Source organism: Dipodomys spectabilis, unplaced genomic scaffold, assembly GCF_019054845.1.
Source record: "Dipodomys spectabilis isolate Male_0828 unplaced genomic scaffold, ASM1905484v1 ptg000163l, whole genome shotgun sequence".
Taxonomy (NCBI): domain Eukaryota; kingdom Metazoa; phylum Chordata; class Mammalia; order Rodentia; family Heteromyidae; genus Dipodomys; species Dipodomys spectabilis.
The window spans coordinates 13,636,781-13,708,869 of record NW_024870840.1 but is presented as its reverse complement, the minus strand read 5'-3'; positions in this window follow the sequence as shown (position 1 = coordinate 13,708,869).

Here is a 72,089-nt window from a genome sequence, read left to right as displayed (position 1 = left end):
ACACACTCACACACATACACACACACACAGCCTAGATAGGTACAAACTATTCTGTCTAGGTTTGTGTAAGATGTTTTTGCACCATGTGAAAATTACCTAACAACCCATAGCTCCATCATTAAGCAATGTGTGACTGTGCAATACACACATAAGAAATGGTGGACACCCTGAGAATGGTTAGTCATCTTCCAGGCAAAGTATGTACCTTCCTCTGTAGATAGAGGGAGGAGCCTGAGCAATAAGGCTTGTCCAGAAAAAGAAGCAATGGAGGAGGGTGTGGGTAAATCAGAGACGCGTTTTCACTCCCCTGGGCAAAAGGGCACAGAAGCTGAGGTCATGGAGCGCTTCAACAAGAAGAAAACATAATTCAGTGGTCTATTAAAAGGTCAACAGTGACCTTAGCAAGATTAATTTCACACCATCTGGGGGTGGGGGAGGGCAGCATGGAGAGGCCCAGACAGGGATAGGAAGTAACACACTAGAGAGGCAGAGCGCAACCTATGAAAAAACAAGAGAAAAGGAAACAGGTGGAAAACCAGTTTCCTCAAGACAGGAGCGGCTAGCACATATTCTAGGCTGCAGGAGGAGCTAAGCAGACCCACAGGAACTGAGAACTGATGAAGGAAGGTCTTAGAAAGGTAGAAAGAAAAGGGGGTAAGGGCTTGTGTTCCCCCAAACCCTTATATTTGACTGCTATGAGACTTAATCGGCTACTCATAATCAGGAAGCTGGTCCAGGCACATGAACTGTGAATGACTTTTTATTATGAGTTTTTGTAGCATTCTATTAATTAATTCAGATACTGCCAGTAGTGAGGTTTGAATTCTGGGTCTTGCACTCGTCCTTGGCAGTTTTTGCTCAAAGCTGGCATTCTACCACATGAGCCACGACTCCAGTTCCTATTGTGGGTTTTAACTGATCTTCTCTGGTGCTTGACCATAGATAACATTATTTTTTTTAAAGTGTTTTGTTATGTGGCAATGGCTCGATCTTGAAAAGGAGCATGGGAGACCAGACAAAATCAAATAAGCAATGGATTTCTGGAACTCTGCATATAAATTTCTATGATGGTTGGCTTCAGTCTGCTGAGCACTATTCTAACTTGGCTGAACAGGCTATAAAAAAGGAATGTTGGGTCTTTGTTCCCTATAGAATAGAATCTCGGAAGTGACACTGTGGCTCCAAGTGGTAGAATGCTAGTCTTGAGCACAAAAACTGAGAGACGGTACTCAAGCCCTGAGTTCAAGCCCCATGACTGACAACAAGAAAAGAGAAGAATAGAATCTTCAAGATAGTACTTCTAAGTTTTGGCTTCTAAACGAAGGGGCAGTTGATTAGGCCTTTGAGAAAATCATCATCAAGTCACTGACTCCTCAAAGGTGTTTGTTGGAGCATGCAGCTAGAACCTGATGTACCGTTGCCTCCTTCCCCTTCTGCCCTGGAACAACTTGGCCCCTTTCATTTCATCTGCCAGGCCGCATGTGACCTCATTTTCCTTCCTACCCTGCCTGATGAGTCACTTTCGGCAAAGACTGCTAGAGTATTTGTAAAAATAGTCTTAATTATTCTCCTCTCAGTACCAGGCCCTTTGGCCATCTGGCTAGACCGCTCCTTTCCCACCATTTCTACCTCTTGACTCTCATGACTTAGTCTGGCTGTTGTGGTATGGCACAAGTGACATTAGGCCAGTTAAGCCTGAGCCTCGGGGGACCTTGCCAGCGTCCACTCTTTCTAGGAATCCTGCCCTGCTGCCATGGGAACAAGCAAGGCTAGTCATCTGAAGGATTGCAGACCATGGGAACAAAGACAGGCTGGCCTGGTGAGGCCACTGGAGACCAACTCGCCTCCAGTTCTTCCAGCAGCCGAGAGGCACAAGGAAGCCCAGCCAGGATCATCCAGGCCAGAACCAGAGGAGGGGAACCATACTGGCAAGCCACAGACCACTAAGCTAAATAAATGGATGTTGACTTAAGCCACTTTGGGGTGGTTTGTAGCAGATGGGGAGAGTTGGAGCAAGGGTTGAGGAAGAAGAGAGAGCTTTGGAGAGAGAATATTACTCTTCTTTTTTTTAAAAAAAAAACTGTTATATGATGAACAACAATTAGACATTTACTGGGGATAACAGGTTTTGAGAAAGAACTTGATTCCTTGGCCTGGTTACTTATGAGACTATGTAGCTAGGTGAAGACATAGGAAATAGGAAGACAGAGATGAGGGAACTTGCAGAGCTCCTGTGGTAGAGAAGTCGATAGGCAGTGCTAACAACTAAGTAGCAAGAGTCACCATTGTCCAGCTCAGCCAACCATGGCAGGCATCATTAATCTACCACAGCACTGACTTCTGCTGCCCCCAGATGCAGTCTTAATCCAGCAGTCCTCATTCAGGCGCATCAGATCTTGAAATGAAACCCACGCCCAAAACTGTTTAAGAGAGGGCTGGAAACTTTCCCCACTATTCATACTATCCTGAAACAGAAAAAAAAAAATCTCTGATAAAAATTAAGTACAAATAGAGTCATCATAGATACAAAGTGAGGCTTCCCTAATAGAGGGGGGTAGGGCGGGCAGAGCACAGTACAAACAGCACTTGATGCTGGCTCTTTCCCTCTGTGTCTGTTTATACTCTGTCCTATGGGAGGAGAGTGGAGGGATTCTCTCCTCTTGGAAGCCAGCTAGAAATGTCCTTGTCATTATTTTCTCAATATTTTTATCCCTGTTTAAATACCATATTATGAGGGATCTTTGTTCTTTCCTCCAGCATATAGAAATATGTACCTAGGAAACCTAGCAGATGAAGAAGGTAAGGAACTCTCTTAGAAGCAAGAAGGAGGCCTCCCCAAAGGAAAGGCCTATGGAGCAGTGAAAGGGGAAGGTACTACAGAGACCAAATGTGTATGAAATGTGTATGAATCAGAAGCTGTGGACCCATCCCTATGTACTGTGTAGGCATGGCTTGTTCCGTATCTTGTGCTATATCTAAAACAAAAATTTTGCTGGGCACTGGTGGCTCACACCTGTAATCCTAGATACACAGGAGGTTGAGATCTGAGGATCACAGTTCAAAGCCAGCCCAGGCAGAAAAGTCCATGATGTTCTTATTTCCAATGAACGAATAGAAAACTAGAAATGGAACTGTGGCTCAAAGTGGTACAGTGCTAGCTTGGAGCAAAAAAAGCTCAGGGACAGCACCCAGGCCCTGAGTTCAAATCCCACCACCAAAAACAAAGAAAACACACACACACACACACACACACACACACACACACACACACACACACACACACGGCCAACTCAGCCACAGCTAAGAAAGGCTGAGTAACTCATTCAGAGTCACACAGTAAAATCTGTCAGGTTGGGTTCACCCCCAAGGTCTCAGGGTCTTCAGTGCCCACCCACAGCTTCCTCCTTCTCCCAAAGCGCCCCCCCCCACTTCTAAGTCCTTCTTCCTCATCCTGGCAGAGATGAGCCCTGTGGGTCCCCTCTAACAGCTTGCTGCCTGACGGCCCCCTGGCAGTAAAGGATGGATTTTCTGGGCTCTGGCTGGGTTGTTTTGTGCAGTGACCAAGGGCACACATTTTGTCAGACATTCGGCCTGAATAAGGGGCTCAGGCCTTTAGTCTGTAGCTGTGGCACAGAGAAAAGCTAACTGACCCAGAAGGGGATTGAACTTGTGACCTAGGCTGCAGAGTCATAGGGCTCTATCTTCCCTGGGCTTACAGAAGCAGCATCTCGGGAGGGCTATTTAGTGGGAAACTGGCCTTGCATGTTAAATCTTGTATGGCTTCTCCCCAATTCTCCGCTCCCCCCTCGGGGCCTCTCCCCACCTCTGAAGATTAAGAAACGAGGTTCACGCAAGAGCAGAGAGAAGAAGAAAATAAATGGCGATTTAAATTCATGCCTCTGGATGGGGGAGCTTAGCCTAGTAGACCCTTCTCTGGCTCCATCTCTGCCACCTCCATTCGGTGATTTATTTCAGGCGCTTGGCCCTCTGTATATGTGTAAAAATCCCCCTGAATGCTGTCCCGAGGGCAGTCAATGGTCTCTCTGAAGTTTAGCGCCAATGCTGATGTGTGCAAAAGGATGAAAAACGTACATTTTCAAGTCTCCCCAAAGCTTCAAGCCAAAAGGGGGAGGAAAAAAAAAAAGAAAAAGAAAAAAGTTGTCTATTCCCCTTTTTCAGCCCTCACACTTCAAATGCTAATGAAAAGTGTGTTGTCTTGGGCCTTGAATAGGTCTAAAATGCTCTGGTTTGGAAGTATTTGCATACCCTCCTGAATAGGGAGGCAGCCAGCAGAGAGGATTAGGGCTACACATCAACTCCTCCTAAAAGGAGCTGACAGGGCTGAAGAAAATTGAGTGTCTCAGAGCCTCACTGTAAGGGGGAGGGGGGCTGGAAGGTGGGCAAGCGAGTGTGTCTTCCATAAATTCATCAGTCCTAAAACAAGTGGCATGTTTTTAACCTTGCCAGACACCACATGCAAGATTTTCAATCGTCACACAGACAAAGATTAGCACTCTTCTTTGGGACTGCTATGTTTGTTTGAAAATGAAGTATGGTTTGATTGGTTACTTCATCTTCCTTTACCCTCACCAGAGCCACTATCTGTCTCTTAGTGATAATAACAACTTGGCTTCTAGATATAACTTCTTTATTTCTGTTATTTCCTGAGGATCCATCCCCAAATGTTTTCTTTTCCTATATGTTATTTATTTATTGATTTATTTATTTATTTGCAGGGGCCCAGGCCCAGAAGTTATGGATAGTTTCTTTTTCTCTTTTTACTAATTTAGAATCTCAAAAGTATGTGGATTTTTTTTCCCCCATACAACAGGCTATTTGTTTCTTTCCATCCAACAGGCCATTTGTTTCTAATTTCTTTTTTGTTGCTAGTAGTGATGGGGTTTTTATTTGCTTGTTTGTTTGGTTGGTTTTTTTGAGAGTAGTCTTGCTATGTAGCTCAGGCTGGCCTTGACCATGCTAGGTAGCTGTAGCTGGAGATGGATCCTCTCACTTCGCCTTCCCTTGTAGTTGGGGCCAAGGAGCAAACCATGACACCCAGGTTGAAGTTAATTGTTAGGGTATCAATATTTCTAGATCTTAAACTCATTTCATTTGTTTGTTCCCTAGTCATAATTTCTCTTAATATTCATACATGTTCTTTGCCCTTTTAGGAATTGGTGTGGACTGCTATAAATTAGAATGTGTCTTTGCAAGTGTTCCTGTTTCTATCTCATTGTAGCTTTCTTCTTGATTGTTATATAAATCCATTTGAATCATTATGTTTCTGATCCATTCGCTTTGTTGTTTGTAATTCCAATTTTGTGTAGGCTATTGAGTCACAGTTTAAATGGAAGATCAATTTATCTGGAAGCTAAAGTCCAGAAATTAGTGCAGGCTAGATACAGTCTCAAAGAAAGAATGAAAGGGAGCACAGTATCATGCTTCATATTCTGACTCCAGACGTACCTGCCCCTGTTTGTCCTGCTAGAAAGCATCACTAGACCAAGATTCCTGCAGAACAGTCTGTGTGCAACCCTCAAGATCCTGACTCTAAAGATAGCAGTGGCAGAACTTGGTTCATGCAAAAGAATTCTACCATTTTAAAAAATACTTGTTGTTTGTAGAAAGTTTCACTAAAGATCCCTCTGCTCTTTGTTGCTTAAAACGAAGTATATAGCAGCTTATGTGCAAAATGCATTAGATTTTTCACAACTTTTTGCCATTCGAGATTGTGTAGGAGACCTGGGAAAATATCCAAATCTAAAAATTCAATCATTAAAGCCCTTTCCTTTTGTAGATTTTAGTGCTGAATTTATGTGTGAAGCAAAGTTCACAGCTCATCCAAAGTTGAAAGAATGGTCCTAAAATTTTAGCTGCTACCCAATGTAAAGAAACAAAAATTTATGCTTTTTGTTCAACTCAGCTTCAGTTTAATGAAGAAACAAAGAAATAATGTTACTCTTCAGAGAACTGTAGCATCATCCAGAGTCTAGACAATGTCTCATTCTCAATTTCTGGGAACAATTTAAGCTTACTTGGCATTTAAAGAAATAAGAAAATATAACCCATGATTTTTAAAAGAAGAAGAGTTAATACAACTTGATTGTGAGATAGATTTTATAGTTATTGGATAACAATTTTAAAGCAGTAATTATAGTCATAATGATAGGAAATCACAACAGAAAATTCAAACTATAAAATTCAAATGAAATCCTTTTATATAAAAAACAATATATGCAAAAAAGTGACTGAATGGGCTTAATCTCAGATTAGAGTTAATTAATTCAAAGATAAGTCATTATAACTATCCTATATAAATAAAAGAGAGAAAGAGGATTTTAAGCTGAACAAAGTCTTAGACACCAGTAAGGCACTTTGAAGATGTTTGACATATATGTCTTGAAAGTCCCAGAGGAAAAAGGGGAGAGAATAGAATGTTAATAGGATTTTTGTTTGGTTTGGTTTTGGTTTTGATTATGGTCCTGGGACTTAAACTCAGGACCTGGGCATTGTCTCTGAGCTTCTTTTGCTCAAGGATAGCACTCTACCTCTTGAGCCACAGTGCTACTTCCAGCTTTTTGGTAGGTTTTTCGTGGAGATAAGAGTCTCACAGGCATTCCTGCCCAGGCTGGCTTTGAACTGTGATCCTCTGATCTCAGCCTCCTGAATAGCTAGGATTATAGACATGAGCCACCAATGCCAGGTGAACCTAACTTTTTTTTTTTTTTTGGTCCATCGTGGGGCTTGAACTGTGGGCTTGGGCACTGTCCCTGAGCTCTTCAGCCCAAGGCAAGTGCTCTACTGCTTGAGCCACAGCACCACTTCTGGTTTTCTAGTGGTTTATCGGAGATAAGAGTCTCATGGACTTTCCTGCCTGGGCTGGCTTTGAATCATGATCCTCAGATCTCAGCCTCCTGAGTAGCTAGGATTACAGGCATGAGCCACCGGTGCCCGGCTAAACTTAACTTTTTAAAAATATAAAATGACATAAGTTTTTCAAAATCTGTTGAAAGACATAAATTTATAGATTCAAAAGACGCATCAAAGCTCACCTGTTACAATGCTAGTCTCATCCAAAAATACCCTCCAAGCATCACATATAGTAACATATATATTCATGGTTTTCAAAGATCTTCTGTTATGTAGTAATCATATTTGCATTTTTCAAAGTCTGGATGAGTTTTCATCCTACCATGTAAGGTATTCTAGTCTTTGAGACTCATTTGCTTTATCAATATGATGAAGACAGGAATCTGTATGAACTCTCTCCCTTCTGCTCTCTCTCTTTTTCTCTCCTTCTGGATTTTTTTTCCCAATCAGTACTGAGTTTTGCACTGAGGACTTCATTAATGCTAGGCAGGCACTGGCACTATACCACTGGAGCCCTATCCCCAGCACCCTTTTCTTCCTTTTCCTGAAGGAGAGGTGCATAAAGAAAAGTGTTGTCTCTCTGATAAAAAGAGATATAGGAAGAACACCCCCTCCCCTGCATTAAGGCAGCTGTATGATGAGCTGGTACTTAGGGCTACCTGTGCATATGTGATCATAAAGGAAAATGCCAACTGAGAGGAGCAGAGAAGACAAGCTAGAAAAAGCAGGTATTGGTGATACGCCTGAATCAACTTCTGGTTTCCATGGGGATAATGAATATTCTCATTGGTTAATCTGTGATTAATTATGCATTTCTTATTTTATGTCAAAAAATATTAATGAAAGAGAGGGAAGAGAGAGGGAAAGGTGTGGGAAGGAGGAATATGACCCCAGCTTCTTAACTGCAGCCCTTGGATGTGAGATGATGTTCACTGGAATGCCTTGAACAGAAGCCATTTGATAAGAGTGGGTGAAGCCAGAAGCTGCACGTTCCGCTGTGACTGTGATGTTTGAGATTTTTCACGTGCTTTCAAATGGAGATACCAAGAAGACAGACATATGGTATCTGAAGTTCAGAAGAGAGGTCCAAAATGGACATACACCCTGGAGAGTTATCAGCAGGCCTGTGGTATTTATTTCCTTTTATTTTTTTCTTTCACTATGTATACATTCTATTTATTACCCCCCCCCTCTTTTTTAGTAGTCCTTGAAATGACATAAGGGCTTTTTTAATGTCAGTCTTGGCGCTTGAACTCAAGGCCTGAGCACTTTCTCTTACCTTTTATGTTCAAGGCTGGTGTTCTACCACTTACAACCACAGCTCCATTTCCATGTTTTTGGTAGTTAACTGAAGAGTCTCAGGGACTTCCCTTCCTAGACTCACTTTGAACCATAATAATCAGATCTCAACCTCCTGAGTAGCTAGAATTACAGGCATGAGCCACCAGCACATGAGTTACAATGGCATTTTATAATGAACATGTAAATCTATACTCCAAGGTAGAGATAATATACTCATATCTATTTACTGAGCTTCCTGGGAGAAAAAGGAAAAAAAATAAAGACACCTAGGACTGGCCCTTTGTTCAAAGTAAACAGAGACCAATGATTAAGAAGGAATGGTCACTATGAAAAGGACTAGAGGTATGGCTCAGAGGTAGAGCACCTGCCTGGAAAGTGTGAGATCCAGTACAAGCCCTAGTCTTAGAATATTCATCAGTTGGGCTGGGAAGGTGGCTCAGTGGTAGAGCGCTTGCCTTGCATGCCTGAGGCCCTGGGTTCAATTCCTCAACACCACGTAAGCAAAAAGAAAAAAGCCGGAAGTGGTGCTGTGGCTCAAGTGGTAGAGCGCTAGCCTTGAGCTGAAGAGCTGAGGGACAGCGCCCAGGCCCAAAGTTCAGGCCCCACGACCAGTCCCCCCCCCACCCCCTCCCCCCCGCAAAAAAAGAATATTCATCAGTTGTATTAAAGTATTATATTTTGAAGCCTCCAAAAAAGAATTGATATAATTCTGCTTGATTAACTTGATCATCATGAGAGAATATGGCACATATAGAATTATGAAAGTTTATTTCTTACATTGTCATATGTAGTTAAAATAGATTCATTTTTGTGGAAAACAAAAAAAAGAAGGAATGGCTAGGATAAAATTCAGAAGCCAGGAGAAAAGATTATCAAGGAAGAGATAAAGGAGGCTCTGCCATCTCCAACACTGCTAGGAGGATTGGACTTTGTGGATTTAGCAAGACGAAGATTGCTAGAGATGGTGGCAAGAGTAACTCGGAGGAGTCCAAAGCTAATTCTGAGATGGGGTGGGTAGGCAGCCATCCCAGAGGACCTCGCAGAGACAGTTTATCACAGGGACCATCTTTCCTATGGGACAGGGAGCAATATGGTGCCCACCCCTATCCAGGTGAATCCTTGGGGCTAGAGAGAGAGGTACTCTGCGCGGGTGTGCAGCTGCATCTGGGCAGAGGGTGGGAATGCCGACCAATCCCAGGAAAGTTCTAGGGCAGGAGGGAGCATTCTAGTGATGCAGCTGGAGGCTATAGGCTGCTCACAGGGGTGAAGTGGGAGGAGCTAAAGGCCTGATATAGAAGGAACGCTAACAGAATGTTGAGAAGTGAAGCTGAGGAGATGGAAAGAGAGCTACCCCCTGGAATATTAGCATGTGCTAAGAGAAGATACCTATGTGTGAAGCCTCCAGCGAAACCTCAGGGACCCAGCCCTCAATGTTCCCTCAGGTAGAAACACTATAGGGAAAGGTTTTGCGTGTGCGGAGAGGGTGGGGGGATTGGGAGGGAGGGGGAGCAGAGACAGACAGACAGAGAGACAGCGAGAGAGGATAGAGGTTCCTCCAGACTCTGTGTGTATTGTTCTTCTATGGCCCAGCTGGGTATTCTTGCTTCCTAACTGCACTCAAATGTAACTGTAAGTATGACCATATGCTGGTCCTGTGGGTTATTCAATGACTCTCCTAAGATGAGGTAGGTTTGAGGGACATTCCAGCACAGTAATTCCTGATCTTTTCATATTGTAAACACTGTGGTAACTAACAATGTCAAGGCTGAGTTAAACATGGGTATGGGTATGGGAGGGGGTTTCTGTGATATGCAATTACAATATGAATGCATCCACTACAGTATCTGTCACTCAGAACACCATAATACATGTTTTTCTTCCTCCTTAGTTCCATTTTCTATCATTTTCAAATACCAAATGATATTAACCTTAGAGACTTATCCCTTATCATATTTGTAAACTAATAAGCTGTAAGCTGCTAAGGAAAAAAAAACATAATTGGAATTAGCCTAACTGACAACTAGTGTGGGAGCTGAAGAATATTCTAATGTGATTAATATTCTAATGTTGTATTCTAATGTTGTTCTCACAACTTTCAAAAGAAAGTGAGGCCCAACTAGACCTCATCTGGAGAGATCAAGGAGCTGGAGTCAGCCAGCATGTGTGGATATCCATACATTAATTTCACTGTGGGGTGTGATCTTTTGTTTCTCCTGGTCACTTCTGTATCTTCTTTTGGTTTACCACCTTGCCCTAATTGGCATGATCTTAGTGAGAATCCTGAGTGAGAATTTAATTGGTTTTAGGTCTGATAATAAGTTTTCCAACGTTGATTGAAGTAACCACCAAATAAGAAGCATGACATGGCACCTTGCTTAATTTTGTCTGCTAGTAGAGGAGGTATAGAATAGTGGCTTTTATAGAAGAGTGGCCTTTACTTCAGATTGAAAATGATCATCTTCTAGTTATAGTCTCACAAGGCCTTGCTTGTCATGTGTGAGAGAGTCAGAAAATATATAGAAAGAAATAGAGAGAGAAGTAGAAATAGAGAAACAGAGAAAAACAGAGAGGCAGAAACAGATTTGGCATGGAGGAGTAGTCTTTCCCTCTCTCTCTCTCTCTCTCTCTCTCTCTCTCTCAGTCTTTCTCTGTCTCTCTGTCTCTGTCTCTGCCTCTCTCTCAGAAGGACATTGGTTCTGGCACAGGGATCCTGTACTCAACACAACCCAATCAAAATTCCAAAAGCCTTACTTTCTTTTCTGTTTGGGTCCAGTCGTGGGGCCTGAACTCTGGGCCTGGGCGCTGCCCCTCCGCTCTTCAGCTCAAGGCTAGCACTCTACCACTTGAGCCACAGTGCCACTTCTGGCTTTTTTCTTTTTACTTATGTGATGCTGAGGAATCGAACCCAGGGCCTCAGGCATGGAAGGCAAGTGCTCTACCACTGAGCCACCTTCCTAGCCCCCAAAAGCCTTACTTTCATACCACCACTTCATGTACCATCAAAGCAGGGCTTTGCTAGATGAATTGAGGGGACACAAACATTTATTTAGTTCTCACTTTTCACTTTAGAATTGTATCTAATTCCTTTCTATTAAAAGGAAACAAGTAGGCTTTGCTCTCTTAAAGATGGTTTCTTCCCCCTTATACCATTTTTACTTCTTTCCCAAGAGAATTCTGCCTTCTTTCCCACGCAGAGGTAACTTCAGTTCATTGACCTTCTTTTTAATAAGGTAGCTTTAAACATGGTTATGCTTACATTCTCCCAAGAGAATGAGCCTTGGAAAGGTTGACTTTTTTTCCTCTACACACTGTTGTACCACTAAATTTAATTATGTCATCTTATCATGGCTGCATGAACTCTCGAGGGACATTGGAACATGGGCGATGGTAAAATTGTCTTGTGTTCCAAGTGCCTCATTTTCTTCTCATCAAATCCTAACTCTCTGCTCCCATGCTGCTTGTACAAAACCACCATTCCAAGATGGTGATGGCTATGTGGGTGAAGTCAAATAGAAATTTCATGAAAAACTACCTGGGAAATTTTATCAGGGTTGATAATGTCTGGGTCTTTTTCTTTTTCCTCAAAGATTACTCTTCGGATGGAAATTACACATATCACAACTCTATCTTGATATGCTTGGCAGATGCAGTGCTTAGTAGCTAGGCAGCTTAGTAATCTTTCAGCTTTAGCTGCCATTTTTTCAGGGAAGAAATATTTCCTATGGGGAAAGAAATTCATTTGAGAGTCTAACAAGGCCAAAATTGAATCTATCAATTTACTATCTGAGACCAAAGGTTAGATGGAAAAGATCTATACACTATGCAAATATACTTTAGGGGTTTGTATGTAGCCTTCATAATAAAGCTTGGCCTCCTCCCCTTTAAGTAATGTGCTTGGTTTGGAGATAGGTTAATTTAATTAGGGCTCTACTCTCTTTTCTGAAGGCATCTGAAGAGCCAGGAATGACCAAATGCTCATGGGTTATTGACACTACTTGCTAGCAATATAATCAAATGCATTTATCAGTCTTTGCTTGGGTGTTGAGCTAACTAAGAGACTGAATTATCTCTAGCCCTCAGGAGCAGATGGCAAGTTCCTATGAAAGTAAGGGATATTACTTCCAGTTGTTCCAGGAAGGTTATCTGCACAGCTGTCACAGCCAATAGCATGGGTAGATAAAAAGGAACCCAGGCTACATTCTTCCTACCAACTCAGTCCCAAGCAAACACTCCATTGTCATAATCAAATTCAGCATGAAACATAGACATTATCACCACTTTACCTTACAAGTCCCATTTGGACCCCAACTCTTTCAAGTATATTTGTAAAAAAGAAAAATGGAGTTAGCTATCACCTTCTACTCATGTGTTTAAGTAAATCTTTTCTTCGGTCTGTTGTTATGAAACAGCATAGTCAAAGCCAGAGAAGAATGGAAAAAGACTCATGTGTAGGCTTACTAGAGTATTATTAAAGACAAAGAACTGCTTTGCCTCAAAGGTTGAGACTTACAATGCCAAGTATAATGTTTCTAAAAGGGATAATGAAAGGTTTGGCGAGAGTTCTACTTATTGCACTGATGTGATTCTTTTTACTTACATGTGTATGTTAAAACACACATACACACACGTGCATGCTGGATGCCAATGGCTTATACCTTTATACCTGTAATCCTAGCTACTCAGGAGGCTGAGATCTGAGAATTAAGGTTCAAAGCCAGCCCAGAAAGTCTATGAGACTTTTAACTCCAGTTAACCACTAAAAACCTCTAATTGGAGCTGTGGCTTAAGTGGTAGAAAAATAGCCTAAGGAACAGCACCAGACTCTGAGTTCAAGTCCCAGTATACTCTCTTCCTCTTTCTTTTCTCTCTCTCTCTCTCTTTCTCTCTCTCTCTCTCTCACTCTCTCTCTTTCTCTCTCTCGCTCTCATACACGCACGCACACACACACACACACACACACACACACACACACACACACACCTCATACATAAATGAATGTGATATGTGGAGATGGTGGAAATTCTGTTCTGTCTCTTCAGGCTATTAAAAGAATGATCCATGGATTCTCTTACTTTAATATGTATGTTTGGTTGCACAACATGGACTGATAAGGCCTATTTCTAATAAAATCTTTGTGGGATTAAATAACATTTTAATAGGGATGGCACTTTATATTGCATAAGAAAGTTGTCATAGTGTTAGTATGTTTTCATCATTTGGAGATCTTTTGTTTACAAAAGTTTTCTGGTGGTTTATTGGTGATGAGTCTCATGGACTTTCTTGTCCGGGCTGGCTTTGAACTTCAATCCTCAGATTTCAGTAGCTAGGATTACAGGCGTGAGCCACCAGCGCCCAGCCATGATGTCATATTTTTCAAAGCACCAAAGAGATGAGTAGATCTGTGAATATTTAAAAAAAAATGGTGGTCTGATTTCATTTCATATAAAACCTGGTCATTATCATAGAACTAATTAATGGCAGATCTCCGACAAATTAAAAGTTTTCTCCACCCAGTTCTATAAAGAACCCAGGAGCTTCATTTTTCCCTTTAATTTTATTGTAAAAGTGATATGCAGAGGGATTACAGTTACATAAGTAGGGTAATGAGTACATTTCTTTTTGAGCAGTGTTACCCCCTCCCTCATTTTCTTCCACTTGCTCCCCCCACCCTCCTCTCCCCCAAGTTGTAAAGCGCATTTGAGGCCATATATGATTGTCATAGGAGAGCTTTGCCATATTAAAATCTTTAAAAGTCCAAAAACTCACATATGTAACATCCTTCTTCGTCTGTGAGAGGTAAACAAAATGTTAAATCCTCCAAGAAGATGAGGACTTCAGAATGATGGGGTTTTTTTTTTTTCCTAAGAAGGATAGCTCTTAATCAGAGTGCATTCTCCATTCAAAATAATCTGTGAAGACTGGCATGAAAATGCAGATTCCTAATTGAACAAAGACAATTATTTCCAGATTGCAGTACAGTGGTGAATAGCTGTGTGCTCCAATTATCGTTAGACTTTTATTTCAAATGGGAGGCTGAAATCACAGACAAGTTAGCCTTAATTGGGAGAAATGGCTGAAATTGTACTTTTAATTCCCTACTGTAACATCCTATATGTAGGTCATCTTTTCTCATGTGTGTATGACAGCACCCAGTTTACATGTCTATTCGAGATGGCAAACTGCAGTACCAAGATGGACAGACTTTCCCTGAATGGGTAAAAGCATGCAGAAATCCACCACAGCCATGAAACTGGAGAGATTTACATAAAGGAAATGGAGAGTACATTATGTATTATAGCTGTGTGATAAATCATAAAACTCCCATGAACTCCTCATGTTAGTTCAGGCAAGACTTTCCTTTCATCCTGACTATTCATTTTATATAGATAGATAGATAGATGCATATATATAACCATTTAAAAACTATTTTAAAAAGTGGTGCTCCAAAAGTCAGACTAGATATAGTAGATTAGGAAAAGATTACTGGAGCTGAGAACTGGTGGTGCATGCCTGTAATCCTAGCTACTCAGAAGGCTCAGGCATGGTATATGATAATTTGAAGCCAGCCCTGGAAGAAAAGTCCTCAAGGTTCCAACTCTAACCAGCAAAATGCCAGACTGGAGGCATGGTTCAGATGGTAGAGCACCAGCCATGAGCAAGCAAGTTGATGGAGAGCGTGAGAATCAGAATTTAACCCACACTTTTGGCATGCACACGTGTGCACACACACACACAAGGGTGATTTTTTAAAATGAGGCATACCAAGACTGTATAACATTCATGCTTCTCAAAAAGCTATCAACCACTGGAAGAGGAATGTAGAATGGCTGGGTTGAAAAAGTTGGGCTCAAAGCAGCGATTCCTAATCTCTGCTCTTTGTGTCTCTCCAGCTAGAGACACTGGACTCAAGGAGTTCAGAAGCCATGCCCCCACCCATCCCTCTGAATCATCTACATTTGTACAAAAGGTTTCTAAAAGATTTTACAAATTCAGTTGCATTTGACCTTCATCCCACCACCCTTGGCCTGGTGGATGCTATCAACCCTCTTTTGAAAATGAAGAAATGAGGTCAATATGCTTGCTTGGGATTACAGCTAACCTATGTTGCAAGATATTCCTGGAGAACTTCTAAATGACTTCAACCTCACTCTTTTAGCTCTATTCCCTCCACTGTTATTCCTAGAATGTGTTCATTCACCAAAAAATACAGCCCTGGACAAAGCCCTGGAGCTTGCATTTTCGTGTGAGAGACAGACAATACACAGAATAAGTCAAAACATACAGTGTCTTTAATGGTGGTGGTATAGAGAAAAGTGAGGATTTGCTTGAATTGCGGGTACCAGGTGATCTGTGGTGGCTTTGTTGAAAGGGGCATTTTGAGGAAAGACCTGAAGGAGTTGAAGAGCAAAAGCCATAGCTGTGTGCATTTTATGGAGAAAGAGCAGAGTTGGGTGGATGAGGAGCAAAGGAATAACAGTAGACATACAAGGTAATTGACCTGAAGGCCAATGTAGTAGTTTTATTCTGACTGAAATATGAAGACTCTTGGAGGGTTTCAGGTACAGAATCTTGTCATCTGTCAAAAGGATAGCTCTGGATAGATGGAAATGAGAATCTAGGATAGAAGCAGGAAAGTCATTTAGCAAGGAAATAACAATAACAAACGACAATAAGTAGAATTAAAATAGGCTTACACAAGAAATGTATTCCAAAACAGAAAATGTAGCTAGCTCTTATTAGCAAGTAAAAGTGTTTTAATTCAATGATACATGTAGTGTTACTAACTTGCATCAAGCGGTCTCTTTTCTATATTCTGAATACCATCTGTGAAATCTGTCCTCACCTGCAGAAGATTCCAGCGCAGAATTGAACATGATGTAGCATTGATGCACTCTTCAATTTATTTGTAATTTAAAAGGAAAGATCATTTTAACCTGAGTTTTGATTAACTCCCTTCTTTACATCCTCCTTTTATGCACACATTCAGCCTCAAATACAGAAAGGTTTTGCTTTCAAGTAGCCAGGATATTTGGAGGGGAGAATTTAAATAAATCTGTATTTGGTTATTCCTATCAATCATTGCTGAGCACAGAGAGTAATGAAACTTAAAATGGAAAAGCAAAAGTAAATGAAAATGGGAAACGAAACTCATGACCAAGGATTCCCAACATGAACTTTTTATCCTTCCAAAGAAAAGTATAAATTTAGAGATTTATTGGAATAGATTGTGCACATGGGTGGAAATGTAACAGTGAAATTCCCCTTTGTAAAACTAACGTAAGCTGCTGGGCATTGGTGGCTCACGCCTGTAACCCTAGCTACTCGAGAGGCTGAGATCTGAGGATCACGGTTCAAAGCCAGCCCAGGCAGGAAAGTCCGTGAGACTCTTATCTCCAATAAGCCACCAGAAAACTGGAAGTGGCGCTGTGGCTCAAGTGGTAGAGCACTTGCCTTGAGTTGAAGAGCTCAGGTCCAGCACCCAGGCCCAGAGTTCAAGCCCCACGACTGACAACAACAGCAGCAGCAAAACTAATGTATGCTAGTTAAAATGCTAAACATTTAAAAATAACTATTGTAGCATTAGGATACATATGTAACTTCATTTTTGACCATAAAATAAAATACATTGGACAGGGAGTAAAATAAATAAATAAAATAACTAATGATCTGTCTGTGGTCCTGAAAAGCCAATTAAAAGCACAGTTACTTTTAAACAGGTACTTCTATTATAAGTTAGAATGAAATATTCTTGTAAAACTATTCTTTACTAATTCTGAATAGAAGCAAGAAATTTAATTTTGACTTGTTTGGCTTTAATTACTCCTGAGCAAATAAGTTAGTGGGACATATTGCTTTCTTTTTTCCTGACAGATAGTGTGAATTTAGAATAATGTGTAACTACAAAGTAAAAAGAGATACAGTTTATAAAAATCACTAACCAAGGTACAGAATGTCTAACCTTATTCTTAATTATAGTTTTTGTTTATTTGTTCGTTTGTTGCTTTTTTTGTTACTTTGATGTTGTTTCCAAAAGAAAAACATCCAGTTCTTTCATCAGGCCCTTAATATAATTAATAGAATTTTTCTAATACTTATAAATAGAAACTTTCATAATTATGTCTTTTTTATTTTAAATACGTGTGTGTGTGTGTGTGTGTGTGTGTGTGTGTGTTCCAGCAATGGGCTTTTACCTCAGGGACTTGCTCTCTTTCTTGTCTTTTTCTCTCAAGATGAGTACTCTATCACTGGAGCCACAGTTCTACTTCCCATTTTGGTTTAGTTAACTGGAGATATGAATCTCAGAAACTTTCCTGCCTGGGCTGACTTTAAACATTGATCCTCAGATCTCAGCCTTCTGAGTAGTTATAAATATAGGTGTGAGCCAGCAGAACACAGTCATTATGAATACTTTAACAAATAAATATAGTCCTATCTTCTTGATGTTCTTTCTATTTGAAGCCTTTTTAACCTTTTGACTTACATATTTTTTGGTTTATCTGTTAAAGGGAAAGAAAAACATCTCAAGTATAGAATGCTCAGGTCAGGGAACTTTCTACAGCATTTCCCACAATGTGGAAAGCAGAAATTTGCCTGTCTACAAGGTATTGTCTACTCATAAATGAGGAAAATTAAGGCTCTGAGCTATCAACGCACCAGAATAGATAAGTTGCGGGATCCATACTTACAACGGTCTAACTTTATGTCTAATGTCTCATCAATACTCTTTCCTCAAGAAGTTTTGCTAGTGACTTACCAGTACTACATTCCTTTACTCATTTTGCCCTTTTGGTTATTCTTCTTCAATTGCCAGCAGATGTTTTCTCTTCCTCTTCTGGAAGCAAGCTCCTGAGAACTTCAAATTATGTTGCATCTTTATGGACAGAAGCCACGAGTCTGTGATTCAGAGTAGAGCTTTGCAATTGACCAAGCCAGAATTCATAGCTTGGACTGCTAGATTCAATTTCCTTACTTGGAAAACAGAATTAACAGAATCTGCCTTGTAGCGTCACCTGCGAAATACTGAATAACATATCTGACGCATCATAATGTTCAATAAAGCTTGAGTTTTATATTGTTAAGCATACACGAGGTAGAGAAATGCCTCACCCATACCTTGAACACTTAGCAAACAAATCAGTGATTTGTTGTACAGTGTGGAAGGTACGTAATGTGGTAACTTAGATACTAAAATAGTACTAAATGCTTTTATTGCAGGCCAGATCCTCTGCTAAGTTTTGAAGACAATAAAAGAAAATATAATAGATTTCCCTAGGGTTCAGTGATGACTTTCCATACATTTATTTTTATTTTTATTATTTTTTGTGCAATCCTGGGCCTTGAACTCAAGGCCTGGTTACTGTCCTTGAGCTCCTTTTGCTCAAGGCTAGAGCTCTAGTACTTGAGATAGAGCTCTACTTCTGGCTTTCTAAAAAGTAGTTTATTGGAGATAAGAGTCTCATGGACTTTCCTGCATAGGATGGCTTTGAACCTGTATCCTCATATCTCAGCCTCCTGAGTAGTTATGATTATAGGCATGAGCCACCAGTGTCCAGTGACTCAATATATTTTTGCTGAATTGGACTTACCTGGACTTGGTTTACATCCTTCCCTTTGTTTTATTCTATGCCATCTCTCTTAGCAATTCCTCTTATTCTCATGCTTCAACAGTTGTTTCTAAATTTGTAAATTTAGCAATATGGTTTTCCAATGTTATTTCTACAGGCTCAGGGACTGTGTAAATCTTACTACTTCTTAGTCAAAATGTCACAAAATGAATTCACGATTATTCTTTTCCCCTCTGACTTAGTATTTAGTTCTTTTTCATTCTCTGTCACAACAAATGAGCTTCCAGTTGAGCTACCAAAAAGCCAGATTTCTCCTTATACCTCCTTCTAGCTGGCTCCATACGACATCTCCTTGTTTTCATTTGACAGAATCCTTCTATAGTGTTCCCAGTGTAAATTGTGTACAGGCCCACCTGGCTGTCTCTAGTTCTCATTAGTCCCTCCCTTCAAGCTTAAAAGTTTTTTAGGGCAGGACCAACCCTTTATCCTAGGATTCAACCATTCAAGCTAGAACCAGCCTAGACACCAGCCACTCATCCTAGGACCAGCCATTCAATCTAGGGCCATGCCTAGCTCACAGAGTAAACTCTAACAAACATGTGTTTATTTAACTCATAGATAGTGGACCTCCAATCCTTCTGCTGCTCCAGCATGCATTCTCCCTGAAGCAACATGTTTTCTTTAAACAACAACAACAAAAAAAAAAAAAAAAAAGAAGGGGGGAAAAAACACCTCACTAACACTTTCCTCTCCCCTGTACAAGATTAGCATGACTCAGTTTAAAACTTGAGCAGAGGGACACAAAAATCCAAACCAGGTAGGAATTGTTAAGTTGTATAATGGTGATCCAGTGTTCCTAGTTGATCAAGTGTTGTGAATATTTGTTGAAAGAAAAGAGGAGTTTGGGGCAGGGAACAGGACCAGGAAGGGAAGGGAGGGAGAAACGGGTTTAGGGTAGCATTTAGAAATGTTATCCTGTGTGAGCTCAGACAGAAGCTATCAGCCCCTAGGTCCAGGTACTGTGTGTTGGGCTCACTAAACAGCTCTGTATTTGAATGGCTGCTTCCTTGCCTGAACTATTTTGGTACATCTATTATTGGCTCCCATTTAGCGTCTGTTTATTTAAATCTGCTTTCAACTGGAACATAATTCTCTTGATTATTGGTTGATGCCGAGACACAGTAGGAATACAGATAATTGTCAGTGTGCACATTCTGCTGGAAATGTAAAATTATTATCTTTAGAGCCATTGAGTAGGGTGTTTGAGCATGAATGTTACACAGCTTGGGCACGTGGAATTTGTAGAGTGCTAATTTGTTGGCTCCTTTGCCTTTCCCACTGGCTGTTATCTAAACCACTCCAGAAACTCAGGCAGACACGGCTTGGGGGGCGTCCATCACTCGCTCCGCTGTGAAGAGAGAGGGGGTCATTTCCCCTTATTCAACGTATGGGGGTTCCTTTGTGGTTAGTAGAGACCAAGAGGGCTGGAGAGACAGCTCATCTCCTAGGGGCTGGTCATCTTTCCCTGCCTTACCCCCACTAAAGTCTAGAGCAGCTAAGATGTGCTTAGAGTAGGCATTGGGGGCGATGGTTCCCCACTGGTCCCCTTCCCCTTGCCCAGTTGGCCCCTCGCTCTTCACCTGCTCGGATTCCTCTCTACTTCCTACCAGCCTCTGCATACCTACCTACCTCCAGCTGTCCGCACCGCCCCCCACCCCAAACTACAGGCTTCTTCATTTACAAGCAGCATCACGAATTGCTTTTTAGGGTCCCTTTTCTACTCTCTGTTCAAAATTCACGGGGCGTTCCCCAGCCCCTTTATGCTACTTTTCTGAATCTTTTCAGCCTCTTTTACACTTTCTGTGCCTCTTTTAGCCTTTGCAAGAAGAAAGAGACTTGAGAGGGGTTGGGTGGTGCGTGCGTGCGTGCGTGCGTGCGTGCGTGCGTGTGTGTGTGTGTTTGGCAGTAAAGCCCCTTCTCTGGTACCTCCCTCCCCCCCCTTCCCCCACCCCCCTACTCTTCTCCCCTCCCAAAACACACGCATTGGTCCTCCTCCCACTGAATGGGGCTTTGTGCCGGGAATTTCCGGAACATAGCCCAGTGCCCAGGCCTCTGTGTGAGCAGAGGAGGGGCCCAGCCAGCAAGGAGACCCTTAAGCCCACCCCATTACCACGGTCACTGTTTGCCCTGGATTCTCTAAAAGGCCTATTGTTGCTGGTTGCCAGGTATTCCTTAGCAACACTTAAGCCAAGCTGCCTACCCTATTTAGGCCCAAAACTTTTCAATGGCCTCCAAAACCAGTGCTTGTCAGCACTGTAGACTGCTCCTCAAGCAGCCTCGGAGGGGAGGGAGAGACCAAACCAGCCCCCAGCCCCGCTCAGCCTTTCAAGTATCTGTGTTTGGGGCTGCTGGGGAGGGGTGGGAGGTGGGGGGGACTTGTTGTCATTTGCCTAGAATCAGCCATCCAAACCATCGCAATTAAAATTTCTCTCTTCCCCATTCTGCATCTCCTTTCTCTTTCCAGACCCCCTACTCCAATCCCAGACCCATCTCTAACTTAATATTCAGCTGGGACTGGGTTTCATCCTTTTCTCTAAGAGCCTCGTGGCTTTTCTTCTTAGTCATTGCCAAGGAAATTGCTTTATTGTTTTAGGTCAGTTTGGTGGACTTGCAGATGGGGCGCGAGGGGGGTTGACTCGTCCCGGGCCCTGGTCAGGAGGAGGCTAATGCAATCATAGAGTCTGTGTTCTAGGAGGAATCTTAATGATGGTCCCAAATGAGGGTCTGGAAGCCCAGATCCGGGAATAGCCTGGCACTGGTCACCTGGTGATGGACTAACAGATGGGGTTCTGGAATCTAAGATCCCTGAACTCCTCATACTAAGCTTGTTGTTGTTGTTTTGTTTTTTTGCCCATGACATGTCACTGAGGTAATATGAGAAGCAGATTGTTGGAGGGAGAAATCGAAGGGGAACAGAAAACACATTCAAAGGAATAGGGAAGTCCTCTCTGCTCCAATTCTCATTCCTGTCCCAGGAGTATTCTCCAAGGGTTGTGAAGGTCTTTACTACCTTCCTTCTTTCCTCCCTTCCATCTTTCCTTCTTTATTTCTTTCTTCCTTTTATCTTCCTTCCTTCCTTTTTCTTTCTTTCCATCTTTCCTCCCTCCCTCCTCCCCTCCCTTCCCCTCCCTTCCCCTCCCTTCCCCTCCCTTCCCCTTCTCTCCCCTCCATTTCCCTCCCCTCCCCTTCCCTTCCCTCCCTTCCTTGCTTCCTTCCTTTTTTCCTTCCTTCCATCCTTTCTGAGATTCAAGGCATCTCTCCCAGGTCCTGAAATAAGAGGAGCTAGACTCAGCATTCTAGAAGGGAAGAGCCATTCAGTTGCTTCATTTCCCTACCCTAACCCAGTCCTGTCTCTTGCCATTTGACAGCAAAGGGAAGACTAGTCCCAAGCATGTGAAATATATTCAAGCATCCCTCACTGCCACCCTGTCTGGTATGTACCCGCTCTGGCCAACACTGGGCCCTTAACTCAGTTCCACCCAGCCCCATCCACATTTCCTATCCTTCAGACACAGCTTGCTCACCACAGCCCAGGGATTCTCCATCTGTTTAGAAAACTCTGCCCCATAAGGGAAGGGGAGACATGGTTCAAAAAGAATGGTATTCATTACCTGACTCATGAAATTGTAACAATAAAAAATATATTTAACACAAATCTCTGCCCCAAGTCTTGTGGAGATTGAAACCTCATCATTTGAGTCTGAGCTCAGATAACACTCTGTCAAGAGAATATTCCTAACAGTTTCTACAAGATTCACTTGTTCTCTGGTCTTCCAGAAATTTCTAAAGCATTTAGTATTAAACTTCTTTGCAATTATTTATTACTTGCTCCACATAGCTGTTATAATCACTGTTATTATCATTATTATAATTATCATTATTATTTATTTGGAATTTACTTATTGTGCTCCATCCCCAAACATAAACACTCTGGGAATAAGAGCTTTCCCTGGCTTACTACTACAATTCCAGAATCTAGTACTGGGTTTGGAACAGAGAAGGTGCTCAATAAATATTTGATCAATAAATGAATGAATATATTCAAACTCAAGTCCCAAATCCCCAATGCAATATCTTTGTTTGTTTTCTTGGGACAGAGTATAGATGAGAAAGAAATGGTGCTGAAAAGTTTTAATTAATTATATCTTTATTTGATCCAGTGTTCATCAGTTTAAAAGAAAATATTATTATTGTGTTGTTGCTGTTATTATTACCCTTTTAAGGAATTTTCCCACTGTTTTCCTCCTAATTAGCCCCATGAAATTATCCAGCCCACATTATTTATGTTGTGTGGTTGTCTGGAGACTTACTAAGCATGGAAGTATCTGGCTTAAGCTATTCAGGAGGATGAGATCTGCAGATCATAGTTCAAAGCTAGCCCAGGCAGGAAAGTCCTTGGGGCACTTATCTCCACCAAACAGCCAGAAGTGAAGCTACAGTTCAAGTAGTAGAGCACTACTATTGAGAAAAAAGCTCAAGGACAGTCAGTGAGTGTACAGGCCCTGACTTAAAGGCCCAAGACTAGCACCCAAATGAAACAACCACCACAAAAGAATTTGTTCTATAACTGGTAGAATCCTAAGAAGTAAAATCCTACCTCTTTCTGATGGTATTCTTACACCAGGGAATTCACTGTCTCATATGAAACCAGAGAAGAGTTTGTCCCAAAGCTTTGGTGGAGAAGAACCATAAATAGAGACAAGATTGAGCAGAAAGGGTGGTAGATATGTATACTTTTGTCTTCAAGCCCAGCCTTCAGATTATATAGTTCACAAAAGTCTTTTAAAGATCTGTAGAGGGCTGGGAAGGTGGCTCAGTAGTAGAGTGCTTGCCTTGCACGCATGAGGCCCTGGGTTTAATTCCTCAGCACCACATAAGCAGAAAAGGCCGGAAGTAGAGCTGTGGCCCAAGTGGTAGAGCGCTAGCCTTGATCTGAAGAGCTGAAGGACAGCGCCCAGGCCCAGAGTTCAGGTCCTACGACCAACAATAACAACAACAAAAAGATCTGTAGAAAAACCCTTCCAGCTTAGGTGAATGTAGTGATATAAAGCTACTAATTGTTAACTCCTGGTGTCTTCTTACTCAACTTATAATGAGATATAATCAGATAATATATTTTTTAAAAAATCAGATGATACAAAACCTTTCAGCAGTACTGGCTTTCCAAAGCCAGTGTGTGAGGATGAGCTAGGACTTGTTTTTATCTGCAAGCTTCAAAGTCTACGTTGGAAACTTGTACTGCTGGATATGTGCACAGAAATAAAGTTCATTAAAAAGAAAACCAGCCTTGACCGAAGCACCTGATGACTAGAGATGGACATCGCTATGGTTTGCATGTTCGTTCATGTACTACGCACAAAAAAAGCATTTACTGAGTATCTTCTAAGTGCCAGGCATTGCACAAATGGCCACAAAGCTATTTTCTTCTTATAGAATCTATACATGAGTGCCATGCATTAGGGAATAGAATCTACTCCTTGTAGGTTAACTAAACACACAGTCATTAGTCTCTTTGCTATAGAACGTCTATGCACATTGAAAACTGAATCCCAACACCTACAATAATCCCATTATCTCCCTAGCAGATGGGCAAAGTGGCTCGTGAATATAATCCCAACTACACGGACAGTGAATCTGAACGATGATAGCAAGAGGACAGCCCCCACAAAAAATTAGCAAGACCTCAGCACAACAAATAAACTGTGTATGATAGTATGTACCAGCTATCCTGTCTACATAGAAGGCATAATTAGAAGGTTCACAATTAAGGCTGGCAAGAGCACAAGACCCTATTCAAAAAAAAATTACTAAAGCAAAAAGGATGGGAGACATGACTCAACTGGTAGAGTAACCTACCTGGCAAGTGTGAGACTCTGAGTTCAAACCCCAACCATACCCCCTCCTCCACCACAACACACCAAAAACAAAACACAAAAAAAACAAACCACCCAAAATAGTTAGCTGTTTATCAATAGTGTAGTGGAAATGTGTTTTGTTGTCTATCCAATACCTTCTCTTTCTTCTAATGATTATAGCAGCCCCCTCTATTTTGGAGAAATAAGCTCCATGTGGTTCTGGATTTATTTCAATGGAATATCTCAGTCTAGTCTCAAATGGTGGACAGATAACCCAGGCTCAGACAACCCTTGTCAACTGGTTGCCCTAGACGGGAGCATCTGACCCCAGTGACTAAGAAAAACTGTTTTCTGGGTACTTCTAACTTTGGAAGAAGGACCTGTTGAGGCCAGAATCAAAGTTTCCGCCCTTTCTACTGAAGGAGCCCAAAGAAAGGAAGAAACCAAGGCTAGAAGTGCAAGGTGCCTAGGAATCTTGAAGTCTACAGTTGCCCATTGCAACAACAGCAAAAGATAAAAGGAACCAGAGCCTGACGACCCTGTCCTCTGAAAAGGGAAGTCAGGAGATACATTCCTGAGTATCAAATCAAAATTTAGACATGTGAGTCAATCCAGAGTTGTTTAAGGAACAGTTCAGCTCTGGAGAGCAAAGGAATTAGCAAGTGGTGAATAGGGCCTAGACTATTGTTTCACATACCCTTTGGTACTTTAGTGGCTTTCATAGGCCAGCAATAAGATAAAGACAATGACTGTCAGGCTAGTAGGGACTTCTGGAGACAAGACTCTTTTAGGGCCTTAATTCTTCACTTTAGAAAGTTTTTGATTCATTGACTTCTAACACCTACCTATGTATACAGATTTCTTCCTGGTATCTATAGTGTTCTTCCTTTGTCTTTTCTTTTTCCTACTTCTACTTAAAGCTGTCCATATATAAATTCCCCAGGACCCAGGACCCATAAATATGGGGGAGTTGTTTTGTTTTGTCAGCTGTGAGGCCTGATCTCTGGGCCTGGGCACTGACCCTGAGGTCTTCAGCACAAGGCAGATGCTCTACCACTTAAGCCACAGTGCCACTTCCAGTTTTCTAGTGGTTAGGTGGAGATAAGAGTCTCACAGACGTTCCTGCCCAGGCTGGCTTTGAACCACTATCCTCAGATCTCAGCCTCCTGAGTAGCTAGGATTACAGGCATGAGCCACTGGCACCCGACAATTTGTTGGCTTTTATGGTAAAAGGAATTCTACAGATGTAATTAAATTAAAGATCTTGAGGCAAAATATCTTGGATTATTTTTAATAGCAGGTGGGTGAGAATCAGATAAGATCTGATCATGCAAGCAAAGGTTTGGTGGTACACTGCAGATGGAAAGAGAGACCATGAGTTCCTAAACTGTAGAAAAAGTAGGCAAGGGAAGTATCTTTCTAGAGACTGAAGAAGGAAAATATCTCAGCTAATCTTGATTCCAGTCTCAAAAAGACTCAAAATTTTTAGAAGATACTAAATTTGTTTTGTTTTGTTCTGTAATAATTCATTACAGCTGCAGTAAGATGCCAATACAACCACTAATTTCTAACAATTTTAAGTCTCTAGTCCTATCTAATCCTGATCTCAAACCTCACTTATAACTTTGATGATTTCAGCTTCTCCATCTTGGTGTTTTCAAGGTACTTTAATGCAACCTATTGGCATCTTCTCCAGCATTTGGAGCTCTGCCTGTGTTAAAAGCATCACCATCTGGGAAAAGCTCACTGGGGAGATTTAAAACATTCATTTGTTCCCTTTTTTTCTTTCATGTATGTAGCTTCATCATGTTCTTTTATGCTTTCCTATCCTATCAACTACCCTAATTCAGATCATTATTTGAAAAGTAAATTATCCTAGTAGCCTCAGAATTGTCCCTACTTTCAGTCTTTCCCCAAGAAAACATACTCAGTGCCAACAAGGTTATTTCCACCTTGTGATTCCACTACTTGAAAACATTAACTGAATGGATCACCTAGGGTCAACAGATTTACAAAACACTTTAGCATGTTTAAATATCATTAGTATCTTTCATTTTGGTGTCATTCCTGAAGCCTGAACTCAGGACCTGGGCATTGTCCCTTAGCATTTCTTTTTGCTCAGTGCTAGTACTCTACCACGTGAGACACAGCTCCATTTCTGGCTTTTTTGGTACTTAATTGGAGATAAGAATATCATGAGTTTTTCTGTCTAGACTGGCTTTGAACTGTGATCCTCAGATCTCAGCCTTTTGAACAACTAAGATGATAAATATAACTCACCAGTGTAGGACCATTACCACTTTTTAATATTATCACTCCTTCCCCATGAAATGCATACATGTGTGAGCATGCATGCACCTGTGCACGCGCGCGCACACACACACACACACACACACACACACGCACACGCACACAGAGTATTATCATAATAGACAAAAACCTACTTAAAGGCCTTTGCTTCTAATCTTTGCTAAGAGAACCTTTTCTTATCCTTCACCACCCAATGTCAATATGACATCCTTGAAAACACTTCCATATCCTCCCCCAGAATGAAAAGTCTATTCTTTGTTTCCTCACCATGTGAGACTTAAATAACTGGAAAAGACCAGTGAGAATAGCAGCCCAGAGGATAAGTATAGAGTCACCAACTGAAAAAAGATTCACCTATAAGTTAGTGCATCACCTTTACCACAGCTGCGTGGTGATTCTGTTAGCTCTGTTCTTCAGTCACTGTAATGTCACTGCATTGGAGAAGGAGTGAGGACGTCAGGCTTCTACTCACACCGAGTCTTGGAAGTAATCAAAACAGCTTGGTATTGGCATAAGAACAGACCTCAGGACCAATGGAATAGAATTGAAAACCCAGAAATGAACCTACAGACCTATAGCCATCTAATCTTCGATAAGGGAGCTAAAACAACAGAATGGAAGAAAGACAGCCTCTTCAGTAAATGGTGCTGGCAAAATTGGTTAACTACATGTAGAAAACTAAAGCTAGATCCTTATATATCACCCTGCACCAGAATCAACTCCAAATGGATCAAAGACCTTGAAGTCAAAGCAGACACTCTGAAAACATTACAGGATGGAATAGGAGAAACCCTAGGTCTCATTGGCTCAGGCCGAAATTTTCTGAATAGAGACCCGGAAACACAACAAATCAAAGAAAGGTTGGACAAATGGGATTGCATAAAGTTGCAGAGCTTCTGCATGGCAAAGGACATAGCTAGCAAGATCAATAGAAAGCCCACGGATTGGGAGAAGATCTTTACTAGCCATACAACAGACAAGGGTCTCATATCTAAAATATACTTGGAACTCAAAACATTAAACCCCCCAACAACAAATCCTCAAAGAAACAACTGCCCAATAAATAAGTGGGCGAAAGACTTAAAGAGAAACTTCTCTGAAGAAGAAAGAAGGATGGCCAATAGACACATGAAGAAATGTTCAACATCCCTAGCCATAAAAGAAATGCAAATCAAAACAACATTGAGATATCACCTCACTCCAGTTAGAACAGCAAAAATCAAGAACTCTAACAACAACAGATGCTGGAGGGGATGTGGACAGAAAGGAACCTTACTTCATTGTTGGTGGGAATGTAAACTTGTTCAACCACTTTGGAAAGCAGTATGGAGGTTCCTCAAAAGACTTCACATAGAACTCCCCTATGACCCAGCAATCCCATTTTTGGGCATTTACCCAAATGTTTACAAACAAGACCACACTAAAGCTACCAGCACAACTATGTTTGTTGCAGCATTATTTACCATAGCTAAGATATGGAACCAACCCAGATGCCCCTCAGTAGATGAATGGATCAAGAAAATGTGGTATATATACACAATGGAATTCTATGCCTCCATCAGAAAGAATGACATTGCCCCATTTGTTAGGAAATGGAAAGGCTTGGAAAAAATTTTATTAAGTGAAGTAAGCCAGGCCCAAAGAAACATAGGTCCCATGGTTTCCCTTATTTTCAATATCTAGTAGATGTATGAGTGAAGCGGAAAAGGTCAGATAATGTGATGTCAGGAAAATGAACCCTTAGATATGTATTTTAATGTTTTTTTCTTTCATGCATGTGTTTCTAACGCATTTATAAGATTATCTCTTTGTTGCTTTGTATGTCCCTCCCCCACAGTATAACCCAGCTTTCACTATATTTGATGTCAGTATAACTTGTGGAGGAGATGGGGGAAAACCAGTTGTTTAAGGATACAGGTGGACCTGTTGCAACAGTGAGAAGTACAAGTTGTCATGTCCAAAACGAGCTTTACAACATCGGTGTGGGGGGTGGGGGGGTGGGGGGGGAAGGGAGGGGGGAGGAGAAGGATTGGGATTGGGGGGGGAGGGGGGAGGCTGGGAAGAGATGTGAAGGGTAAACAAAGGAGGAGGCTGCAATGCTTGGTAAGAAATGTATGTATTATCCTGCCCATGTAATTGTAACCCCTCTGTACAGTATGTTCACAAATAAAATAAAATTAAATTTTAAAAAAATGTCACTACAGTAGTTTGAGGACACAGCTAATTATATGCACAGGAAAAAGGACCATTGTTTTAAGAATAATGCACAGAATACATTAAAACACTTTCCTTGTGTTTAAGTCAAAACGGAATATCCATTGCTGAGATAATCTCTGCACTGAGAGGAATGCTATACACAGATTGGCTGACTTTCTGGATTTGGTGATTTAGAGCATCCAAGCTCATATCAGAGGAGTGAGATAAATTTACAATCTCACGTGGCTCTTACAGTAAAGATAAAGATACCTAAACAAGAAATGTAGGTCTTGGTTCTTATTTCAATCAAGATGGATTAATAGAGATCACATTTAACCTCCTGATGAAAACAACTACCAAAAAATGAAAAGGATAAATAAAACAGTGGCTCTCAAGACACTAGAAATCTGACAGGGAAGGATAGTGACCCAGACAAGATGAAAAACAAAAGATGTGACCCTTATAAATGTGTCCACTCAGGTCTAGGAGTAAACTTCTAACCAGGATACTGGCTTGGTAGTGTTTCTGAGTGGAGAACAAGAATCTAGAAATATCAAGGGAAACAAAACAACTAGAGATCACAAGATACCAGAGAAGAGAGAGCTCTGCAGAGAGAAATCTAGCGATCTGTGGAATATCCTGCTTAAATATTCAATGGAGTACTTAACAGTGCATTGGTACCCAAAACTGAGGAAAGAATCACTTGGAAGGGTGCAAAAGAACAAAAATCAAAATTATGCATGGCTAATAATAACACCTACTTCCAAACAGAAGATTTGGAAATCTCATAATTTACAGGGCTTCAGTTGGTGCTCTAAAAAGGCACTTGCCCCCATCAAAACTGAAACTGCGGGGCTGGGAAGGTGGCTCAGTGGTAGATCGCTTGCCTTGCATGCCTGAGGCCCTGGGTTCGATTCCTCAGCACCACATAAGCAAAAAGAAAAAAGCCGGAAGTGGTGCTGTGGCTCAAGTGGTAGAGCGCTAGCCTTGAGCTGAAGAGCTGAGGGACAGCGCCCAGGCGCAGAGTTCAGGCCCCATGACCGGACCCACAAAAAACCAATGTGAGGGAGCAGTTTGTGCATAGATAGTAAGTTCCAGAAGTCTTGTATGGGGGACTCTTTTTCTTTCACTACTGGATCATTTCATCATTTCACACAGACTATTCATAGTCTCTAGACTGTGAGCCATCAACAGCATGAGTACAAGGTATTTACGTATAAGAAAATCTAAGTCTTTTTTTTTTCTTTCAGACAAGGTCTTGCTATATAGCGAGATGACTTTCAACTCATGATCCTTTTGCCTCTTTCTCCTGAAAGTTGAGAATATAGACATGCTCCACCATGCTCTATCAGATTCTCTTATAGTAAGTTGGTCACATAAACACATTCTACCTAGATGGCTAATAAGATTTAATCCATTGAAAGCCCTAGGATCCAATGAAACCACATTCAAATCATAAAACTAATATTACTAAAAAATGACAAAAGTCTGATGTGTTTTCCTGTGAGAATATGAATATTAGCAGCCCAGAGGGGATAAGTATATAGTCACCAATTGAACTTAACCTATGGCATGCAACCATATACTGATTGCAAAGATTGAATTACTACTTAGAAAAAGGTTTCTACAAAGTAAGCACAATATTTCAATGATTTTTCTTATGAATTCTATTAAATACTTATGGAGTAAATAATGCTTATTCTACCCCAACTTTTCTAGACAACTGGAAATCAAAGATACAAGAAATACTTTACAACATTCTTTGAAACCAGCTTTATTTTTCTTTTTTCTTCTTTTTAACAAAAGAAGACCAAGTTATTAGAAACACAAATAAATAATTTACCACAGGTCAGCATCCAACAGCATACAAAAACAATAATACCATCATGACCAAGTGGGATTTATCCCTGGAATGCATGGCTAGTTCAATTTCTAAAAATCCATCAGTGTAATTCACCATATTAATGGATTGAAACAAGAAAACATGTAATTTGAATAGGTATATGAAAAGTATTTTACAAAATTTAGCATTAATTACAGATATTAAAAAATATGAAAATCTGAGAAATTAGAAATACAGGGAAGTTCCTAAAACTGAAAAACCATATCTATGAAAAACTGAAAGCATTATATATAATGTGGAAAGACTGAATGCCTTTCTTTTATGATCAGGAGTTTTAGAAAAAGCATTCTATTTCACACTGAACTGAAAGTTCTAGATAGTTCACAAATCAAAAAGACAAAAAAGTCATCCAGATTGAAAAGGCTAGGTAAAACTATTGTTGGTTGCAGATGACATATTTATCCTAAAAGCCTCTATGTAGAAACCTGAATCTACAATAAAGAAACTGAAACTAATAGGTTGCAGGCTATAACTCCAAAAACAGAATTCTATTGTTTCTATGTGCTAGCAGTAAAAAGGAAACTTAAATTTTATACAAAAATATGATTTGTAATTACATGAAAATATTTATCAACAGAGAGAAAATAGACTGAAGAGTTTAAACAGAGCCTCAGGGACCTGAGAAATTATTTTTAAGTCCAATATTCATCTTGTTATAGTCCCAGAAGGAGAGGTAAAATGAGAGATGAATGATTATTTTAAGAAGTAATTGTTGGGATGTGAAGGGTAAACAAAGGAGGAGGCTGCAATGCTTGGTAAGAAATGTACACATTATCCTGCCCATGTAACTGTAACTCCTCTGTACAGTATGTTCACAAATAAAATTAAATTAAATTAAAAAAAAAAAAAGAAGTAATTGTTTAAATTGTTCCAAATTTGGGGAAACCAACAAATCTAAAGATCTCAAAAAAAAAAAAAAATGCATGACCTCGAAGGAGAAGAAACCTAAAAAAGGGCTGGGAAGGTGGCTCAGTGGTAGAGCGCTTGCCTTGCATGCTCAATGCCCTGGGTTCGATTCCTCAGCACCACATAAGCAAAGAAGAAAGCCAGAAGTGGCGCTGTGGCTCAAGTGGTAGAGCGCTACCCTTGAGCTGAAAAGCTGAGGGACAGCACCCCAGAGTTCAGGCCCCACGACTGGACCCCCCCCCCAAAAAAAAAACCCTAAAAAACATCATAATTAAACTTTTAGAAGCTAAATACAGAAAATGATCTCAGAATGACATTTTCACAATGAAACTCAAGGCACAGAAACAGTGGATTTCTCTTCAGAAACAATAGTGTTGGCAGGAAGTAAAACACATTTTTCAGATGCTGAAAGGAGAAAAAACTGTTAAATATATGTCAACAGCTCAATAGCTATGTACATATGACCATATAAAATGATGCTAATTGAAATGAACTCCAAGACATGGAAACAAGAGGGGTTTTTTGTTTTTCTTTGTGTTTGTTTTTTAATGTACTATGTGAAAATATTTTTTCTTTCTTTTTCCCCCCTTTGGTTTATCCCTTGTTGTCACTATCTTTGTTTTTTTTGTTTTTGTTTCTGTTTTTAATTTTAGTACCCTGTGTCTTATATATACATTTATCTGATTTGGGGAAGGGAAGGGGTCTAACAAAATGGTGAGACAAAGGACAAGGGTGAACAAATGCAACAATGATACTCACAAGGCACTATGTTGGAAATGAACTTTACCACTTGGGAGGGGGGAGTCAGAGAATAGGGAAGTGGGAGAAAATGAGGAAGAGGGTAGCAATGTATGACAAGAAATGTACTCATTACCTTACCTATGTATCTGTAACCACTTTGTACATTACCTTTACAATAAAACAAAATAAAAAAAATTTTAAAGCATGAATTCTTAAATGGCTAAAGTACTCTTGGCAAAGAAAAACTGTATGGTTGGGGTGTAATAGCAAGTACAGGCCCTGAGTTCAAACCCCAATACCAGCCAAAAAAAATGGGGAGAGGGAGTGGAAAGAACATCTCGCTCAATTATATGGCTATATAATCAAGACAATGCGGTACTGATGAAGAAACCTATATATGTATATAATATATATAATATATGTATATATAATATATATGTTAAACTGGAACAGAAGAAAGAATCTACAAACAGCCATATGTATATATGTGTATATATATATATATATGTATATATATATATATATACATATACTACTTTTTTACAAAGTGATTATGGAGGGAAAATAACATTTTTAACGAAGGGTGCTAGAACAATTGGAGAGCCACAGTCATAAAAGGGGATCTCAATGTAAACTTTATACTTTGTACAAATATTAGCCCCCAAATAGACCATAAGTCTAAATGTATAATGTAAAACTACAAAGATTTTTAATAATAAAAATAAGAGAAAGACTTCATGAACTAGACCTAGCCAGGGTTTTTTGGGGTTTTTTACTTGACATTAAAAGCTTGACCATAAAAGAAAATTCTAATCAAACTATAACAAAATTGGATACTTTTACTTACTGGTGAGATAAATATATTTTTCTTTCTTTCTTTCTTTCTTTCTTTCTTTCTTTCTTTCTTTCTTTCTTTCTTTCTTTCTTTCTTTCTTTCTCTCTCTCTCTCTCTCTCTCTCTCTCTCTCTCTCTCTCTCTCTCCCCCTCTCTCTCTCTTTCTTTCCTTCTTTCTTTCTTTCATTTTTGTCATTCATGGGGGATGAACTCTGGGCCTGGGCACTATCCCTCAGCTCTTCAGCTCAAGGTTAGCGCTCTACCACTTGAGCCACAGCACCACTTCTGGCTTTTTTTCTGCTTATGTGGTGCTGAGGAATTGAACCCAGTGCCTCATCATGCAAGGCAAGCGCTCTACCACTGAGCCACCTTCCCAGCCCAATGTATTTTTCTTGTTAAAAGGTTTTCTCAGGAGGATTAATCATCTTTAATGAATATGCATTCAAATACAATTTGATTCCTCTCCTTAGCCTGCTCTATTGCTGCAACTTTAGGGCCAGTTTTCCTCCTTCCCTACTATAGATGGTAGCCCAAAGGCCCTTAGTTTACATCAGGAATGTGGAGGTTAGCTCCTGTCTAAGGGCATTTCAACCACATCAGTAAACTACAACAGTATTTTCTTATGCTCTTTAGATGATGTTTTCATAGGTTTAGCTGATATTAAGGAGAGTAGGCAAGCAATACAATAGAATTAATGATAACAGTATTGTGTAAAAATATTTGTCATCAAATAGGTAAAATAACTCTTTGATAGACAGTTTCCTCCTTTACACCATTTATTTAACCCATAAGAACTATTGTAGTAAAGTATCATATGTTTATGAATGGGCAGAAAGGTTACAAATGTGGTCTCTGTAATATAGGACATTCAATTTGTTCTGTTAGTCTGTCTTATAAGTAATCTTTACTTTGTTTTTACTGGAAGCAGTTGTTTATTCTATCTATATGCCCAAGCATAATAAATGAGCTTATTTATCAGTAGAAGAGGGAGGTTAATCATCTCTATTATACAAATAGATTTGCGTACATATGCAGAAAATTCACTCTATGAGGATAAAACCAAATTGACCTTCTTTCTTTCTTTCTCCTTTCTTTCTTTTCTTCCTTCTTTTCTCTCTCCCTCCCTTCCTCCTTCCTTCCTTCCTTATTTCCTTTCTTCCTTCCTTCTTTCCTTTCTTCCTTCTTGCTTCATTTCCCTCGCCTTCTCCCCTCCTTCTCTTCCATTTCTCCTTCTTTTTCTCCTTCCTTCTTTCCTTCTTTCATTTTGCTTTCTCTTTCTTTCTCTCCTCCCATTCATGTTCTGTCTTCCTTTTCTTCATTTCTTCTCACTCCTTCCATCTCTCCCTTTCTCACTCCTTTCATTTCTTTCTTTCTCTTTCCCCCTCCCTCTTTCTGAGCAAGATCTCTAGATGTAGGAAATCACTCTTGATGTGTACTGGCTCACATTGCTACACAGTTTTAAGAGCTGACTCCTTTTCCACTCAGACATCCTCAACATTTGGCTTGTTGCCTATGGTCTGTGGATAACTGTTTTGTCTCCAGACTATGCTTGCTTTCTGGAAAAGAAAAGAAAGAAAGAAAGACAACAAAGATAGTTCCAGCTGAAACTGCTCTTCTAAAATGAAGCTAGGATTTGACTTTTAATCATGGGATGTCACTGCTTCAAACACAGATAGGAATCTGTTAGTGAGAAAAAGGAATCTGGCTATTGGATCTTAGAAATTCAAGATACCATCTCCTAAGTCTTAGCCAGGAGCCAATTCATGGTTCTCACCTATGAGCTGGCATCTGCTGCCATTCTCTTAGTCCTTATTATTTGTCTGTACCTTAAAGTTGGAAAGTAGGGTCTGATTTCTCAACATGCTGCCTTTTAATTTTATCTGTAGAGCCACCGAATGTTTAAAGGGAACAGAACCTTAGATTATTCTCCTTCAATCTGAGCTATATGCAATGGAAATAAAGGCTAGGGATAATTGAATGGCATGCCCATATGAACTTCCCACCCAGTAAGTGAGATATCTCAGAATGAAGCACATGGAAAGAATTACAGATATGCTTTTTGAAAAGATGATTTTCTCAATTACACTTCAAGATTGAAAGAATGTCGAACCACTAATACCAATGGAATCTATTCCACCTAATTCCATTCATTACTGGGATTTGCTCCTAGTAAGGACCTAGGCTTTTGATCTACATCTCTGGTCCTTCCTATTGTTTCCCTATTCTTATGGCCTTTAAAGTGCTAAACCTGCCCTCATTAAAATATTTAGTATGCATTGAAAAATGTTGGTTGATAAAACATGCCCAACTTGTTTTCCAAATCTTGATTTGAGATCTTGCCATCCATTCAGCCAGAAACCCAAATGGATATGAACGCTCCACCCAGTCTCAGTAAACATCACCAAATCTCAAATATTCTATATCATGTTTCAAAATTCTGGAAGACCTGAGAAAATTTTTGAATTATCTATTTTGCTCTTTCCTTAGTTTAGTGGTCAGGTTCATTAGATTTCAAATTTAGAGGTATTTTGCCTGTAGAGGTATGCTAGGTGTAGTGGCTCTCGTCTTTAGTATCAGCTACTTTGTAAGTGGCGATCAAAAGAATCTAAATTTGAGAACTACCTAGGGAAATAATTAGTGAGATTCTTAGTAAGTCGGGAATGATGACATAAGCCTGTCACCCCGCCTACACGGGAAGTTGTAGTACAGTCTAAGGCCAGAGCTGCCAGAAAATAAGACTCATCTAAAATTAACATAAAATTTAAAAAGGCTAATGGCATAGCTCAAGTGCTAGGGCACTTGGTCAGTAAGCACAAGGCTTTTAGTTCAAATCCCAATGCCATCAAAAAGAAGAAGGAGAAGGAGAAAAAGGAAAACAATTGTTTGGAAATCGAAGGAAACATTCTAAGCATATGATCTGAAGTTGCAACTAGTATATTGCTTAAAAGCATTCTTTTCTGTTTTCAGATTTATGTGGACCTCGTAGATTTAGCTTTTACCTTCTTAGTCCCATGACTTTGGCCTGTGTTAAGGACCTTATCATTTTTACTAGAATCTCTGCCTCTTAAATAGTCACCTTATTCTTGTCATTCCCACCCACTCTCCACATTGTAGTCACCTGAGTATTTTAAAAATAATATGTAGACCACATGGCTGCCACCCAAATGGGTTTTCTTAAGTGAAACTCATACATCTCTCTTGTTTAAGACACTTAAATGATTTCCCCACAGTACTAGTTCCTTTATTCACTCTACAAATAGTTATGGAGTTCTTGCCATACATCAGCATCGTGCTAGAATAGATGGAGGATACAAAGCTGGAGGATACACTCATGGGTTTTTAAAAATTATTTTTCTTTTCTTTTCTTTTGTGGCACTCAAACTAGGTCTTGTACACGCTCAGTTTGTTTGCTTGGCTGTCACTCTACCACTTGAGCCATACCTTCAGCTATGCTTTTTGCTGGTTATTTTAGAGACAGAGTCTCACAGACTTTTCTTCTTAGGCTGCTATTGAACAGAATCCTCCCAATCTTGATATCCTGAGTAGCTAAGATTACAGACACAAATTGCTGATTATCAGCTAGAATTGCCATTCTAATAAATCTGGGAAAAGCTTGCATAACTATAATCTTCTGTCTGCAGTCCCAGCTAAATCTCCAGCCATTCCTGCTAAGCTTTATGCCAAACTTATTTGTACACTTAGCTGCATACTTTCTGCTTTTTCTCCTCTTTGCATCTGTATACATACTTGCTTTGTTATTAGCATTTCAAACATCACTGCTGGAAGTTTTTTTTTGTTTTGTTTTAGTTTGGTTTTTTTTTGGTCCCGAGGGAGGTCCTGAACTCTGGGCCTGGGTGCTGTCCCTCAGCTCTTCAGCTGAAGGCTAGCACTGTACCACTTGAGCTACAGCGCCACTTCTGGCTTTTTTCTTCTTGCTTATGTGGTGCTGAAGAATTGAACCAGGGCCTCATGCATGCAAGGCAAGCGCTCTACCACTGAGCCACCTTCCCAGCCCAACTTCTGCAAGTTTTTACTTGACCCTAATTCACACAGATTAATCACTATTATCTCATGTGATAACAGATATATGTATCTGTTGTTATTTGAATATTTCTTTATCACAATATTTTCTAATTTGTTAATAGCTCTTCTTTTCTCCCATCAGAGGTAGCAGAAATGACCAAAACAAAAGACTTTGAATTATGTTTACAATTCAGAAAAACTTCCAGAATGAGATTTAGTTGAGAGGGGGGGGGGAGAGAGATTTGTCATATTGACCACCAATGAGCATGTTGTAGAATAGAGAGCCTGGAGAACAATAGCCCTGAAGGAAAGAAACCAGGAAACTCATGATGCTTTATCTCACTCAACTATAACAATTTGTGAATCATCATTAATTGCTTAACAATGCTTCATGAAACTTGAAAGTAACTGAAGTAAAAGGGTTCATTAAAGTATGCTTCATAACAGGGAACTCCATTTTCAGAACACAAGAAGGGAATTCTTCTTTGGGGCTTTTTTCTCTTTTAGGTCTCAGGAAGTCTTTGGGAAATAGAAAAAAAAGTAAATTCAACCTTAAAAACAAATGCAAACTGATTTAGGAGTTGTTTTCCCAGCCTAAAATTATTAGGATTTTATTTTATTTTTTGTTCAGAAAATAGAACTGGAGGAATAAAAGTCCAAGAAAGCCTGTTATGTTTTATTTACGCTCTGAATGACTATGTATTTAAGAAAAGACTGTATTTTCCATTCCCAAGGACTGGGATCAGAATATAAGATAAGCTCAACACGTGTAGGTTTGAATTAAATAACACTGTATAGTGGTTGACACCAGTCTTTGAGGAGAAAAAAAATCTAAAATTTTAGGAAGATATTAGATCTGGCATGAAAATAATTGGCTACGTCAATGAAAAGACTTCAGAATGAAGTTCTATAATTTAGGGCAAGCAATACCTAGGTCGAACAACGAAGAGCTTTCATACATGTGCTGGTACTCAGCAGAGAACAGGTATCTATGAATTGGGTCCTATACACACCCAAACCTGGACATACTGACTTTTAGACTCTAATATCCATCCGCCTTTTTCTGGCACTTCCTTGAACTCTTTTTTCTTTGTGTTGCAAACATGACAAGGTACTTTATTCCTGCATTTCATTTTCATCTTTTCTTTGTGAACAATCTCAGAAAGTCCAGGTATAAAAGAAGTTGAGATGGTGGGTAAGGGTAGGGACAGGGTAGGATTCAGCTTTGTTCTGGACCCCCTTAGGAAGAGTTTCCATTTCTACCCTTTCTGATTCTAATTCAAAATTATTTTTTACTTTGGTTTTGAAGCCTTCTTCTTTATAAACCCATTCAGATTTTTTTTTTTGGAAAATTTATACAAACTCAATGTGTATGTAGGTTTTGGGTGGGCTGTGGAAATTGATTTACAAGTCAACCACTTTTCTCTTTTCTTACCATCTCCCGCTTGAGTGGTTTGTCGGCCCTGGGCTTTTCTTTCACTGAAGGAGAATAAGGTTGTCTGTGGAAGAGGCCAGCATTTCAAATTGGTGGAGTTCAAATGCACAAATGACATAAAACTGACAAGAAAAGGCGGGGGTTTAGAGGTCACAGACTGCATAGGTCTCGCTTAGGATTTTTGCTTTGTGATGAACCCTGGCACCAAAATGAATTAAATAACAGGCTTAAGGACTATTGAGAGAAGACTGAATGCAAATCAAAGATAAGTAGAAGTTTTCTTTCCTAAAGGGGGGATGATTTTTTTTTCCTTCCCCTTCCCTCTCCCCCCTTCCATATCTGTGCCGGCAAGAGCTGCATGTTAAACATGATTCTGCTGGCATTATGCTGGGTGCTTTCACTCCAGGCTGCATGCGATGGCCTATCTTGGCCTATGATTAATGACCTGCTAGGCAATTTGGAAGCCATAATAACTCTGCAGTCCACACACAAACTATATAGTCACATTCCTTTTGCGGATTTGCCAAGCTGTTACCAAGGGGCCCACGGTCGAAGCTGGATTGCTGGAGAGATAGCAGAGCATTTCTGCAAATGCCATTTGGGCCTTATCTTGCTGGGAAGTGCAGGAGTGGTAGGCTCATTTACAAAATTCAAAGCCTACATCTCACAGCTTCTTTATTTCAGGCCAGATTAGGGAAAACAAAACAACAGCCACGAGAGGGGGAAAAAAATCACTCACAAAAAATCTGATTAAAATCAATCCTTCTATAGGGTCTCTATTACATATTCAGCACCATGGTGTTTTTCAGATTCCAAATTGAATTCATCAAGATCTAGTGGTAATAATTCTCTGAAAGAAAACAAAAAAACAGTGAATATTTGAAAATTCCAGGTGGAAATAAAGGCTGCATTTCAAGCTTTGTTGTTTGGAACTGTTTGTGTGCATACTTTTCTGTAAATCTACTTGTGGGGCTGGTGGGGTGAGATCTAGCCTCAGCCTTTGCTTGGCGCTGTGACTTTGGATGTGTTTCTTCCTCTATCTGGACTGAAGTTGTTTTCATCAGTGCAATGAGAAGTTTGGATTTAGCAAACAAGCTAGCAAACCTTTTTGTCTCGAAGTTGTACCCATGTTGCAGATATTTATTGAGTATCCAACCATGCACTGGACAACCTTCTAGGCCTCTGAGACATTTAGGGAAGAGAGGAAATAAAATCTTTTCACTACAAAAGCTTCTACTCTCAGAGTGAGACAATCAGAATTAATAAGGATAACGAATGAGAAAATTGTATGCATTAGAGTGCAAAGAGGGTTATGGAATAGGAGGAAGCAGGCCAGATTCAGGGGAAGTAGAAATGTCACGGGATGGGGACTGGGGACAGGTTGCAATATCAAATATGGTGGCCAATGAGAGTCAGCAGTAATCCGAAGGAGATGAGAGAGTTGGTCAAGCAACTGTCTAGAGACAGTTGCTTCTGGCAGAAAAAAATACGTGTGGAGAAAAAACGTCCTAGTAGTCTATGAGTCCATTGGTACTGCCATTTACTTTGAGACTAGCTTTTAGTCACTGAAGTAGCTGGTGGCAACTTTATTACCCAGCTCCATGGTTTTCAAGCTTGGATGTATGTTGAAAGCCCCCTGGGAATCATAAAATATAGAGAGGCCTGGGTCCAGCTCCCAGAGACTCTGATTTAATTGATCTGGGATGCAGCCTAGGCAACAGGGCTTTTCAAGCTCCCTGGATACTTTTTCTTCTGCAATCCAAGCTGATCTAGAGCAAGATGGTCAACTTTACCAGACTCCTTCCCTCCCCCCCCCCCCACCCCAGCATTAACCATTCACATTGTCAAGACATTCTCTACAAAACACTAGTCGTGCACAGGAGAACAGGAAGGACCAAACCAGAGTCTAGAGAAGACGCATATGTGTGGAGCGGGTTCTTCAGACATGGAGGCTGGTACAGAACAGGAAAATATGTGAGCAGCTAAATAGATCCATTTCTCCCAAATGTAACTAATTCAAATACATCTTCAGTGTATTTGCCATATCTGTATAAAATTGACACATGGCCTAGTATTAAATTCTACTTCACTGTCCTCACCTTTACCATTTGTAAAAACAAATATGCAATGTAAGGTATATAAAAACCAGAGATGTCAAATAATGCATACATATGCATTATCTACATCCAATAGCATGTGTATCTCTATGCTCTAAAACCATCTCGAGCTGCACTTTTGGAAGTAGAACTGAAGGAGATGAAGTGAGGGTAACAAAGGGAGGAAGAGCACACTGGAAGCTGAGCGCGTCTGAAGCTCCTGTTTTATTTACATATGAAAATGGTTGATGTTGGACCAAAAGAGAATAAAAGTTGAGCGGTTTGGATAGGCTTTGTAGTTATGCAACCCATTAATCAGTTTGGGACCATTTGGATGATTAGCAGATGGATTTTTCTTTTGGAATTCCCAAACATCAGACATCGTTTGCTTTTGACCGTATGGCCAGACTTTTCTTTTCTCTCTTTGTGTCAAAGCATTGTGATGGAGAAACCTGGTCATGCCCCATGAACTGAACAGAGCCCAAGGCACAGACTCCAGTGTGTTTAGAAGGAACATTAAAATGGTCGTTTTGTTCTGGTAATTCTATCTTACCAAAGTCCTCACCTTTGAGAGCAAACATGTAAGATTTTTTTTTTCTCCTTTAAATTAGACTTCAGTGACTTTGCTGAAGTAAATTTCTAACTTTTTATATTTTCCCAGTACATCTGTAATGAGAAATTTCTCTCTTTTTAATCTCCTCTAATTAGAAGGCGGACACATACCTTTGGAATCTGTATGGCCCTCAATTGTATAGTTACATGCTATGGGTATCCCTTTCTTTTTAGTTTAACTATCAAGTAATAAACACATTAATTCCCACTGTAACACATTTAGGCATTATAAATTCCTAAGTAGTATTCCTCAATTATTATTTCCAATAGTAGCTTTCATTCCAGAGAGAGTCACTGTTACTGTTATCAAGTTGGAATTAAACCTTGTCTTTCTTTTACCCCCCCCCCACCCAAATTTCCACCTATGAGCCTTTAGAAACATTTAATTTGTGGTGTGCGTCTTTGTATGTATGTACATGTTTTACAGAGAGAGAGAGAGAGAGAGAGGAGAGAGAGAATGGGGGAGGGAAGGAGAGAGAGGGAGCAAGTTATTGTATGACCTCCACCAATGTTGCCTGAGTACCCATACAAATACCACATACCACCTGACATACATCTGTGAGTCTACCTTCAGGGTAAACACTGAAAAGTGAAGTTGCTGGCTTGTTGTCATAGACACTTTTAACTTTCATGTGTGTTGTTCAAATGTCTTCCAAAGCAGCTCAGCCAATTGCTGAGGGGTCCATGTACTGTGCTTAGTTAAGTCTTTCACACAGTTCCATGATTTTAAGGTAGTGTATCCATTGGCAACGTCTCACTGCTGTAGTGGGAATGTATTTGCCAGATCTATCCCCAGTCTCATGTAAGCATTACAGAGGATTGCTAATGTGCTATTTTCCTTTGGTTAAGACTTTTCCTAGCATGGATGGAAGACTGGTGTGGTGCTAATGGTGGGCATAAGTATAGGTCATAAAGTGAGTTCAATGTCTGGGTTATTGTACATTTCAGCTTGTTTCTTAGCTTGAGACATCAGAGTCAGGAGAGGCGAGGAGGATATGTGAAAAGAATGCAACTCAAGTCTACTAAGCACCAGCTATGTACCTGGCAATGCTAACAGCCTTGGGTCATTTCATTTTATTCTTCACAAGAGGAGATGGAAGTCATCAATACAGATTTACAAATGAGGAAATAGGCTGTAAGATTCCCTCTCTGCATGGCACAAAGTGAGATGGTTCATCACAGAGTATCCCAGACATCCAGATTAGAACTTACTGACTGTATGTGTTCCAAACTTTGTTGTCAAGATGAAGAATGGATGCTGTTGGGTGTCTGGCTTTTGGTAGTACTATTTCAGGAAGAGTTTTACAGACTCATTTATCTGTCTTCTTGTCTTATTTTCTATTTCTTTTTCCCCCTCCTTATTTGGTGGTACTGGGATTTGAACTGAAAACCTTGTGCTTGCTAGGCAAGCACTCTACCACTTGAGACATGGCTTCTGCCTTATTTTCCATTCTAAATGAAAAAAGTAATCTTTGAATCTTCTCACTCAGATTAACTAATCTTTGAATCAGAGGCTGTCAGTACTCAGTGTATAGCTAAGGCAGTGAGGATCTTGGTGATTGTAGAAACATGACTGCTATATCTGTTCCAAGAGAAAGATGGACAAGAAATCAAGACTTCCTTGGATTGACATTTAAGACCCTGTAGAGTCTGGCCTTAGGTTGCTTCTCCAGATGGAACCCTATGAGGAATCATATTTGATTCATGCTAACCTCTCTCAACAAATCTTTTCATAGGATGTTTCTGACATGGTTCCATTAAACAACAGAGAAGTTTTTGCTATGATTGAAGCACCCTCCCCACCCTATTATCCCAAGTGCGTACAGATGTCAGGCAAAACCCCAGGTATGCAGAGATGTCCTTGGCATTTAGGCAAAGCAATTTAACCTAAGCCTGGCCATCAACATTTTATGATGGGCCCAACTGAAAGTCCCCAACTTCCCCAGCCCTCATAGCCTTTCCAATAACCTCTGTCTCCTTGCTTAGACTCTGTAAAAACCTAACTCCATCCACACCTCCTTACACAATCTCGGATCCTGAGGGAAGGCTGTTGGCTCCTTGTTGCTGTGCCTTAATAAACAGTCCTCACCTGTTGAGATGGAGAGTCTGGCCTGTTTCTTTCTCCTCCATTTTCTTAACAATAATAGAGCTCCCATTCGAATGGATAAATAATAATAAATAAGTAACCAGCGTGATTCCAGGCTATGGCTAGTGCAGCAGTGGAAAGTAAGAGAGTAATGGGATGTGTGGGTGGAGCAGGTATGGAATATTGCAGTGAGGATGTCCTGGGAGAATGTCTAACAGTAAGTTGGAACTTAGCAATGCCAACATCCTTTGCAGACCCTCGTCCAGCCTGGATCTGGACCAGTGCTGAAGACTGAGTGATGAGAAGGAGCCTGAGACCCAGATGCATGTATCTAATATTTCTTAAACTTTCATACATATAGGAAATATTTTGAGGGTTTTGTTTAAATGTGAATTCTAAGCCAGTAGGTCTAGGCTGGAATGGTTTCTTGGGACTATCTAAGTGGAGGCTGATTCTTTTCATCCCTGGACTACATTTGGATTAGCAAGGGGTCAACCTACTTGCCAGAACCTAGGCCTAACAGATGGTAGAGCTATAGGATAAACCCAGCAAGCAGATTCACATTCAGTGGTACCACTTACCAAACTCTCTGTTCTCCTGTGGAGAGTTTCCCAAGATCGTCTCTGCCCACCTACCTCTTCCAGGTTCTAAGTCAAGAACCTAGTTGATTCTGTGCTCATTGCCTTGGGGAAGGATGGAGAGGTCCAGAATAGAGATAAAAGAAATTTTCCTCTTCTCCAAAATGCCAAAATCTAATGCTCTATAAGCCAATTCTAGGCTAAAGGTGTGTGCTAATTAACACAGGCTAGACTTTTATGTTAACACAGGCTCATAGTTTAAAATTCTATGAATTTTGTACCAAAAAATATTCCTAGATTACTGGCTTCTTGAAAAAAAGTTTGAAAGCCTAAGGGCAAGGACCTACAATCCAACCAATAGCAATAAATCGGACCTTACAATACCAATATTTACCCAAAGGGATAGTGTCCTTTGTGGACCCTCGGCCTTACCTCATCCAGTTAACTTATTTCCCATCACTTATATTGCTCTTAAGTGAAGGAATCCTGATAACATGAAACATTTTAGGAGAAAGGATGAAGAAATCAGCCAGGCCCAAGGGAGAAGACCTGATCTAAAAACCATGTGATCAGGAACTGGAATCAGAAAACAGGAATGTAGGGGTATGCAGGGAGGTCTAGTAATTGAGCCTCCTATAGATTTCCAAGAGCATCATCTACCACCTTTGGTATCCCAAGACTGGGGATTGCTTGCCATACAGTCACCTCACAAGTCATTGATGGCTCCAGTCAGGAGTAAGGAAATACAAAATGGGGAATAGGTCCCAGGACTTTGTTTCAATCCTGTCTTATATACCTCAGGACAGCTGTCTCCCTTAATACTCCCAGGATCCTTGTAAACTCAAGAAAAGGAAAATAGAACCTAAGATCCTCAGCAGAACTCTAATAGGCACCAAGGGAAGCCCTTTGTCTTCTATTTTATGGGAGGTCAAGGCACCATACTGAGTTCACAAGAGATCCCTTTGGATCGAGAATTATGGCTTTCCATACTCCTTAGGAAGAGGATTGGTAAAAATGGTGGCCATTATTTCCCTCCCTATCTCCAAACCTTTTTGCAATATGGCAGGGCAGATCTTTCCAGCCGGAGATGGAATTTGTGTCCCCATCTCTTGAATCTGGGTTGGATGTGTGACTTGTTTGGCTGGTAGAGTGTGGCAAAAGTGATGTGTCAATCCCCTGTCTAGGTCTCAAATGCTTTTGTGTGTCTCTGCTCTGTGTGGCTCTGGCATACTGCCTACTGCCATCAGACGTAGGCCAGACAACTGTGTTAGAGAAGAGGCTCAGTTTGTGAAATCCAGACATCCCAGCTGTGGCTGTCAGAGACCAGCTATTCCCAGGCTGACCTAGTAGCTAATGGAAGGTAGGTGAGTGAGACCAGCCAAGATGAGCACTGCTCAGCTGAGCCCAGCCCAAATTGCTTACCCACATAATCATGAGCCAAGCAAAATGGCTGTTGTTTTAAGCCACTAAGCTTGGTACAGGCTTTTGTTTTCTAAAGCAAAAGGTAATATTCTATTTAATATGGCATTAGTTCACTAAGCTATCTGTAATAAAGTGCCCCACATACAGAGTGACTTAAAACATCAGGATTTTATTTTCTCATGATTCTATGAGAATGATTCTATGGTTGATTTTTTTTTTTGGAGATGTCAAGGAAAAACCTGTTCCATATCTTTCTTTTTAAGCTTCTGCTGGCTACCGACAATCTTTGGTGCATCTTTGGCTTCTAGACACATTATTCTAACACTTGACTCTGCCATCAGGTGGCATTTTCATATCTCTATGTGTCCAAATTTCCCTATTTTATATGAAGACTAGTCATTGGATTGGATGCAATATTGCATCATTGGTCATTGGATGCAATATTGCTATTTCTAAATGAGATCACATTCACAGATACCAGGTATTAGAATTTCAACCGATCTTCTTTGGAGACAAATTTTAACCCTTAACACTCACTACAGAATTGTTAATATAGGAAAACTCATTAAAGTTTCCACTTAATACATGCTCAAGAATGTTCGGGGAAGGGGGCTCAGTGGTAGAGCGCTTGCCTTGCATGAATGAGGCCCTGGGTCCGATTCCTCAGCACCACATAAGCAAAAAAGAGAAAAAGCCAGAAGTGGCGCTGTGGCTCAAGTGGTAGAGCACTAGCCTTGAGCTGAAGAGCTGAGGGACAGCACCCAGGCCCAGAGTTCAGGCCCCACAACCGGACCCAAAAAAAAAAAAAAGAATGTTCGGACATCATCCATTGGTAAGTGGTACCTCCTTTCTCAATTTTTTCTGAGTTCCAACCAGGATTGTGCCAATCAATCTGACTGGAAAGATCAGAGACCTTGGAAAGGAATGTTAACATTTTTATGGTAACTATTAATGCATATTAAGTTGACATATTCAGGGATTTCACTGAGATGTTTACTTTCTATGCATATATCATGCTTTGGCTGTCTCTACTTCTCAACCAATCTCTTGTATCTTTCCTTTCATGCTTTTACACCCTTTCCCAGTCACTTACCCTTCCCTTTCCCTTTCAGTCTCTATTACTGTTAGATTGTCTCTTCTGCCTCCTGCCCTCCTCACTTTTTTCTTTTTCTTTCTTCCTAAATTTTAGCTTCCACATATGAGAAAAAGCATGCAACACATGTTGACTTGCTGGGGCTGGGAAGGTGGCTCAGTGGTAGAGCGCTTGCCTTGCATGCATGAGGCCCTGGGCTCGATTCCTCAGCACCACATAAGCAAAAAGAAAAAAGCCGGAAGTGGCACTGTGGCTCAAGTGGTAGAGCGCTAGCCTTGAGCTGAAGAGCTGAGGGACAGTGCCCAGGCCCAGAGTTCAGGCCCCACGAACGGACCCAAAAACAAAACAAAAAAACCACATGTTGACTTGCAAATTTAATAGGATTACCTTTAGTTTCTGCAAATGATATCATTTTGTTCATTATTGCTGAATGAATTATAGCCTATTATGTATATATACTACATTTTCTTTATCCATATATCTGTTGATGATACCTATTATGAACCCATAGTTTGGCTATTGTGACTAGAGCTGCAACAATCAGGGGATGCAGGAATCTCTTTTGTATGCTGACTTTTATTTCTTTGGGTAGATATCTATGAGTAGTATATAGCTGAATTATATGGGAGTTCTTTTTTGAGGGGCCACTTTACTGTTTTCCATAATGGCTGTAATAATTCATATTCCTTCTAAGACTGTATAAGGTGTTATTCTCCACAGCATCTCCAGCATTTGTTATTCTATTTTTATCATAACCCTTTTGACTGGAGTGAGGTGGAATTTCAGTGGGAGAGAAGGGAAGGAAAGTGCTGTTGTTGTTTGTAGTGATGGTGGTGGTGGTGGTGGTGGTGGTGATGACAGTGATGGTGGTGGTATTACTAGGATTTGAATTTGGAGCCTTGTGCTTTCTAGGTAAGCATTCTACCCTTGAGCCATGCTGCTGGTCCTTTTTGCTTTTTTTTTTTTCATGGAGTCTTAGCCAGCCTTGGACCCAAGTCTTCTTCTCTTTGTCTCTACCTCCTGCCTAGCTGGAATTACAGGCATGTCTATACTACTGCAAACCAGATTATGTGAGGTAGAATAGACAATTAAATTACCTCTCTCTATCCATGAATATGGGAGGCATTTTTGTCTTCTAGGGTCATCTTCAATTTCTTCAGTGTTTATAACTTTTACTGTAGAAAAAGTATGCCTTCTTGACGTATTCTTAGGATGTTTTTAGACTGTTGTGAGTAGGATTATTTTTCTAATTTCTTATTCAATACAGAAAAACTGGATGTGTGTGTGTGTGTTGCTAGGGTTAAACCCAGGATCACATGCATGCTAAGATGTTAGACAAGCGCCCTTCCACTGAGCTATATAAGAGATACTGATTTTTGCATGTTGACTTTGTAATCTGCTACTACAATTAATTTTGTTTATTAGTTCTATGTATGAGTCCTTAGGCTTTTCTAAGTACAGTTCTTGGCTTTCTTACTGTTGGGAAACCTTTTTATAATAACAAACATTGCTTGCTATTCATTTACTTTTATATCTTCTTGTTTTGATTTTTAAAGGTCATACATGTCTATCAAATTGTTTGTTTCTCCTAGATTTTCCATTGTATAGAATTAGTATAATATAGCTATCTTTTTAACGTATCTTGTAATGATCTGGCAGATTTCAGTGATGTTTTGTAATACCCCATTTTCATCTCTGATTTTATATCTTGGGTCTTCTCATTCTTTTGGTAAGTTTGGCTAAAAATTTATCAATTTTGTTTATAGCTTTAAAGAAAGTATTAATATTTAAATTTTGGCATGTGAATTGTGCCATTGGTTCTTTAAAATTCCCTTTTAGTGTAGGTATAAAAAATTCACCTCAGGGGCTGGGAAGGTAGCTCAGCGGTAGAGTGCATGCCTTGCAAGCATGAGGCCCTGGGTTCGATTCCTCAGCACCACATAAACAGAAAAAGCCGGAAGTGGTGCTGTGGCTCCAGTGGTAGAGTGCTAGCCTTGAGCTGCAGAGCGGAGGGACAGCGCCCAGGCCCAGAGTTCAGGCCCCATGACCGGCAAAAAAAAAAAAAAAAAAAAAAAAAATCCACCTCATTTCACAACTCTAAGATCTTGGAAAATTGGCCTAGTTCACCTAGTAAATACATGTAGCAGCAAATATTTGAGTGCAAGTCTGTCTGGCTAATAAATGACCTTTCTACTGTGCTCTGATGCGTTGAGTCTCCATTGGTGTCAGAACATCTGCATTCTGGTCCTATTCCAATTCCTGCTACATGGTGTGACCTAGAGTAAGGCTCCTAATTGTGCTGTGATTACTCCTCCTTGAAATTGGCTGAATAAATTCAATCCTCATGGATTTTATGTCTTTGAAAAGATTAAGTGCAATGTGGTGACAGGACAGAGTCTAGGTTTAAATGTGTGATAGTGGGCATGCCATATTAGCTTTCAAAACTTTAATTCCCTTTTCAGGTGCCAGTAGCTCACACTTGTAATCCTAGCTATTCAGGAAGCTGAGAGCTAAGAATCACAGCTCAAAGCCAGTCTGGGCAAGAAAGTTATGAGAATCTTATCTTTAATTAAACATAAACACACACACACACACACACACACACACACACACACACACACAAGCCATTACAGACTTGCATTCAAATATTTGCTGCTGAATGTATTTACTAGGTGAACTAGGCCAATTTTCCAAGTGGTAGAGTACTAGCCTTGAGCACAAAAGCTTAGGAACAGTGTCCAGGCCCTCAGTTCAAGCCCCAGGATGGTACATAAACATACTACACACACACATACACACACACACATACACACACACACAGACACACAATCTATAAAAAGGAGATAATCATACCCCTCATTTTAATGTATTATTATGAAGATTAAATAAGATTATCTGTATCCCACATTTAGCTCAGTATCTGGCCATAGTAAACCCTCGAAGGTAATCTGTAATTAGGTACTTAAAAGCATTTTGTAAAGCATAATGACCTAATTAATATCAATTATTAAAATTACTTTTTATTTGGGGCTCAATAGAATCATATGATTTGTAATTGAACATCCAGTTTAACTACTGACTGTAATTCAACTCAAAAGCAGACCTATTCTCTTAGCTGAAGATTTTCCGTGCTGAAACACAACACCTGCCACCGAAGTTTCAGCTGTTCCTTTATGGAAGTAGAGAGGGCACCACCAGCCTGTTTTATGCTATTTGATGTCTCAGAATTTTCAACATGTCCTCATTAGCTCCTTCTTGCTTACATACCCTGTGATCGGTACAGGTACAACCTGTAGTTGTTACAAGTGGTCACATGGCTAGCGTCTTCAGACCCATTCCAGCTTGAATGACCCAGGGCCAGACACATGTCTACCAGAGTATTCAGTGGGGGTATGTTAATAGACATTGAAACGTTCTCCTGCCCCAACCATACTAGCCCCAGAAATCCATCATTTGTAAACTTCGCCTTAGGCTTCTACTCCAATCCCTTCTTCATACTCTATTCTCACTTTTCTTTTTTCTCATTCAGACCAAGGCTGGAACATGTACAGAGCTCAGGGTTCTCATCTACCTACAGTCCATTTTAAGGGAAGTCACTTGGTATAATCTCAATTTTTTTCTCCTGTACAGATGTGTCAGCTTATAGTCTCCAAGCTGTCAAAACCAGTTATCCATCTATCCAGCCTCAACCAATCAGGAGCTGCCACCCAGATACAGACTTGTGGCACAAAGAAGCAGGGACTGGGGAGATACTGTGCTCTCAAGGGCAGCCGGGGCTGTGGAGAATAACCAGTTTCTACATAGTGGCACCATCAGCATCCATAGGATATCCAAAATCGAACCCTAGAGGCAGTGTCAGTTCATTTGGCACAGTCCAGAGATGAGAGGCAGTGCAGACTGAAGTCATCTCTTGCTAGGAATAATCCAGTTATGGTTGGTTTTTAGTATTGTCTTAAATTGATTTTCTGATCCTGGAATCAGCTCTTCCAGCAATTCTACAAACTACTCAAACTTCCCTTTGTATATTTTTATGGGTTTTTTTTTGTGTGTCTGTGTGTCAAAATTGGCCAAAATTTCACTTTCTTGCAACTGATAAAAAAATATTTTCCCCATTTGCATGTAAATTAACACTCTACAAGTCACCTTATCTTAACCTGCTTTTTCTTAGGACAACCTTGTCAAGTATGGGTTTATACTCTCTTAGCAGGTGAAGAAACAAACTACATAAGGTAAAGCTGTCTCTTGGGAACTACACTGGAATCCTTTTTTATAAAACCAGATAATCTCAACTGGCATTGGTGACTCATGCCAGTAATCCAGCTACTCAGAAGGCTGAGATGTTAAGATCAGGGTTTGCAGCCAGCTTGGGCAGCAGTGTCTGTGAGACTCTTATCTCCAGTTAACTATCAAAAGGCTGCAAGTAGAGCTGTAGCTCAAGTGGAACAGAGCTAGTTTTGAGCAAAAATAAATAAATAAATAAATTTAGAGACAGTGCCCAGGCCCTGAGTTCAAGCCCCAGGACTGGCACAAAACAAGCAAACAAGCAAACAAACAAAAAGCCAGGCATTCTCATTCTACTTTGTCAAGCAGACAGAACTCTTTTTAGAGCATCATGTTCACTGGTTTTACTTAGAAATTAAACAGACATCTTTATCTATTCAAGGCCAGCAGAGAAGCAAGGACTTTCTGTTGATGCTTCTTACTTTAAAGGGCATCTTGTCTTTTCCCCCTTCTTCTTCCTTTGATTCCGGTCCAGGTGGCTTTATTTTTCATTTGAAAATATCATCACACGTCATTAGCGATGCACTGTTACCTGCCAGTGAGGAGAAGCCTCCCGGACCATATGGCTGCATTTAATCTACATAGTCACGGTGTAATCCCATTGAAATGGCTTCCCTTTGCAATCAAAACCGAATTTCACACTTTACCAAGATGGGGACAGCTCTTGTCTTCCCTGGGGTAATATAGATCTCCCCAGGCAGCCAAGGCCAATGGAAATGGCTTTCTTCTTCAGGCCAGCAGCAGGTGGGGGGCAGGGCTAGGAGGTCAGCCTGAATGGGAAGAGACTGGAAAGCAGAGGGAGGAACATGAGGGGAATCAGAGTCCCAAGTAATCCAGCCATTCACCTCCTACAGATGACTACTGGAGACGTTCAACCCACGGAACTGTGGAAAAGTCAATTGGGTGGGATATATAAATCACCTTGACAGGACTGGTGGTTTTTATCTTAGCCACAGTTGTTAGTTCTACAGTTAATTACCTAATATGTCTCTCCTTAAAGACTAAAATGAATGAATGGTAGGGTCTTTGTTCACAAAGTGGCCATGTGTCAGAGTCTCATAGTTCATCATAATCTCTAGGAATGTGTACTTTAAGCAATCTTGCACACATTGGTTGTGATATATTCTTAGTCTAGCATATGAGAAATCAGTAGTGTGAGAAAAGAGGAAAAGCAAATGTAGTAGTGTTTAGAGAAGGAAGACAAGCAGAATAAAAGAACAAGAAGTTCCTTTCTAAACAAGAAATTGTTGAATATGTCATAATTGTTAGTGAGTGGGGTGAAAGCTGATACACATGTCACTGCTGACAAAACCGTAGCAGGCTCAACTTTCTCCATAGAAGTAGGAAAAAGTGAATCCAAAAACCTCCTAAAAGTCCATTTGTTCAGACAGCATAGTTTTCCTTCTATAGCTCTGTCCTAAGGACATGATCATGGATATATGTAACTGGTTATATACTATGAAACTAGGAAACTTGAGCAGAGGGATGGGGTGGGTGGAATGGGGAGGAATCATGGAGTGACATCAGTCAAGATACATTGTGCTCATAAACTGACATGTTGAATGGTAGCTCCTTTGTACAACCACTTACAGATACATTTTAAAAAGTTTTCATTGATTCATTCATACACAGTAAAAATAAGAAAAGAAAAAGAGGCCTCTTGATGTAAATATATGATGCATATTGGCTGAGATGTTATGGTATATTGAAGCAATATTGCAAATTGTGTCATAGAAGTCTAAAGATTCAGAAATAGCTGGATTTTTGAATGTTGGTATCTTGGGCAGCTATATTCTGAAGGCCTCCTACAGGACCTGGGAAAACATCATTGATTTAATAACTCAACTAATAAATATCAGTTATATAATTGTGTGTGTGTGTGTGTGTGTGTGTGTGTGTGTGTGTTGCAATTAGATATTGATTATTTTTTTCTGTTTGGTAGAATGGCTATTTTCTTTATTATATAATGCATAATACAATGTAGATCTATAGTGAACATTCATCTCTGTCACTGTTTAAAATTCTGCACAATGTCCTGTTACATGAGCTTGCAAATAATTGTCTGAACTACTACTCAACTCTAAAACCTGAAGTTGTTTCCAATTTTTTTAACATCATTAAAAAAAAGTCCTACAATCAGGACCCTCAGGTGCACATCTTCAGAATTTATCTGCTTTCTTCCTTATGACTAATAGGACCCAGAATTCAAAGTTACAGGCCTATTTTTACCTGCAGAGAATCTCCATCAACAAATTAGGTGCTCACTGTTCACCTGTGATCCAGTGAAGCAGGCTGCCATGAGTGAGAATGGGGAGATAGATGTAAGCCAAGCATCTTCTGGACTGGTCCTAAAGGAAGAGATGGCTTGGAGAAGTTGAATACATCAACTTCTCAGGTGCTATCTTCTCTTCCACAAATAGTTTGTGTTTCCTTCCCCCACAGAAGTGGAGATTTTGTGAATTTGTGAATGTGAAGCTCAATGGCTCTCAGACTCTCTCTCCTCCCAGATTTTTGAAGAGCAAAGAGCTCAATCAGTACTTTGGACCATCATTGCTTCTACCACTGAGGTTATACACACTCTTTTTTGCTTAATCTTTCTTTTTTATTGTCAAGGTGATGTACAGAGGGGTTACAGTTAGGTTAAGTAGGTTGAAGTTATACAAACTCTTGAGTTTTTGTTTCAGAAGTGTATTGGTACGCGCTTGTATGAGAGCAAGAGAGGTTGTTCATCTGGGCAGGCTGTACATCAGACATTACTGCATTCTACACATATGAGACAGAGTGGCGTTTTCATGAAATATCCACAAAGTGGACCCCGTCTCTGAAGCTGCTCATTGTTTTTTGGCCAGTGGTCCATGCAGTAATGATTACGTATCATGAACACACTATGTGTTACAGAACAAGACAGAGGGGCTCCTAAAGAAGAGGACAGCTGACTTCTTGAAAGCCCTGAAACTCTTCCACATGACTACACAGCTTCCCCAACAACTCTGTCCGTGTGAGTACCACAGAACAACAGCACACACAATTAAATTCCTTCATAACTTAGCCATAGCACAGCATGAAGTTCACAGCTGTGATTGCTTGCATGGAACGTATTTTCTGGATACACAATCACAAAAGTCTTACCACTATCTTATTTTTTGGCACTACTGGTATTTGAAGTCAAGACTTCATACTTGCTAGGCTGTGCTCTACCACTTGAGCCACACCTCCAGTCTTGCTTTTTTGCTGGTTATTTTCTGCCTGGTTGGGCCTCCTGTCAAGATCCTCTAGATCCCAGCCTTCTGAATAGCTAGATTACAGGCCTGAACAGCCATAGTGCCCAGCCTACTACTTCATTTTTGATTAAATTTGTTGAGCATCTACGAGGTTCCAGATACCGTGCTAGACACGTTCACATAGTTTAATTTGCTCTAGTTTTACCATTATTTTGGCAGGTAGTTACTATTATCTGCATTTACACAGATGAGAAGACATAGGTTCATAGGTTCAGTTTCGTAGGTAACAGAATCGGAAGCCCGGCCATCTTTTATCCCCAAATCAAATATCATCCAAACCAAAGTAATGTTCAACATAAATCAAAAGATTTTTTTTTCTAAAGAATTCCTTTCCTTTCCTTTTTCCCTTTTCCCCCTTTCTTCATTCTACAACTTGTGAGGTACAAAGAACATGCCTGATGATTGATAATGCATTCAGAAGCAGCCTATGAGCAGAGAGTTGGTATCTTAGAAAAAGTAAGGATTGGATTTAGGTAGAGAAAAAGAGCATGGAATTTGGAGTCAGGCAACCTTGAATTCAAATCCTATTCCCACCATGACCTACCTATGAGACCACGGACAAGTCATTGTTTTATTAATCTCTCACATTTTTCTCACTGGTAATGAAAGGACAGTCATGTATCACCTTGAAGGACAGTTCTAATCCCTTACAAAGTAAGATGAATGGCACTTGAAAAAATGCTGAGCAAACAGCACCTAAAGGCACAGCCCTGGGTATGTATTTGAAGTGTTTCCATCGCAAGTAAAGGTTCTAGGGTAGTGTCTCAGAGACCTTTGTCTGACTGCTTCTCTGTGCGACTGGCTCCTAGGACCTCTCCCAGGCACTCAACACTAAGTCTTAGAAAGCAGAAACTGGATGCTTCTCCACTCTTGATGACCTCGTAGAGTCTGCACTTAGGTGGTTCCAGCCCCCTTTGGCTAACAAATTCCTGCCCCTTTGGCTGGCAAGCTTCACGGGGTAGAGGGCAATTCGCCATGGCGGTTTGTATCTGCAGTGGGGCCTGACAGGCTGGGCAAGGGAGGCAATAATGTTTTCTGACAGGCGACCCCTAATTGTGGGAGCTTTTCTTCTGGGCCTTTCTGTGAAATTCTGACTTAGGCGAGCAGCATAACAAAGTGGTCCGGGCATTGAGCTGTGACTAGTGCTACGCTGGGCTGGGAGGGTGGAGGGGCTTGGGGTAGGGTGGGCTGGCCCAGCATTATTCATGAAGACTTTCAGCTGTTTTTGTCTTTTAACTAACCTTTGAGTTTGATCAGAGGGCTGGCTGAACTCCCTTTGGCCAAAGGCCCTGCTGGCACCTGGACAATGGAGACAGACTGTTTTCCTAGTAAAGAGAGATAGCTGGAGGAGGCCAAGAGCTGTGTGTACAGCAGGGGAGGGGGATAGGCCAGCTTTACTTTGGTCTTGGTCTTTGGGGCAGGGTTGGTTATTGATAGAATTCCCAACTCCTCCCCTTCTCCCAAACACACAACAGGAGCAGCCACTGACTGCTGCCTCTCGGGGTTCAACAGCTTCATCCAGGCAAGGGCACACAGTGGGCTGATTTTCACATTTGATTTTCAAATGCCACCCTCTCTTGGTGTGGATGAGCTGCTTTTTCTCCCTACCTTTCCACTCTCCTTCCAAAAGAGCCCATCGGCTGAAGCACAGCTCCAACCTAGAGAGGCTTGGGTGTTTAGTTTGTTTGTTTTGCATTATAAATAATAATGGCCAAAGAAAGGAGAGAGCAAGAAGGCCACTGGTGACTCACTCCTGTAATCCTAGCTATTCAGAAGGCTGAGATCTGAGGATGACGGAGGTTCAAAGCCAGCCTGGGCAAGAAAGTCCTTGAGATTCTCATCTCTAGTTAACTAGCCAAAAGCCAGAAGTGACGCTGTGGCTCAAATGGTAGAGTGCCAGCACTGAGCAAAAAAGCTAAGGGACAGCATCCAGTCTGAGTCCAAGCCCCAGTACCACCCCCCCCCCACACACACACACAGAAGGAAAAAAGAAAAGAAAGAAGAGAGAAAATGGATAAGGAAAGAAAAGGAAGAAAACGAAGAGAGAGAAATGAGAGGAGAGAGAGAAATCGACTCCCAGGACAGAAACAGTCCCAAAGAAAAGGCTTGCAGAATGGTTAGGTCTTGCTAGAAGGCCTAGGTTCAGCAGCTACAGAGACCCCAGGCAGCAGTGCTCCAACTGAGTACCAAAATGCCAGCTCTCTGCGTTGGGCAGAGGGAACTGGGCTTGGAGGGGAGGAAAGGAGAGCAGGAGGTGATCTCCATGTATTCTTGCTTTTGGCAGGTGCAGAGCTTTTGTCTTCTACATCCACTTCCTGTTCCCCACAGCCCAGACCCAGGGCCCAGTCCTCTCCAGTGTACTTTGCAGAAAGTGACTCCCTTCAAGGAGGATGGCTTGGCAGCTTTCCCCTATTCCATCCCCAAAATAGCCCTGGTAGCCAGCTCATCAAAGGTGGCTTTGTGAGCACGAGCCCGCTGGAGGGGGCGCGCACGCGGGATGCACTGGGATCCATTCCCAATCCACTCTCCAAACCCTCTTTCTCTCTCCTTCCCTCCTGTCTGTCCCTCCCCTCCCTTCTCCTCTCCCCTCCTTCCCCTCCCTCCCTCCCTCCCTCCCTCCTTCCCTCGGTCTTTACTTCCTTCCTTCCCCCTTCCTCCTCCCTTCTTCCTTTCCTTCTTTCCTTCTCTCCGAAATTTCTTTCTCCCCACTACATCTCTTCATTTCCCTCTCCCACCTACCTCCTTAGCTGTTCCTTCTTTCCACACCTTCCCTTTGAGCCTAGCCCCAGCCAGGCCTGCTCTCCCTCCACCTCAGGCCCCCCTCCCCACACTCCATCCCTAGGACCCCACCCCCAGCCCCCAGCCCCAGCATCAGGTAGCCTGGCCCTCGGCGGCGGCGGCGGCGGCGTGCGCAGCTGACAGCGGACGCATGCCTGTAGCCAATCACCGTGCGGGTGCGCGGCAGCTTGAATAAATCATTAAGCCTGACACGCGCTCCGGGGCCGCGCGCCCCGCGCTGTAACTTGCTTCCTGCCATTCACCTACACACCCTCTTTTGTAACAACCTAATCTTGATTACAAAGGAAGAAGGAATATAGCTTCGACCTGTGCTAGAGCCCCGCCCTTTACGGCGGTCCCCGAGAGGAGAAATCCACTTGCCTCCCTCCTTTTGATTCTGGGTAACCTGGAGTTTCTGAAAGAGGAATCCGAGATCAATCACTTCTTAGCCCTGGAGTGGAGGGAAGGTGCTGTGCAGAGGAGCCCCCCGCAATTAGAAATGGGGTTCCTGGCGTTTAACACACCAGAAAAGTATTTCTCTCTCTCTCTTTCTTTCTCTCTCCTCTCTCTCTCTCTCTCTCTCTCTCTCTCTCTCTATATATATATATATATATATATATATATATATATATAGTATGTATATATATAGCTATATAATGAGTTTCTTGCAGAACTCTCTGTGAAAGAAGACACAAATATGGCAGACTGCAAGTACGACTACATTTAATCCTCTGCCCATTCATTTCCACGTGGCAAGTCCCAGCACCATTCAGAAACATTGCTGACAAGGGGATCCTCTGTTTTCTGAAGAGAAAAGTGTACTGGCTTCTTTTACAAACGTGAACTCAGAGCCTCATCTTCTCAGGGCTCCTGCAGTCTGGCAGTATGCTAATTGATTGGAGGTACACCCTCATGGACTTTTCTGCCTGGGCTTGCCTTAAACCCCAATCCTCCAGATCTCAGCCACTTCTGCTTCTTTTGCAAACTTTTAGTTAAGCCATCACTGGCTCTAACAGAGGAAGTGGTTATAGAGTTAAGTGTTGCCAACATAAGGTTCACCTTTCTCTTATGAAATTTCTCCTTGATCATCACCTTATGAGTACCTGAAAGTCTTATACCCATGCGATGCTATTGGATGATGGAAGGCTTGAGAACAGGGTCAGCAGTAGCAAATAGCATTTATTTGAAAGGGTAAACAACAAGAGTTTAACAGGCAGAAATGTGGATGGGGAGAAGAGAACCAGAATGATAGGACATCCAGAGACTAGTAACAAGGGGGCTGTTATATCTTTCCGTCTAAAGGAACACAAGGAGAAAACTTCACAGAGCCATCATCAAAGCAGCTAAGCCCAGGCAGTAAAGGATAGGATTGTCCCAGCCTGTCTTCCCTCCTACCTGGCTACCTCTACATGGCGCTTCCAAACTCAGTGAAAAGCCAGAACACAAGAATGGTCTAGTGATCAACTCCACAGGCTTGATCACAGTGAAGAGCAGGTGGGGGCGAGGTGCATAACTAACCTCTCAATTTTTCAGAGGCCTTTGTCCAAACACTTCTCTCCAGGTGAGAGGACTTCACAGTTATATAAGATGCATGAGGCTCTGTCTTCATAAGTTACCATTTAGTAGGGGACATTGGTAACAGTCACATTAACAGGCAAAGAGATAGCATTTTTACATGGCAGTAAAACATACTAGGCAGGAAGAGCACCATCATGGGCAGAGGCTTGGAAGAGGCAGCAACTCTACCTGGATTCTGTTTCAGCATCTAAGAAATTAAATCTGGGCAAGAATTAAAGCTGGGCTGGGCTGTGAGTTAGGAATATTTAGATCTATCTGACCAGTCCCCATGAAAATGAGGACTAGAAGAATTATAACAGGGACTAACATTTACATACAACTTGTAATTCCATCCACCAGAGCATTTACTAATGTTTTTAAAAATCTTGTTTTATCTAGTTGCTCTGGGTACCAAGGAACTGGGTGGTTAATTCTGTGTTCTAATATTCTTACATCATGATTTCTTTCTCTCCCTGGGGGAGTGAGCTGATGTGAACTTGAGATACAATTCTTCTTCACATATTCTCTCCTGGTTGTCATTTAAAAATAATAAGACCACATCAGAGTGCTGAAACTGCACCACAATATCTCTATCCTGGCCTGTCATAAAAGCTGCATTCAACAGCTTTGCACCCAGCAGAGAATGTGAGGGGTGTGTGTGTGTGTGTGTGTGTGTGTGTGTGTGTGTGTGTGTGTGTGTGTTTAAATTGTCTTTCTTCCCTGAACTCCCAGCTCCTGCTTGTCAAATTTAGGCAAGTCTCCATCTTTAAGTCATAGTCTATTATTATTATTATTATTAATCAGTTAAGGTATCTCAGTCAGTCAAGTCAACTCAGTTTTCTTCCCCAGCATCCCCTCAAAAAAGAAAAAGTGGGGTGCGGACTGAGGCACAGGAGAGGCTGAGGTTGCTTGTCGCTAGAGTCTACATTTTGTATTTCTCTGACAGCCCAGAGCGGCTGCCTAGCCCAGTGCACAGCCAATGGGCAGCCGTGATTTATGAAGCTGACTAAGACGGCTGAAAGCGGCCTGTCAGAGCACAGTGAATGGCTTCCCTTCCCTGCACAAGCCCAGGCTTTGTGTTGCTAAGCGATTAGAGCAGATGTAATGAGATTTTTTTTTTTTTTGCCCAATCCCCGTTTTGCCCTTTCCTCGCTTCAGCAAAATTGTGTGTGTGTGTGTGTGTGTGTGTGTGTGTGTGTGTGAAATTTTTTCCAAGTTTGCATTTGTGTTTTTGGCAAACAACGTCTAACTTTGCGCGGGGTTTAACCAGAGTAGTTATTTCCCATTCCGAATGCTGGTTTTCACAGAAAATAAAGAAAACAAAAATTCCCTTTGTAGGGAGCTGAAATATTATCCTTATATTCACGGCCCTCAATGACTTGCTACACTATCTTTGGGTACCTTATCCGAAAAGTTGCAACGCAGTTAAATGGGAAAATAAATAAATAAATAAGAAGTTGTGGGGTAGGGTGGGGTGGGCTAAATAAGATTTAAAAAATAAAATAAAAGCAGGCATCACAAAAGCATTACTTCCCTCGAGTAAGCTCTAAATCGGCCCACTGCTGGCAGAAAAGTCCGATTATTTATGGCGATGAGGAATTGACTGCTTTCCCCCCCTCTTAATGACGCTCATCTCTTTGAAAAGGACCGAAGCTTCAATGTGCATTCTATAGAAGGTCATTTAGTAAAAATGACATCAGACACTGTGGCGTGCTCTGCGCATCGCGGCTTAAAAAAAAAAAGATTATTCGGTGCCACTAAAAAGTAGAGATGTACCAACACAGACTAGATTTTTTTTTTAACTCTGGAAAATGTGCTGGCTCCCAGCTCTTTGTTGGGTTTTGTAAGATGCATTTTGCGCTAAGCTTTCCGCTTGGCTGGAGACACGCAAACGGAATCTGCAAGTAATGCAGGCGGCAAGGAGCCCCGGGAGAGGGCCGGCCGAGTAGGATTCTAATCACGTCCTTGCTAACTGACAAGAAACAAGCCAGCCAAAAACCCACCAATTTCTTTTTGAATCTTGGTAATTGGGGACTTTTACACGCAGCTCACGCTATTCGGCTAGAGTCACAGGCTTAGATAGGCTAGTGGCTCAAAGCAACCACACATTTCTGACAAGTTTATTTATTTAAAAATTCAACTCCCTTCTACAAGGAACTCATCTCAAACGTGCCTATTACTTAAAACCGGCATTGAAAGAGTATGTTGTGTGTGTGTGGGGGGGGGGGGAGGTAGATAATGTGTGCATGAAAGGGAGAGAAGAAACACATCCAATTTGGAGCCAGGAAAAGCTCCAACCTTGAACCCCATCATCCATCCACCCATGTAGTCCATCCAGTCCTTTCATCCTTCCACAGTGAGAAACTTGAGGATAGTTAAGTTAGGGTGATGCCCTCCTTCCAAGTCCTTTTTGTCTTTGAGACTTAAATACCTAGTTTATCAGAGGATGATGCATTCACAAACTGGCATCCATTTTCTTTGGGGGGGGAGCTTGTTTACATTTGCAGAGAGAAGAATAAAATGTAATATTTTAATATTAAAGATAGAGCATCTCCCCCCCCCTTACCCCTTTATATCCATTACAAAGTTATCACCAGGGAAGGACTGAGTAGAGGAGTAGAGCATTTAGATGTGTCATTTCTGTCAAAATATGTATACATTTTCGACCACCTTCTTGGATCCCCCCCCATCCCTTCTCTTTGGTATTTTGATAACTTGGCCTGGGGCATGAAGTCAAAGAAGGCTTAGAGGCAACTAATTATTTTCATTTATAAAAAAAAAAAGGAAAAAAGTTTTATTACGAAACTAGTTTGTATAAAACATGGTTATACATTTTTTTTTGTAAGGTTGTAATAAAACAGTAAGAAAAAAGGCAGTGGTAGAAATTTCCAAAAGGCAACCTAAGAAAACTGCCTGGCTGCCACTTTGCGTTTGGACAGTAGCTGCATAAACTTTGTTCTTCTTGAACAGTATTTAATAACATCATTAATACATTAACAACGTTTCTATAAAGTAAGACACATTGGTGCTGAAGTACATCTGGTGGCATTTAGATCTCACCTATGAGGAGAGCTCTTTACATAGGGGAAATGGCAGTTGTAAGATGAACTACACATCTAAAATATGCAGAGGTAATAGCAATTACATGTTAAAGTATCAAGATATACACATTTTAAACCATTTGTACAAAACTTCTATAAACTTTTTCTCTCTCTTATGTACAAAAATATCTTAATATATCCCCAAACTGGTTAGGATAGATACAAATAGATCTTTCTTATAATAAAAAAAAATTCACAAAAGATTGGAAGCATTCTATGATGAAAACAGTGGAAAGGATGATGGGAGGGAGATTATGGGGGGGGGGACATTGGGGAGAGAAATCCCCTGTAGAAAAGGGGCAGGGTTTCTAAGGGCTACGATTAGCATAGTTTCGCTGCAGGTGTCCACTGCTTCTTGGACTGGGGGGGGGGGGTTACTAAGACACCAACGCATTTCTAGAGGACTAAGAACTGCTTTAAGAGAGGGCAGGGAGGCAAAGGCACCTAACAAGTGCATTCAGTTCAGACTGGGGGAGGTGGATGGGAGTTGCTATTCATCCTGCTCCTTGCCCACAACCTCCCCTCCCCCCCCCAGCCTACTGCAGAGCAGTGCTTAGACTTGGGGTGTGTGTGGCTCTTCCTATCTCCGACAGTGACTGGAGTGCAAAGAAACTGTTCTGACAGCATCTCAGTGTTTTGAAGCTTTTTCTCTCAGGCATAGGTCGCTTAGTGGACCTTGGGTCTGGCTGACTTCTTCTTCTTCTTCTTCTTCTTCTTCTTCTTCTTCTTCTTCTTCTTCTTCTTCTTCTTCTTCTTCTTCTCTTCCTCTTCCTCCTCCTCCTCCTCCTCCTCCTCCTCCTCCTTCCTCCTCCTCCTCCTCCTCCTCCTCCTCCTCTTCCTCCTCCTCCTCCTCTCCTCCTCCTCCCTTCCCCCCCCCCCCCCAAGTCACTGAAGAGAAATACTGAAGATGCAGGTTGTTGTGTGGTCACCCTATAAAATAAACAGAAGAACGGGAGAGGTTGTAGTTAGTGGGGATACGATGGGAGTTTCTGTGGCCAGTCAGTCTGTCAAGCCCATCGCGGGACTGCCTCTGCCAGCCCCTCTGCGTCTCACCACGCCCCCTGCACACTTTCGGAGACCTGGGTAAAAAGCTACATTCAAGCGATCACTACAGAAACGAGCTAGGCTTTTAAATAGTCAGGCTTCCCAAATTCTTGAAATTAAAAAAAAAAAGTCAATCTCCATGGAGACAGCCTCCACCTCCTCGCCCCCCCCCGACCCCCCACCTCCCACAGACGCTCCAAGGGAGTTTGAAAAAGGGGGTCAGGGTGGGCAGGTGGGGGGAGGGGGACAAGAAAGATGACCCATTCCCCGCGACCTACCTGCTTCCAAAGTCTCCGGGGGCACCGGGGCCAGACCACGGGCCGCTTCCATCAGAACCAGTTGGTGAAGTCCAGCAGCTCCTGCTCCTCGGGGCTGAGCGGGTCGTAGGAGCCCTCGTCGGAGGAATAGGATGACACCGGGGAGCCGGCCATGGAGTTCATGTCGTTGGAGTAGTTGGGGGAGATGGTGGGCGACAGAACCCCGGCCTGGAAGGCGGCGCTCACCGCGTCGTGCTCGTCCAGCAGCTGCTGCAGCGCGCGGATGTACTCGACGGCCGAGCGCAGCGTCTCCACCTTGCTCATCTTCTTGTTGGCCGCGCCGTTGGGGACGTGCTCGCGGAGGGTGGCGAAGCCCAGGTTCACCAGCTTGACCCGGTTGCGCTCCCGCTCGTTGCGGCGCGCCACGGCGGCCGGCTGCTGCTGCGGCAGGCTGTAGCCGAACCCACTGAAGTTGAGGCGGCGTTTGCAGCGCATCAGTTCGGGCGACGACGAGCGCTGGCGCTTGACTTGCTTGGGCGCCGCTGACTTGTGACCGCCCCCTGAGGGCTGGCCGTCGGCCGCCGCCGCCGCCGGGCTCAGCTGAGCCGCCTGCTGCTGCTGCTGCGGCGGCGGCGGCGGCGGCGGCGCGGCGGTGGCAAAGAAACAGGCTGCGGGGGGCAGGAAGGGCGGCTGGGGCTGCGGCTGGGCGGCGTGACTACTCTCCATCTTGGCAGAGAGCGTTCCCTGCACCCCGCGGTGGCCAAGGATCTGGGGGTGGGGAGGGTGGGAGGTGGGAGGAGAGGGTGGGTAGGTGGGGGGATCCGGAGCGGGGTGCAAGGAAGGAGGCGAGGTGTCAGGACGGACGGCACGCGCGCACGCGCACGCGCGCGCGATGGAGAGGAGGTGGGGGGGGGACAGACACCACCAGACAGAATTTGGACAAGTAAACAACAAACAAACAAACGGGAGAGGAAATGAAGAGGGATTCCCCCCTCCTTCCCCCCTCCCCAAAGAAGTTAAAGATTAAAAATGTAAATAAAAGCTCAATCCCCCCCAACACTTCTTAGATTGGGGAGCCAAGAGGGTGGCCAAGGGTAGGTATGTGTCTAGCTTTTTCCCCCTTCCTCCTCCTCCCGGGTGCCTCCTCCTCCTCCTCCCTCCCCTCCTCCCTTCGCGGGTTGGCTTCGGGGAGCCTCGCGTGGCGCTCGCGTGTGAGGCTGCTGCGGGCGCCCTTCTTGTTCTTTTCAAAGAGCAGCCGAAGAGGAGGGGAAGAAAGCGAAAAGCAGCCGCTCCGCAGACGCTGGCGTGTGGGCTCCGTCGAAGGCCGGCTGTCGGCGGGGTGGGCTGCTGGGCCGGGCTGGGGTGCCGTGCAGCCTCGGCGGCGGCGGCGGCGGTGTGGGCGAAGCCGCCCTCCCTGGCTGTCCGAGGATTGCCTTCGCTCTCTCGGTTCCCCCCCTCTCGCCCTCCCCGAGCGATCGATCGTCGGCCGGCCGGCTCCCGGGTCGTCGTCGGCGGCGTCGCCGTGCCGTCCACGTTCCCTGGCCACCAGTGAGCGAGCGAGTGCTGGGCCGGCCCCGAGTGCGGCCGCCTTTTCAATGGGACACCCAGCCCCACGCGCAGCGCTGGCCCCGCCTCGCCCCCCGCTCCCCGCTGCTGCAGCGAGCGCCGGCGGCCCCCCACTCCGCCTCCGCTTACCTCCTCCTCCCACCCACCCACTCCCTAAACTTCCCCCCTCCCGTCCGTCCCCTCCCCTCCCCCCCCCCCCCCCCCCGCGCTCCCGTCCCCGGCTCTCTCCCCGGTTCCTTGCAAAACTCTCCATTCAGCCTGGGTTTGTTGTTGCAGTGCGTGCGCCTGGCGCGTGCCGGGCTCCCGGCTGAATAAACAGGCGGCGCGCGCGCTCCGGGCCGCGGTGGCCGAGCCCCGGGATGGGGGTGGGGTGGGGTGGGGTGCGGAGGGGGGTGCAGCGTCTCGGAAAGCATCCACGGATCTGAGCATTGGTGTGAATGAGTGGAAAGGATTGTTTTTTTGGAGGGGAGGGAAGCCCTTATGAGGAGTCTTTGGAGAACTTGGAACAAGAGGATCTGGGCAGGAAAAAGTAACCGGGAGCAGTGTGGAGGTTTGGGGAAGACTAGGGGTCTGACTCCCCCCCCCCCATGTTCTTCTTCCCCTGGTGTTTTTATTTTTAAGGCGGGGGGGAGGGAGGTTTTTGGGCTGACCATCAGAGCCCAAGCAAATATGCAATTGAGATTTAGGAAGCTGGGAGGAGGCCGGCCCCTGGGAAGAAGACGCGACCCGGGGTCTCCTGCCGGCTCTCAGCAGCGCTGGGATTTTTGGTGAACCGTACTTGGGGAGCAGACGGGAGGGCGATGGAGAACTGGAGGAGCTTGCTTTCCTCGGTGCTTGTTCACAGAGCTGCCTGCTGGCGCTTCCGCAGCCTTGGCGCAACCTCCATCCCGCCCCGGGCGTGTGCCTGGCGGGCCGGTGGCAGGCGACTGGGAGCTGAGCCCGCTGGGACCTTGTGCTGGCGCCACGAGGGAGGGAGGGAGGGAGAGGGAGGGAGGAGGAGGCGCCCGCAGCCATCGCTTGGTCCCTGGGACAGCGCCTGCCTGGGCGCCCTTAGAGGGCCCTGGGCCTGGCACAGCAGCACATCAGCTTTCCCCCATGTGTGGCGAAGCTGCGCTCCCGGCAGAGCAGACCAAGCCTGAATGAATGAATGAATGATGAATGAATGAATGAATGTTCTGGTAAGGGAGATCGTTTGGGGCGCACCTCAGGCAGGGTATACAGAGGCAAAAAACAAGTACAGAACTAGCATCCCGTAGACCCGGTTGATCTGAGAGCTGAGTGCGGGAAGGATTGTGGTGAATTATCCGGATAATCATTTCCAATGGAACACTCCTCCTTGTGGAGAGGGATCTTTCTAGACGGTCCTGGGGATCACCCCGGGAGCCCGTGGGAGTGGCTGGTTATGAGCTATCTCCGAGCAGGAATCGTGGTGAGCAGTTAGGAGAGGTGTCCCCTCAGGTGCCTCACCTTCGCGGGCTCTGTTTCCTCTTCGTAGAATGGGTAGGTTTGAGAAGCACAGGTCCTGACTATGCTAACCCATGCCACCCCCCCAAAAAAGCTAGATACCCACACAGCCCCCGGACCCCACCGGAAACCATGCCAGCTCACCTCACCTGACTGCTGATTCCAGGAAAGAGCATGAGAGGCCTCCAAAAACAACAACAACAACAAAAAAAAAACCAGAGTTGTCTTCTTTCTCCCAAATCATGCAAAGTAGAGTCATGCACACAGCCTGGGATTCTTGCCCTTTCTGCCCGCCCCCCTCCAACCCCCCCCCCCAAATGTCCACCTGCCCCCATGTACTGTTTTTGTTTATTGAAAGAGTAGAGTGGAAGAGGAGAAGGCATGGCTAATAATGAAATGCATTTTTCCTAGATGTTAAGTGAATTACGGATGGCCCTCCTGATGGACTCCATTCTTTCATATTTGACATCAGTCCAGCATCCCAGCTCTCATTCTATTGAATGTGTGTAATCTTGAACCATCTTTCTCCTACCAGCCTCAGTTTCCTGATCTCCACTGGAGGGGTTTGCACCAGCTAATTTTGACAGCTGTATACAGGAGAGCAGAACAATTGCTGATAGCCAGCACATATTGGTGATGTGAGCTCCTCACAATGCAACACAGAAAGATTAATACTAGGGACTTACATTCCCTCCCCGCGCCCCCCTCCCCCCGCCCACTGCCCCCTATAAGCAGCTAATGGAAGAGCCTAGTGATGCTTCCCTTTGTATGGACCCTAGCCTGGAGAAACTACAACAGGCATTAAGAATCCTTCCAACCAAAGCCACCAAAAAGTATGTCTCCATTTTCCAGATCCAGGGCAAATTGCTCCCAGTTCTCTTTACCTTACCATATCTTTGAGCTAGATTGTACTTAGCTAGTCTTTATCTATCTTCAGCACAAAGGTCTAACTGGGAGTGGGGGAGGCTTTCCTAGTGATCCTGAGACCTTGGTGCTCCTCCTCCAGGAAACCTAGAGGGTTTGCTCCCAGCTACTTTTCTGTACTTTCTACAGCCCTAAGTCAGAGCAGTTTAGAATTGTCTTTAGGAAGTTTGCACCTCTGTTCTTGGAGACAGTACATTACCCAACAGTTTTCCTCTGAAATAAATTCTCTGGTTGAGTTTACTTTTATTTTCTTTAGTTATGGTAACTTCCCATAATTTTTGGCAAGAGAATGTGATTTAAGTTTGAAGCAAGGGACCAAGACTTAAGAGCCAGAATTAGAATCCTGCTTCTGACCCTGTGACCTACATAATCACACACACAGACACAGACACAGACAGACAGACAGACAGACACACACACACACACACTCCTGAAAGAAGAGCTATTGACATCAACACTGTGTAGCCTTGAGCACATGGCTTTCATTCTGGGAGTCTCAGTTTTCTTCCCTCTGTGCTGTGAGATAATTATAGCACCCATCTATTGGAGTGATGATATTTCAATGTACTGCAGGTGGAGTACCCAAAGCTAGATCCAAATAGGAAGAAAACCGTGAGGAAATCATTGTTATCCAGCCCACCCAGGAGAGGGTTTGTATGTGGAGTGATGGTAAGGTTCCTATCACTATGATGGACTACCTGAGACAGTTTATAAAGAGGAAAAGATTGTTTAGGCTTTCAGGCCATGATCATTTGGGTCGATTTCTTTGGGCCTGTGTATAGCAGCACATCATGGCCAGAGTTCAAATGACTCACTTTTTGGCCAGGAAGCAAAAGAGCAAGAGAAAGGGGCTGAGAGATCCCACAATCCCCTTCAGAGGTACACACCCAAAGACCTAAAGACCTCTCACTATGGCATCTCCTAAAGACACCACCCTGGAGATGGAGACTTGTGGAACATTGGAGATCCAAACTACAGTAGGTGGAGAGACTCAGCCATTGTCTTCTTGGAACCACACTGTGATAATCACTCCAGCCAATGGAAATACAGTGCTACCACGACTCCCTTCCTGCCTAAGCACTGAGGGATGAATAGTTCTTTTTCATTTTAAAGAAAGCTTGTGATCCTGGTAAATCAGTGATAGAGATGAGAACCACATTGTGTGTATGTGTGTACATATGTGTATGTGTGTGTGTGTGTGTTTAAGTGTTGGTTCTGGTGCTTGAACTCAGGAATTGGGCACTGTCCCTTAGCTTTTTTGTTCATGGCTGGGCTTGAATCATAGCTCCACTTCTGGCTTTGTGTTGGTTAAAAGGAAATAAGTGTCCCCTAGGCTTTCCTACCTGGGCTAGCACCATTGATCCTCTGATCTCATCCTCCTGAGTAGCTAGGATTACAAGCATGAGACACCAGCACCTGGCTTTAGAACCATGTGTTTTTACATGAACAGTAGCAAAGAGATGAAATACAGACAGGCTCTGTGAACTTCCCATGGAAGTGGCTGCCAGCAGAGCTAGTGGCCTACTCTTCCACAATGCCTTCCTGGCCACCAAAGAGGCTTTTGCATTTTTCTAGCTAGAAGATGCGAGGCAGTGTTCTGCCTTGTGATGGGAGAGGACAAGGACAAGGACTACCTCACGCCCTTCACCCCCATACCAAGTGACTATCACGTAACATAAAGACATTTCAGAGGAATAGGGAAGTTTAACTTTCTCTTTTTTTTTTTTTTTTTTTTTTGGGTCCAGTTGTGGGGCCTGAACTCTGGGCCTAGGCGCTGTCCCTCAGCTCTTCAGCTCAAGGCTAGCGCTCTACCACTTGAGCCACAGCACCACTTCCGGCTTTTTTCATTTTGCTTATGTGGTGCTGAGGAATTGAACCCAGGGCCTCAGGCATGCAAGGCAAGCGCTCTACCACTGAGCCATCTTCCCAGCCCTAACTTTCTCTTTTAATACAATAAGGGACTTAACGTCCACAGCTTTGGGCCAGATTTCGATGGAGCTAGTCTTTATATTTAGCACCAAGGTCTTACTGCGGGAGATGGTTTTCCTTGTGATTTGTAGAGATCTGCTTGTCCAGATCCTAAGACTTTGGTGCCTCTTGTCACCTTAATTTCCACTCACAGCTACAGGCTAGACCAATGCCATGTTTATTCACAGGCTAGCTTCATGTGCCAGAACCTAGGGACCTCTCTGTAGAGATGAGAGATGCCTATATCTTTGAAAGTCCTTCACCTGTGTTTTTCATTTTCCTTTGAGGAAGAGGTTAATGATGAATGTAAAACTAGGCTTTCTATTGGATAAGAATCTGAAAAAGTTACATTCACAGTGGATGTCTGTGTGTGTGTGTGTGTGTGTGTGTGTGTGCATGTGTGCGCACGTGCGTGCACATGCACTGGTGTTAGGGCTTGGCCTCAGGACCTCACCATCTTGCTTGGCTTTTTTGATCAAGGCTAGTACTCTACTATTTGAGTTATACCTCCACATCTAGCTTTTTGGTGGTTAATTGGAGATGAGTCTCTGACACTGACTTGTCTACTCAAGATGGCTTCAAACATCAATGTTCAGGTCTCAGCTAAGAATATAGACATGAGTCACTGGCACCCAGGTAATATTGCAGATCTTGAAAGGGGTCACATAATATTTAGAGCAATTCCACAATCAAGGCTGGTGGGGGGGGGGGGACTGATGTTCTGGACTACTGGGTGCTTTGAGAACAATGGTGTGTTTGGACTTCCTTGCCTAGTTCATGGTATCTGGCAGCCATGACTCAAGGTCTTGAGCCTGGGCTAAGTCTGTGCTAGTTGTACTCTGGGAAAGTACAAAGTCCCTGATTGTATATAGTCTTGTCTCTAAGCATACCCTTCCCAAGGTAAGCTCAGGAGAAGCCTAAGCTGAGTCTATTCCAACCTTGAAGCCTGTTGTCAGCAGAATAACACAGACGTTGCATTTGGCTTGGGCTCTGCTTCTTCACAACAGCCAGGCCTGCACCTGCACTGAGGAATTCAGACTTCTAACAAATCTATTCGCTTTTATTTTTTTTTCAATGTGCCTGAAAAAAAAAAACAAACAAAAAGAAAGAAAAAAAAAGTTGAGAAAGCAAAGGAAACAACAACAAAAGCCCAAACTATATTTTATTGTGGCTTTTTGGTTTAAGGAGAAAAAGTGGGAGGAGGGAGTAATTTTCAGCCACCTTTACAAGTCCTTTTGAAGTTCTCTAAATAAGGAGAAGTAATGCTTAAGTCTTTATTATTATTTTTTTCTAAAGCCCCATTTACATTATGATTAAATACCTTCCTTGGATAAGCATAAAGAAAGTCGTTAATCTATATAGCTCTCCAAAGAATCAATACATTCTAAACTTTTGTAGGATTTGTTACACTCTATTTTGTTACAGTAGACCAGCTCTGCTCTGTCTAGGCACAAGGCTGTCCCCCCTGCCTCCCCCCACACTCCTCCAAGAATGAAAATAAAGTAAAGGTCTTTCATGATAAACAAAGCCAGCTGATTCTTCACAGAGGATCCTTGAATAGCTGGGGAAGGAAAAAAAAAACTTACAATAAAATGGTGCATTTTTTTTTTTCTCCGCTGGATATAGTATTGAAGGATCAGGGCAGTATTCAAACAGAGGTCCATTTTTTGCTCAGCAAGAGAGTTTAGAAAAGAAGCGTGGAGTCCATTCAGAACTCCCCCCTCCCTTTACAATCGCAGAGCTCTGTGAAACCTATCTTCTATGCCTTGTCAGAGTGTTTCTGGGGACCAATTAGTGCTTTGTTGAACGGCTTCTTTGCTGAATCTTTGAGCAGCAAGAAAAAGCGCTCTTGAGTCTCTCCTTATTTTGACCATTTCAGTCATTACTCAGTGTAATAATTAATATGACAACTGGACGCTCGAGTTTGTATAGAAACACCTCAGCCACAGAAGTGAGCTTGCAGTGGGTGGTAATGAGCGGCCCCATCGGCCCCCAAAAGCCACACACACACACACACACACACACACACACACACACACACACACACACACACACACACACACACACAAAACCCCCCAGAATGAATAGTGACAGAGAAAGAGAGGGAATAAAGATAAAACTAGTTGACACAACGCAGAAGACATAAAACAGACTGGGGGGGAGGGAGGGAAGGAGGGAAAGGGGTTCAATTAGAAGGAGGAAACACCCTACCAAGGTTAACTTATTTTGAAACTCTTTTCTCAATAGACCCATAAGTATACAGTGGGCAGATTTCAGTCCGTCCCATCCCCCAAACACATCCAACTTTATGGAGCCTTTTTGGAACTTGGGGACAGGAAGTTTGGGGTAGGCCAAATCACAACCTGAAGATTTTCTCCCAGAGTCCTTCCACCTAACAGGCTTGCTGTATACTTTGGGTTTCCTCTTCCCTTGTCCCCTCCCTCAAACTTTTGTGATCTTCCCCTTTGTTATTTTTTTCCCTCCAACTTGATTTCTTGGGGTTGGTCCTCCACAAGCATTTATGCAAGTGACAATAGGTCAGCTGAATACTGCACTATTGCTTGGAGATGAAGTTGGCTAAAGGACTTTTCAGATCCAGGACAACTCTGCCTTGTCCAGTGGCATGGTGCGGTCTCTGGAGGGGATTGGAATGAAGCTGTCAGACAGTATGCAGCCAGGCCGGGCATTGTACCACAGCTCAGCCTGGCATGATGGACGCCAAGCATCCATCATGGTGCCCACAAGTGCATGCCCAGCTTACCGGTCCTTGGTGATGGCATAATAAATAATTAGAAGGTTTAAGCATGTTAGCCACAGCTCATGCTAATGAGCCAGATAAAGGCTCACACTAACCCAAAGTGACAGTTTCCATATAGGAAGGAAGAAAAAGAGAAGTCTTCTTCTTTTTCCCCAATTGGATGGCTCTTTCTTAAATTCATAGGTTCCCCAAGCTCTTCTTTCATTCTGTTTTCCCACTCTGC